General features: G+C 37.2%; 2 protein-coding genes, 1 long non-coding RNA gene and 1 pseudogene across 3 annotated transcripts; 2 read left to right on the top strand and 2 right to left on the bottom strand.

The window, feature by feature from the left end:
• The first annotated feature begins 41,223 nt into the window (after positions 1 to 41,223).
• Positions 41,224 to 41,832, top strand: LOC126733185 (uncharacterized). The gene has a single exon (XM_050436430.1). The coding sequence runs from the start codon at positions 41,224 to 41,226 to the stop codon at positions 41,830 to 41,832; it is 609 nt and encodes a 202-aa protein (XP_050292387.1).
• A 3,685-nt stretch (positions 41,833 to 45,517) lies between these two features.
• On the bottom strand, positions 45,518 to 46,216 carry LOC126733103 (uncharacterized). The gene has a single exon (XM_050436316.1). It carries the CDS (start codon positions 46,214 to 46,216, stop codon positions 45,518 to 45,520), a length of 699 nt encoding a protein of 232 aa, XP_050292273.1.
• Positions 46,217 to 54,938: 8,722 nt separating this feature from the next.
• Positions 54,939 to 55,807, top strand: LOC126725638 (uncharacterized). Its single transcript, XR_007655528.1, has 2 exons — positions 54,939 to 55,031; positions 55,223 to 55,807. It is a non-coding gene; the product is annotated as an uncharacterized LOC126725638 (long non-coding RNA).
• A 7,212-nt stretch (positions 55,808 to 63,019) lies between these two features.
• On the bottom strand, positions 63,020 to 65,818 carry LOC126732976 (BEL1-like homeodomain protein 8; annotated as a pseudogene).
• Between the last annotated feature and the right edge of the window lie 6,271 nt (positions 65,819 to 72,089).

The following is a 72,089-nucleotide window of genomic DNA, read 5'->3' as shown; positions in this document are numbered from 1 at the left end:
AATTTTCCTTTTGAAATTGTTGATGCTAATGAATTGCTTGATAAGGTGAAGACTAAGAACATGCTATTACTTGATAAAGTTAAGAATTTGGAACTTGAATTATTTGTTGCTAGAGAACAAACAAATAGGTCTGCTAGTTCTAAACTTGAACGCGTGTTGAGTATTCATAAATCTCCCTTAAACAAAACTAGTCTAGATTTTGAAGATAGCATCTCTGTGCCTAAGACTCATCCCACAAACTTTGTTTCTTCTTCTGAGCCTTCCGTGAGTGAGAATGTCAAACCAATAGAAGTTACACCTCCTAGGAAAACTAGGGTTGATCTTAAAGAGTCTACGCCTAAGAATCCTACCATTCCTAAGGATAAGGAGCATGATAGACCTTTGTGGGTTTGTCATTTTTTTGGAAATACTGGACACATTTATCCAAATTGTTTCAAGTTGCAAGCTGATAAGTGAGCAAATAAGCCAAAAGTACCTGTGCCTCAAGCACAAGATCCCACAGTACTTATTGGTGAGTTGGTAAAGGCTCTAAACCTTTATTCCAATCCTGAAGTTGCTCATCTTTCTAATATGAATAATAACTCCAATACAAGAGTTCCATCAAAAAGTTTTGGATGCAAAAGGCTCAATCTAATTGAATCTTTCTGACATGGTCTTTGTGCTTCATCTCTCTATTCTTTGTGACCATTCTTCTTTGTTGCTTTTGTTGTCTTTGTTTTTTATTAGGATTTGCATTGCATAACATTCATGCATTTCATGCTAGGTTGGTTTTGTTATTCTTTTCAAAAATAAATAAATAAGAGGAAAAGGAAGGAAAAATGTGTTTTGCATTAATTCTCTTGAATTTGAAATCAAGGTTGGTCATATTATCTTTACATAACCTTGTTTAGCTTGGATGAACTTATTCTACTGCACTTTACTAGTTTTAGCTTTGTAGTGCATGTTGTGTAGGAGTTGTTTATAGTTTTTGGTCACATAATCTTGATCTTGAAGTCACTTGCTTTTGATTGTAAGGAATAAAAAATCCTAAGAGAAAGGCATAAATAACCATCTCACCACTATTAACTAGCCAATCATGAACACCTTAGTGCATATCATATGATTTTGTGCTCAAGAAAATGTAGCACATGCACAAAAAGAACATAAGGTGTAGCCTCGGTTTAAATAATAAAATTGGTGTGTACATTATTAGGCTATAGTAAATTCAAATTGAAATAAAATTGGTGTGTACATTATGAGGCAAATCAAGAAATTTACATAATTGCAAGTTTGTTTTCTAGGAGATGTGAGAATTATATGATGTAACTCTTTAGGTGATAGTCACTTTTGTGATGAATTTTGTAGAAATTGTGATTGATTACTATCTACTTATCACTTCACATGTATCTCATGTTCTTACTAGTTGTATACACTACACAAGTTATTTTTTGCTAAACTTAGTACATGATATTGTGTGAGAACTTGTTGTGGCCATCCAAGAGTAAAAGTTCCTTGATTTTAATGCAAAATGTGTTTAATGTTTGAGCTTTGAGGACAAATTGATAGAAAATCTTGTTTTTGGAAGATCGGGGTTAAATTCAAGTGTTTTTGAAAAACTTTTTATCTCATACTCATGCATTCTATTCATAAAACATTGTGCTTTGAGGAGTTTCTGCATTAAAATATTCTATTTTTCAAAAAACTATTTCTTCCAAATTTACGATCGATCGAACCTGTTGCTCGACCGATCGAAAATGCGATAAAAAATTAGGTTTGAATCTGCCTAGCTCAATCGATGCTAGATTGGTGCTGGATTGATCCAATATGATTTTCAACCAATCGAATCTATTTTTCGACAGATCGAAAATCGTTCAAAGAGATTTTTTAAAAGGCTTTTCTCACATGTTCATCACACTGTTCATACTTTTTCAAAAAGTTTTCTCTCTCTCCTTCTTCAACCAATCCACTTCAAGTCAATTTTTGTCGTTTTCTTCCTAATTCTTCTCAAGGTTTTTGTCTTCAAGTGCCGGTAAGACCTTATTACCCCTTCTTTTTCATTTCATTTACATTTTTCATGCATTTTAGGTGAAATTTTCAGACCCATAGATTTTTGGGGTTTTTGATTTTTCAATTGGTTTCTTTCAAAATTGATCGCAAGGTTTTTGTTCTTAGATGTTGTAAACATGTTTCCCATGCATTAATTTGATCAATTTGGTGATTTAAGAACAATTTGAAATTCTAGGGCTTGAAACTACATGAAATTAGGGATATTGTTCAATTGGGCTATAATTGGTAAAATTGACTTGTATAATTGATTGATTAATTCATTATATGATGCTTCCTACCTCGTATGATGGTTAATTGCTCAATTTGGGATACTTTTTGAAATTGGGTTTTTCAAAATTTGGGGTTTTTGTACTAAAACTCTATGTTCAAGTCAATTGTTGGTTTCTAAAATATAATTGAATTGTTTCCATTGCATTAGAGCATGCATCATTTGTTCATTCAGTTCATGCATCATATAGAATGCTATTTTCTATTGTAGTTTTATCTCTAACCTTGTCTGATGCAGTCTACCCTTGGTTTTCTTTGTTTTCTTTCTTTGGTTTCTAGTTTGGTCTTTCCTTTCCTACCCTTAGCATCATGGTTAGTAAGTCTAGAGCCCATAAAAAAAACCTCCACCTCCTCTACCCCTGTTTTCCAGAGTGATAGGTTTCTTAGCCCAAAGAATCAGGAAACCTTTGAGAAACTGAATGTTTATAGAAAGGTGTGGGCCGAGCGAAAAGTGATTTTAGATAAGGTTGATCGTGAGATTCATAGGAGTTTTGATCGTAGGGGTTGGTTGCCTCTTTTAGATGTAGATCATCCTCCTCCGGATGTTTTGATTAGAGAGTTCTATTCGAACCTCTCTATTCACTCCACTTCATCTAACATTCAGTTTGTGAAGAGTTGGATAAGGGGAGAAGAGTATGTCATTACTCCTCAGGTAGTGGCCTCTGCTCTTGGTGTACCTTTGGTACAACAACCTGTTTATCCTTATGATAAGACCCCTCCTCTTGACGACATCATGTCACTCATCATTGGTACTACCACTCAGTGGGTTACTGATCCTCGTATCACCTCTCATGAGCTTATTGAGCTCAATTATCTGTTTTTCCGGATTTCATGTCATTCCATTTGACCTGTCTCTCATTTACAAACTATTCCCATTGAGAGATGTGCTTTTTTGTATGCTCTTGTCACCGATGCTTCTATTTGTTTTCCCTCTTTGTTTATTAGCAATTTAGTTGAGGTTTATAGGAGTAGCTCAAAAAGGCATGGTCTTTTCTTTTCGGTTTTCATTCATAGGATTTTGTTAGATTTGAGTTTAGAGGATTTTCCTGCATCCGGGCCTGTACATATCATCACCCCCCATAGATGCCACCTTTCTTCGACAAAGAGCAGCTCAAATGAATGCTAGCTCTAAATGCCCCCGTCTAGAGTCTTCACAAGTGTTGCATCTCATCCTCCTTCTTCAAGTGACCCCACAGCTGAGGAGTTTGTCGATCCCACCACCGCAGTTGATCCTCCACCTTTTGCTTCAGATAATTCCAACCTTCAAGATATGTTGGAGACTGTCATGACCGTTCAAGTGGCGCATGGATAGATTTTGGTGGATGGGGGGAGTATTTATACATGTTGATAGAGGGAGATTTTGTGTTTTTGTGTAGAGGGAGATTTAGATTGTATTTAGGAGATTCATGATGTATTCTTTTTATTGGCTCATGATGCATTTTGTTTTTATAGGATGTATATGTTAGGGGGAAACATTATGTTTTTATCTCTTTTATTGTTTCTTGTTTCACTTGTGCTATATTGATTATTGATTTATATTATGAGGTTATTCATGATATATGTTTTTTATTTTCTGTTTTGTGAAATCAAGAATTTATTTTGTTTTTACTTATATTTTTCACACATGCGTTCATGTGTTTGCTGAGTGTTACAAGAATATACAAGTTGATTCAGTTGTGCTGCTGTCTACACTGGCAACTAATAGATAATAGTTAGGTTGAATTGTTTTTGGACATTTTGTTGTAATGGGCTATTTTGTAACTTTAAGCATTTTTGTTTTGGTATGTGTTTTGTCACGGATTACCAAAGGGGGAGTTTGTTAGGTTCTAAGAAATTGGGAACTAATGTATTAGAACTTCAATATGTATATGTTGGCAAACCATGATCAAAACGTTTAGTCTAGATTTAGACTGCTCAAAGTGTGTGTATATATAAAGTTGGAATCGAGTAACTGCAGGAAATTACTATTCAATTTCTACAAGGCTCGATTGATCGAAGCTCGTGCAGATTGTTTTTCTACAGAATTTTCCAACTCAGCCCAAGCCCATATGATGTGTAGGGTTTTATGTTTTACTTCAAATATAAAAAGAAAAACCCTAGCCACGTTTTCAAGGTTGCTGATATGCTGTGTGTGTGAATCTCTTGTGAGATCTAGAGGTGTTTACCTTCATACATACTTAGGTTTATCAAGATCATGATTAATGTTGAGAGCTTGGTGATCGCTTCAGTTGCTGTTTAAAGAGCTTGAAGAAAAACACAAATAGGAGTACTTGTGGTTGCTGTGGATCAAGGAAAGAAGTAAGCCATGGACTCGGAGCTGTCACGTGGTCGTGGTAATAAGTTTTCTACTTGAGGTAGTAATAGGATGTTAGTGGTCTAAGTTGCTATTGTAAAAATTTCAATTCTTTCATAGTGGATCTGTTTTACCTTGAAGATAGCTAGGTTAAATCCTCCCCAAGTTTTTTACTGATTTGGTTTTCCTAGGTTATCATAACGTTGTGTTCTTTATTTTCCGCATTGTTTACATGATATGATTTACTTGTATTAACCTAGATTTGAATAATTTACCTAAGTAATCACTTGGCTAAATAACTAAGTTAAACAACTTGTGTTTTAAGGGGTCTAAAAACGTATAGATACACTTTAAGTTGCGTGCCCCTCATGGATAAATTGGAAAATTTTGACATTAGTACATTTGTACGCTTAGGCTTAATAGGTACTCATGTGGACAATCCACCATTATAAACCTAAAACTAGGATTTAATATAAGGATCTATTTGATAAGCCAAAAAAACGTATTAACCCATTGTGATAAATTAATCAATTAATTTAGCCAAGTAAAATTAATTAGATTCAATTATATGCAATGAGCATGGTAGCACAAACAAATCACCAAATAACTAAATGTAACGGAAATTAAATTTGACACGGGTGATTTGTTTACGAATGGGGAAAACCACCAAGGCAAAACCCCACCGGGTGATTTTAAAGTCACCACTCCTGAGAATCCACTATTATCAAAACAAGCGGTTACAAGTAAAGGAATCTCAATATCTTATACCAACCTACAATTGAACCCTTAACCTAATGTCCAATTGGACTTGTTCTGTAGTGACAATCTCTCCTTTTCAATGCACGGCTCCTAGTACGTGACTAACCAATCTGATGCGCGGATCCCCGTACGCGGCTTACTCCTTTGCACGAATCCAAGTACGTGACTAACTCCACAACAACCCTTTGATTGTTGTAGTTAATTTACAACAACTTCACATAGAAACACCAATAAAATCTTCAATGTTGGTGCAAGAGACTTTGCTTGGTTACAAAACCCAAAGGCGTACAAGAAACTCAGCAAGATCTCTTTCTTCTGCAGGAGGAGGTTAGGGTTTCAAAAAGAAAACCTTATGAAGCTTTCTAGGGTTAAGGTTTTTCTTTTACCACCTCCTTTAAATAGGAGCTTAATGGGCTCTCCTATTCCAAATAGGTTTACACAAACCTTGGGTTTTCCTAATCCTATAAAGATTATACAAAACCCATAAACAAATAGCCTTTTAGAATAAAAACGTTGCTGGCTATAATCTGAATCTCGTAAGCTCGATAGATCGAGACATCTGTCGAGCTTTAGTGAATCTCGACAGATCGAGCTTCTGTCAAGGAGGTATCAGGACCTACAGATTGCACTTTTCTTAAGCAGTTCTTAAGTAATCTTCAAGTCTTCAATTTAACCACTTGTAATGATCATCTTGAACCTACTTAGATTTACCCAAATACTAGTAAAGTGCGTTTTTTCAAAGGATATTCCAATTACATAAAAATATGTCCCTAACACTATTTAAGCACACCTATCTAAGCAAAAAAAGGGTTGTTAGAAGAGAGTTGGCCTTCCTCATGGCAACACAAAGGAGAAATCATAGGGGTTGTTTAGGTGAAAAAAAAATGCTCACTCATCACTCATCACTCAATAACTCTTCCCTTATCACTAAAAACACCCCAACATCCTAAGGTGGCATGTTTGGCACTTGTTTCCAACTTCTGATAACTCAAAAAATTTTACTTTTGTTGGGACCCACTACCTAAGCACCATGTCAGACTCATGATTAGCATACCCGCATAATACACTAGCACCAAAGTCATTTCATTTATTTTTCCCCTTTAGCCCTATTATTCTCCCAAAACCCTCGATGAACCTAGTGAAGGAAATCCAAGTTTGGACTTGCGGCACGGATCTCCACCGTCACCCAGCACTGCCTACCTCGTGCCCATCGTCACCCAACACGAAAAGATCTCTTCCGACATGCAGCAGCAGTGCCGATCTCATCCATCGTGACCTAGCGAAGCCAATCTCTTCCAACGTTTAGATTTCTAATGGGTATGACTTGATATGTTTAGATTTCTAAGTTTAATTTATTGGGTTTTGTTAGTTTTTGCTTGGTGCTCAATCTGGGTTTTTTGAGACCTGATGTTAGGATTAGTGCCCTTAAATTCTATTGTATGTTGTTATGTATGATATTATGTTGTGATTAATAAATTTGTTTTATTATTATCTAAAATAATGGTAACATGAATATTTGGACATTATCATTATGTTGTGCTCAATATGTGATTTAGTCACAGAAGATATAAATCACAAGTTCTTTGTAAACTCAGAATTTTAGTTCGTAGTCGGTGATGAAATTGGACATTTCATCCACGAAAACTATAACATATCAACTAAGATGATTTGTCTTGATCATGGAAGTGAAAACTTCTAGTTGATATGTTTCAAGAGTTAAGACATATTGAACTGGACCGCTGCAAGATTTATTATTCTCCTAACGACTATCAAATGAATAATAAATCTCACAACTTCTATTACATAAACTCTTAATCCTGAGAGAATAATGGACCTGATCACGAAGTGTAGGTTGCTTTGATATATTAGGAGTGAGATTTAGAGTAACGATCAAAACCTTAATATGTTGGGCAGCCATATTTAGTGTTAATGGAACATATATTCTCAAGATGGAATTCATAATCTCTTAACAGAGATATAAAATATTCCATTGAGATAAGTTTTGTAAAGTTGTAATTTACAACTATATTTTTGTTGGTTTTAATTGTGTGCCAAATTTGATTGTAATTATATTCAATCTTTTGTACCCTGTATTTCATGTGGATTTTATTTTTAAGGATTGTGTGTAAGAGAGAGAATGTATGAAGACTCAAGACAAATTGAAGACTGAAATGTTTTCATGGGTAGCTCGCGAGTAAGCATCCTATGAAGTGATGCATGTGCCCTACACATGACTAGAATGCGAAGAGTCAGGACAGGATGGAGACAGCTGGTTTTTGCAAGTGTTTCGCGAGTAAGGCCTTCCTGTGAGACACCCGCGAAACGTTCTATTTTGCTAAACTATCATTTTTGATACACACTATTTGTACTCACACTATATATACCCCCATTACCCACATATGTTAAGGAGTGCTTCTGAGAGAAAACCCTAGCCACAAAACCTTGAGAGTTAGAGATTGTTACACCCACAATTCTCTACACAATTGCTTGTGGATTTTCCTCAACTCCTACCTCTCAATTTCCATACCATTAAGAGGTTGATAGCCCAAACACTTACCATACCTTTTTAGAGTATTCAGTGAGGTTTTGGTGCTACTAGGAAGTATTGGAAGAAGCCAGCTTTGGCGAATGTAATTGGGCTTATTGCGGGATCTGGTGAGCTAGACAAGACACGATTTCTAGAAGTCTTGTTGGAGTAGGAGCTTGGAGGGCTTAGGTACATTAGGTAGATTAGGCTTGGAGGGTCTCTTGCTAACCCATGTATCCCAACTGGTTGTCTAGTGAATCGATTACCGCTTGGAGAACGACAGAGAGGTTTTACACCGAGTACTTCAGTTTCCTCTTCGATAGCACATTGGCATGTTATCTTTTGTTTGCATTCTTCTTCCCTACTCTTTTAGCTTTCATATTACTGCTGTGTTATATTGAATATGGCTTAGAGTAGTTTATTTTTTTATGCGCTCACATTTACTCTATTCTGCACTTAGTATAAGTTAGTGTAAAATCTATTGAGCCGTAATTTCTTAACTTGGGGGTCTAAACAGCTCTTGTGTTTTAACACATTTTCGAGTTTTCAATTGGTATCAGAGCGGGTACACTTGCTGTGGTTTTATTACTTGAGTGTGATCCTTGACCCTTTGTGATGGACCGATCACAATCACTCAATGCCCCACCATTCTTTGATGGGAGCAACTATGCGTTTTGGAAGGTTCGTATGAGGGCTTTCTTGTGTGCTATAGATGAGTCGGTATGGGACTCCATCGAGAATGGGTATGTTAAATCCATGACAGCCAAGTCCGAGTGGGACAAGGTAACTCCTACTTTGGCTAATGCAAATAGTAAAGCTATTAATGTTATATTCTGTGGTGTGTTTACTGATAGGAAGGAGTTTCAGTCCCCTCAAGGAATTGTATGTTACGAATGCAATGGCCATGGACATCTAAAGAAAAAGTGTACCAACTATTTGAGAGGGAAGGGTAAAGTGTTTGCCACTACCCTTAATGACTCTAACAGCTCAAATTCAGACACGGAAGGAGAATGTGATAGTGAAGAAAACTACGAAGCATTCATGACAATCGCCTCCGTTGATTCTAAGAATGATTTGAGCAATTTGGTTGATGAACCTGGCGATCTTTCCGAGGATGAGGAAATTGAAGAATCGGAAGATGAAGACATATGCCAAAATGAAGGGGAAATCAACCTACAAGCATATGATTCTCTGCTGGAAGATTGTGGCAAATATGCCAAAGTTGCAAATCTTGCTATGAAAAAGGATTAAAAAAAAAAAAAAAAAAAAAGGTTGAAGAAGAGTATAGGTGTATACTTGTGCAACACAAGGAAGCAAAATGTAAAGTGGAAAGACTCAAGGGAGAGTTGGTTGAAGCTTGCTCTAAGATCAAGTTTCTTAAACTTGAAATTATTCAAGCTAATGTTAAGGTTAAGCACATCTCCACCAAGAAACTTGACAATTTATTGTCCTCTCAAAAATCTTCACATAATAAGACCAGTTTGGGCTATACTGAAGAAGGAAGTTCAAGCAATGAACCCAAGAAGGAAGTGAAGTTCGTTTCAGCCAAGAATGTTGAGAAACTTAAAGAAGTAAAGCCTAAGATTGAGACCCCTGCTGTAGTAAAGAGAACCATTGGTGCACAGCCAAAGGAAAAAGGGAAGTCATTACTCAAAAATCAAAGGGGGCCTCAAGTAAAGCACTTGTGTCATCATTATGGCGCACAAGGACAAACCAGGCTGAATTGTTTCAAGCTTCATGCACTCAAGAAGGCTGATTCTATGCGTGGCCAAGAAATTTCAAAGAGAAGACCAAAGGGAGCACAAGCTAAGGGAGATAGTGAGGGACATCTCATTAGAGACGTTATGGAGATGTTAAAGAACATATCACTGTGTCTTGCTAGCTTCACTTCGAGGTTTGAAAGTTATGTTGGTCGTACCCCACCATCTAAGGTTCTCACCCCAAATACTCGTAAAGAGTGGGTGAAGAAGGGTACCTATGCATGATCACTCTCTATGCCCATGCATTAATACTTCTGGTGTTTAGGGTCATAGGTTCATGCATCATGACATATATAATTCTCTTGTGTCATTGCTTTCAGTTTATAGCATGTTTCTTTTTCAAGTTTTGTTTTGTACTTGATTTGTTGATCTTACTTTACTTATTCTGTTTTTGAGTGTGTTCAAAAATTCAAAAACCCATAAAAATTGAAAAATCTCCAAAAAGTTTGATCGCTTATGTTATGTATATCACATGTGAGTTTGGCCTAGTACCTTTGTCCTAATGGCGTAGTACATTTATGATCTTAGCTTGTTATGTATGCACATATATCTCTGTGGGAGAAATTTTGAAAACTATGTGTGATTGTTGTAAATAGATCTTCAAGCTTGTCATGAATAATTGGTCAAGAGTCTTGATGGTCTTGATACTTGCATAGAGTTGTGCCTATATCTCTTCCCACTTTATTTTTATGTTTTTGCATTAGAGCTCACCAAATGTAAATCTCAAAATGAAAAAGATATTATGAGCTGCAAAAGCCATTGCACACATATTAGTATTTGACTAGGAAAAAGGGAAAGCGACATTTTAAATTGAAATGTATGGTGCTCAAAAAGCCAAAGGCTAACTCTCAATATTGAAATATCAAAAATTTCAAGCACCGATCTCAAAATGAGATGTATTATTCAAAAAATGATCAAATGTTATGATTTGTGCAGAAGCCAAATGAAAAACATCTAAGATTCATAATCATTTTCTTGTGGGAGGTCATATATACTCATTTCTATTATTGAGATAGTCTACTTAACTTAGTACCAGTTGTGTATGACCTGATTGAATTGATCATTGAAGCTTCACTCTGGTCTAAGGACTATTCCACATTTGATACTCACCCACAACACACAAGTTTAGTTCAACTAATGCTTATCTCATTTGTGTGATTGTACATGTTCAAATGTGATGTATATGCTCAATTGCTTGCTGATCAAACCCAAAAAGATTTTTGAGTATTTTATATGTTTTTGAAAGTGATTTTATACTTTCGTGCTTTTAAGTTTTTGCTCAAAATGCATTTTTGTGTTGTTCTTCAAAAATTTGTTCAGAGGCATTTTCGCAAGAAGCTCGAGACTAAAAGCTTCCCGCAAAAAGAGTTTAAGGGAATTCTAAAAATCTCATTTTCATACAAAGAGTATTGCAACTATCTCGCGACTATTTCACGACCAAGCACTTCTCGCGAAATTATTTTTAGGCAAAAACTGGAAAACACAAGTTTCATACAGAGACTATCGCGACTGTTTCACGACTAAAAGCTTCTCGCGAAAGCTTCTGTGCTTCAATGGTGTTTTTCGCGACTAATTTCACGACTATTTAACCCGCGAAAAACGTGTGTTTTCAATTTTATAAGGCTGATGTGACAGTTTTTTTAAACACTCTCTATTTCCCTCGCACTGCCACTCTCGAACCTCTTTCAACCCAAATCTATTTTTCTCTCAAAACGCCATCATTTTCAAGCTTGATTTCCACAAAATCAACTTAAAGGTATGTTTTCTTAACATTCCTTTCATTTTTTTTCTAATATTATGTAGAAATTAACTTAGGGTTCTAAAATTGGGGATTTTTCAAAAAAGGGGTTGGGAACTTTGATTTTAAGCAAAAATAATTTCAAAGTTTTGATTGGACTATGTCCCATTTTGATCTGTGTGTATCTGTGTTGGCCCCTTGTGGCACTTTAAACCTGTATTGAGGCATATTTCTATGTGTTCATGCATTGCCCATTCACGTAGTGCAATGTTGCATGCCAAGTGTTTGTCAAAATGTTCAAGTGACATTTTTGTATTGTTTTGGACTCAAATGAGTTCCAATTTTTGGGAATACCCTTGATTGAACTTGGTTACTGTTAGGACATATGTGTTTCACATATTAAGAACATAAGTCTTCATTTTATGTAATTGGCTTATCCTTTGACAAAACGCACTTTACTTGTATTTGGGTAGATTTAGGATGTTTTAAATACTTCAAGAAACCTTGTTTCAAGATCACATATTGAAACTTTCAAGTCTGTTCAAGAAAACAAGTTTAGAGTGCAAAGTCATTAAATCTCGACAACTGGTCGACAATTGCATCTATCGAGCTTAAGGAAGCAGTTCTTCATTCGGTGTGCTCGACAGCTTCTCGACACCTGCTATCTGTCGAGATTTAAGATTTTAAGAATTTCAATTTGATTTTCTTGGGATCCGTGAATATGTATTTGGGCCTTCTTTTCTCCTAAACCTAGACATATAAAAGGATCAGTTTAAGGGCCGTCAAACTGTTCACAAGTTGCACAAGTTTTGAGCAAACTCTATTCAAGAAAATTGTGACCGGAGACGAAGTTCTTGCCCTAGTTCATCTCTTTCTCCTTGAAGAAGTTGTTGTGTATGTGCACCGTAGGTTTTGTGACCAAGCATCTTCTTGATCTTCATCGTTTGGATGAACTGAAGAACTTTGCAACCAACAACCTTCTTAGTTGGTGATTGAAGTCGCGTACTGGGATCTGTGCAATTAGTTAGTCACGTACTGGGAGTCGTGCATCTGAAAGGGAAACTATCACTACAGAACAAGTCCAATTGGATATTGGGGTAAGAGTTCAACTGTAGGTTGGTAAGGTACTTGGATTCCTTTACTTGTAACCGCTTGTTGTGATAATAGTGGAGTTTCGGGAGTGGTGACCTAAAAATCACCCGGTGGGGTTTTTGCCGTTAGGTTTTCCCCATTCGTAAACAAATCACCGTGTTATTTATTTTCCGCTACATAATTAGTTTACTAGTGATTTTTTTGTGCTACCACGCGTTTGCATGATAAATTGATTAATTAATAACTTGACTAATTAATTAATTAATTTCTATCACAAGGGGTCATTCAGTTTGTGGCCTATCAAGTGGTATCAGAGCGGGCGCACTCTGATTAGGATTTAATCTTTGCTGTGTTGATCCATTGACCCCTGTTTGTCATGGATAGAGGACAGTCATTAATCATACCTCCTTTATTTGATGGCACCAACTATGCATACTGGAAAATACACATGAGAGTTTTCTTGCAGTCTTTAGATAAGAAAGTGTGGCAAGCTATGGAGTTAGGCTGGACTAAGCCTACAGAAGTGCCAACCGACTGGGATGATGCCAAGATTAAGTCGGCAAACTTCAACAGTAGAGTTTAGAATGCATTGTTCAGTGCTGTCACCAATGAGGAGTTCAAGAAGATATCCTCCACTGAAACTGCCAAGGAGGCGTGGACCATTCTCCAGACAACCTATGAGGGTACTAAAGCTGTCAAGGACTCAAAACTTCAGAGGCTCACTACAAGCTTTGAAGAGATAAAGATGGAGGAGGATGAGTCTTTCGATAAGTTCTATGCCAAGCTAAAGGACATAGTGAACTCAGCCTTCAATCTTGGGGAAACCATTCCTAAACCCAAGATTTTGAGAAAAGTGCTCAAATCTCTACCCGAGAGATTTCATGCCAAGATTACGGCAATAGAGGAATCAAAGGATATTGACAAGATTCCTCTGACTGAGCTGGTTAGAAACTTGCAAACCTATGAGCTAGGGTTGACAAGGATAGGCAAGTCGAGTAAAAGCAAGATTATGGCACTAAAGGCCAAGAGCAATGAAACAGATGAATCTTCTGATGATGAAGATTCCAAGATGAAGTCCTACATCACTAGGCAGTTCAAGAAGTTCATGAAGAACGCCAATGGAAAGGGTTTCGACAAGAACCGCAAGCAATCCAGCTCTTCTCAGTTTAAAGGCCAAGACAAAGGGAAGAATGATGCTAAGGAAGGTGGTCAATACACTGTTCCCTCAGGACCTAAGTGCTTTGGGTGTCAAAACTTCGGTCACATGAAGCATGAGTGTCCTACATACCTCAAGAGCATTGGGAAGAGTAAGGCACTTGCTGTTACCTTGGGCAACACTGAGCCTGAGGATGATTCCGACAATGAGGATGACGGAATCTTAAATGCCTTCACGGCCACGGTCAATCCTACTGATGGGATTGTTGAAGATGTGGTTGAAGAAGAGGAACTGGTGAAATCTAAGTTTGAGAAGATGGATGACCAAGATGACATCCATACAGCCTATGAGAAGCTGTATAAGCTCTCTGAGAAGCATGAGAAATTATATAGGCTAACCACCAAGAAGCTCAGTGATTTGGAACTTGACCGTGAGGAGCTTTCCACAAAGTTTGATGAAGCCAATCAGACTATTGGAGCACTGAGATTCGAGAACAATTTCTTGGCTGAAAAGACCAAGAAGCTTGAAGCGGAGCTGTTTCAAGTCAGAACTCAATTGGGGAGGACTTCAAGCGCAAAGCTGGATGAGATGCTAAGCCTTCAGAAATCTGCTTCAGTTCGAACAGGCTTAGGGTATGGTCTTTCTTCCTCTAATACTGCTTCTTCTAGTACTACTGTTTTTGTTCCTCCTGCTAATAATGTTAAAATTGAGAACAATGAGATTAAAACTGAATTAGCTAGTGAGAACTTAGACAAGGGTAAATCTATCTTAGGAGCACCCCCTAAGCTTGAGAAGAAAAATATTAAAAACCCTAGGTCTAAAAAGGCTAACTCTCAAAAGTCTAAACAAAAGAAGCAGTATCTCTGTCATCATTGTGGAGCTGCCGGTCATACTCGACCAAATTGCTACAAGTGGCTTGCCATTCAACAGAGCAACAGCATGATAGCATCTGGGAACCAGAATCAGCTTCAATCCTCTCTTGCTCCCCTTGGAGATCTTCTCAAAGCCCTCATGTTCCTTTCAAACTTAAATGGTTTTAATTCTTCCCCTTCACCGTTGGTTCAAGGGTTTGCTAGACGGAAAGGTTCTTCCAAGGTGTGGAAGGAAAAGGGCTCCAAGTGATTCTATCACTTTTCTCTCTCTCTTCTTGTTTTGTGTATGCATTACTTATGTGTTTTGCTTTCATGTTTTGAGTCAATCTAGTTTTTATGCTTTGTTTGTTTAACATGTTTTTGTTTGGTTATATTTCAGTTTTTGCTTTATTTTTGTTTTTCTTTATAAAAAAAAAATTTTGAAAAATCAGAAAAATACAAAAACAGTGTGTGTTTTGTACATTGGTACTTGTGTACCTTGGATGGCCATTGAAACAAAGTCTTCTAAACTTTGTATCATTTGTAGCTTAGATGAGCATCTCTATGCACAACTAAGCAAGTGAGCTTTGTGGCTCGTGTTTGTGATGAGTACAATTAAGTTGTCTCTTAAACTTAACATTCATATCACTCTTTTTGACGGGAATGACTAAAAAATTCTGAGAGAAAGGCATAAATAACCATCTCACCACTGTTGCCCGCCAATCATAATTTGACACCTATATGCTTCGGCATAGTAAAAGTGCAGTGTCAATGACATTTGTGTGCTTAGGCATAGCAAAATTTGAATGTCAAATATCATTGGGTATTTCTTTTCTCTCTCTAATAAGCCCATGCATGATATGCTTAAAAGAAAAATATGCAAAGAAAATTAAAAGCAAAAAGATCAAAAATGCTTTAATATGATTGCAAGCGTGTATTCTAAGAGATGTGGGAGTTATAGGATGTACCTCAAAGGTGATAGTCCCCATCAAACAGTTATGATTGTGTGTGAGTTAAAGTGATTTTCTCATATCTCAAATCGTCATAACATGCATACACTTATGCAATCTTGCGATATTTTTCACACACAACACGCAATATTCTTTGCTACTCTTAATACATGTGCAGGTACAATGTGATTTGGCCATCACGAGGTTTTACATGTATTAATGTATGCTCACTAAACTGTCTAGACTTGTTTTTGAAATATAAAATTGGTTAGACTTGTTTAGTGTATGTGTGTGTGTGTGCTTGTGGAGATCCATGTGCTTAAATTTTCATTTGAGAGATGATTTTAAGAGCTTAATATGTTGATTGGATCGTTGGTTGAGTTGCATGTTGGATTGCATTCATGTTTGTGTTTTTCACATCTCAAAAAACTGTTTTTAAAAGCTGGCTCGACACCTCCTCGATACCTCCTCGATAGCTGGCTATCTATCGAGCTTCCTTAAGCTTTTTCTTATCGCAATCTCGCCTGCACCTCGATACCTAGTGGATTTATCGAGATTGGATCTGTATGCTCGATAGCTTCTCGATACCTGGTGGATCGATCAAGCTTCTGTTCTTAAAATTGATGTGTTGATCCTCGATACCTCAGTTGTCGACATGTATTTTCTCGACACCTCCCCGACAGATCTCTCAATACCTGTCGATACCTGCATCTGTCGAGAATTACTGGCTTTCCTATATAAAGCCCATACGCGATCCGGTCTTCATTTCCATCAATCTCTCTCTCGATACTTCTCTGTTTCTCTCCTAAAATCACTCCAATCTCACTCCTATCTTGGTTCTCAAGGTTTTTCCAAGGTTTTTCAAGTTTTTATTCACTTGGTAAGCTTCTAATCCTCTCTCATTCATGCATTTCATGTTTTGAAACCTAAGATTTGGGGTTTTTGGAAATTTTTGGGGTTTTTCAAAATTGATGAGATTTCATTGAAATTTTGGGTTGGGTTTTCACTTAAATGTGTTTAAAACCTCATACATTGCATCACATTAGCATTATAATGGTCTTTCCATGCATTTAGATGTGTGCTATATGATTGTGTGCTGGTAGGTTTGGATTGGGCTGAGCCCATGATGAAATTACTTTTGCATATCACATGTTCATGCATTTTCCATGCATACGTACTTCTTTTCAATATATTTGGGACTTTTCTGATTGTCTTTCTTTTTCTCCCTCTCTGTTGTTTACGTTAGTCATGTCTATGGCACATAGGCGTAAATCCACTTCAATCCAAAACCCTCTTCGTTCCGGTGCTTCTTCTTCGTCTGATCCTACCTTATCTCATATCTAGTTCCATGATGATGATGCCTTTAAGGCATTTGTGGAGAATTTTTCTAGACGAGGCATTCATTTGGAACGCCAAGTCATCTTGTCAGATTTTGCTGACACCAACCTTCCTTCTGTCATTCGCAGTAAGGGATGGGAGTCACTGTGTGACACCCCAGTCACTTGTCCTCTCATGCTGATCCAGGAGTTCTACTCCAACATGCACAGGATTGATCGGTCAGTACCTCTTTTCTTCACTCGCGTTCGGGGTAAGCGCATTCCTATCACACCGCAGCTAGTTGTGGATGTGCTGCGGGTTCCTAGGATAGAGTTTCCTGACTATCCTGGTTGTGAGCGTCTGAGGACTGTGTCCAGGGATGAGCTCATGTTCGCTTTCTGTAAGCGTCCTACTTCTTGGGGTGAGCGTCTTTTTACACCATGTCGACCTTTTGTTAAAGGTCCTAGATTCATGAACATGGTGATGACTTTTATTTTGCATCCCCTCTCTCACTATAACTCCATCACAGAGCCTCGTGCTCGGTTTTTGTTGTCTCTTCTTGAGCATCTCACCATAGACTTCCCTTCTCGTTTCATTCTGTCTATTATTGATGTTCATCTAGATTCGGCGACCCGTGATAAGCTCATCTTTCCTTCCGCTATCACGAGGATTCTACGCCATTTTTCTGTTCCTTTTCCCTCATCTGACCATTTCACCGTCATGTGTGCCATAGATTACGCTACCGTTAAACGTAGCGAGGCCCAGCTTCGGTCGCGGCAGTTGGATTCAGCGGCTCCTTCCTCTCGTTCCGCTCCATCCCGTTCGACTCCATCCATATTGGCTCCTCCTTCCTCTTCGAGCGATGCGTCTTTAGGAGATATTATGGCGCAGCTGCAGCGCATGGATGCTCGCCTCGATACACTCTCTACGGAGCTGTATCAGGTGAATGCTCGTGTCGGTCGTATTGCACGACGACAGGCGTCTATGGGTGGCTTTGCTCCTAAGGCTCCTCCTTCACCGCCTTCTCCTATGGCTTCTGCTTCTAAGGATGAGGATGATGATGATGGTGATAACGATGATGCTTCAGATGATGATGATGGAGATGCTAGCTCTGCCGATGAGATGTCTACTTGACACTCTTACCCTTTGTCATTCGTGACAAAAAGGGGAAGTAGTTTTGGTATGAGCGTAGTCTATCTTAGGGGGAGAGTTAGTATAGCATCATTTTGTTAGGGGGAGTGTTGATACATTTTTTGAGGGATGTAGTGAGGACAGTATGTATCTTTTCTTTTCCTTCTTTTTAGATACATTTCTCTTGTACATGAGGTCTTGTGACCATTTATAGACATACATTGTACTTATCTCTTTATTTATATTGATGTATGTTTTTCTTTCACCTACCCCTTCATGTGTTGTTTCTTTTCGCTCTTTATACACATGTTTCTTATACTTGTATGCAATCTATTATTTCTATTTCACACAAAGATGCCTTGATGAGTTTTGTTTAAAGTGTTTCAGAAATACAGGTTGTCAAAGTCTACTTGCCATAAACTCTCTTCTTGCAAAGTTTTTCAAGAGTTTGTGTTAGAAGAGATTTTATTGTATTCAAGAAGTGAATATGAGTTGAGTGATTTATGACTTCTCTCATATGTTCATTTGTTTATTGTGATTTTGTCACGGATTGCCAAAGGGGGAGATTGTTAGGACATATGTGTTTCACATGTTAAGAACATATGTCTTGATTTTATGTAATTGCCTTATCCTTTGACAAAACGCACTTTACTTGTATTTGGGTAGATTTAGGATGTTTTAAATACTTCAAGAAACCTTGTTTCAAGATCACATATTGAAACTTTCAAGTCTGTTCAAGAAAACAAGTTTAGAGTGCAAAATCATTAAATCTCGACAGCTGGTCGACAGCTGCATCTATCGAGCTTAAGGAAGTTGTTCTTCATTCGGTGTGCTCGACACCTGCTATCTATCGAGATTTAAGATTTTCAGAATTTCAATCTGATTTTCTTGGGATCCGTGAATATGTCTTTGGGCCTTCTTTTCTCCTAAACCTAGACATATAGAAGAATCAGTTTAAGGGCCATTAAACTGTTCACAAGTTGCACAAGCTTTAAGCAAACTTTGTTCAAGCAAATTATGACCAAAGACAAAGTTCTTGCCCTAGTTCATCTCTTTCTCTTTGAAGAAGTTGCTGTGTATATGCACCGTAGGGTTTTGTGACCAAGCATCTTCTTGATCTTCATCGTTTGGATGAACTGAAGAACTTTGCAACCAACAACCTTCTTAGTTGGTGATTGAAGTTGCGTACTAGGATCCGCGCAATTGGTTAGTCACGTATTGGGAGTCGTGCATCTGAAAGGGGAATTGTCACTACAGAACAAGTCTAATTGGGTATTGGGGTAAGGGTTCAACTGTAGGTTGGTAAGGTACTTGGATTCCTTCACTTGTAACCGCTTGTTGTGATAATAGTAGAGTTTCGGGAGTAGTGACCTGAAAATCACCCGGTGGGGTTTTTGCCGTTAGGTTTTCCTCATTCGTAAACAAATCACCGTGTTATTTATTTTCCGCTGCATAATTAGTTTACTGGTGATTTGTTTGTGCTACCACGCATTTGCATGATAAATTGATTAATTAATAACTTAACTAATTAATTAATTAATTTCTATCACAATGGGTCATTCAGTTTGTGGCCTATCAGTTACCACGATTTGATCATTAGGTATGTGTTTTACACACTTTGTCAAATGTGTGCCTCACAATGTCTTGCCATGCATCACCTAGGCACACACCATGCATCACCTCATGCACACACATGCACACTAGATGCACATACCTGCATAGTTTCTAATTTCTTGCATTTTGGTAATGTCTACATGTTTTAGCACTTAAAGCATGCTGTTTTAACTTTGTTATGTTCTGTTTTAAGTTTTTATACTTATGTTTTGGACTAACTTGAATCTAATCAAGTTTGTGCTCTATTTTTGTGTTTGTGCACCTGTTTCCTTTCTTTGTTCTCTATGTACATGTGCAGATGTCTCCCACCAAGCATTCAGCGTCCAAGAAATCGTCCAAGCGTGCTCAAACGGATTCTGACAACTTCAAGTTTGTTGAACCAGACAAGGCCTATAACAACTACTACAAGCGAGCCACGATAATTATGGAAAGGTTTGTTAAATTGGATACCCTTAAGGACACTTGCATACCTAAAGTGTTCAAGGAAAGGACGTGGATGAAGCTGCTGAATCCGAATGGAGTTGTGTACTTGGAAATCATTAAAGAATTCTTCTCGAATGCTAGTGTGGAAGGAGATCATATAAATTGCTAGGTGAGACACAAAGAGTTTGTTATCACAAGGGAAAGCATACAAGAGTTCTTGGAAGTTCGTCTTCCTTCAAAGCCAATCACAGTGCAATATGATGATCGCTTGGAATCTATAGAGGAGATGGTGACCATTCTTGGTGGTACACTTAAAAAGTCCTCCATGAACACAATTCCATTCAATCCGGATTTGAGGACTTTAGCTTATGTGATGATCCATAATTTGTATCCGGTCACCAATTTGACGACATTGTTTGCTCCAAGGACAATTTTCTTATACGATCTCTTCACACACAAAGAGATTGACATTTGTGGACACATCTTCCACCTCCTGACCAAGAGCATCACTAAAAGGAACTCAAGGACAATCATGCCATTCCCCACTCTCATCATGGGCCTCATTGCAAAGGCAAGGCTCAAACTTCCGAGTGGTCTCATCGTGGAACATAGAGATTACCTTGTTGGAGCACACACGGTGACTCGTAGCATAGCTCACATTAGAGGATCCAAAACCGGTGTGTCTCAAATACCAAGGGATCATGTTGAGGAAGAGAGTGGAGATACAGAGATTGAGAGATTCACCACTGCTCCAGAGAGTTCTGCTCAGCCATCATCTTCAACACCAGCGCGGGGACCCGATAGACTTGGTCACCTCTTTGCTAGAGTAGAGCAAATGTATACTATGCTAGACTCCTATGTGCAGCACACTGCAAACCAACTTGCATACATCCAGGGTCAGATCACTGCATTATCTTCACAAATCGAGGATTTGTCCATGGAGCAGGGATCAAATTCAAAGTCCGACCAGTTCTAGCCTCTTTGGCCATTCCAGTCAAAAAAAGGGAGAAAATTTTAAGGGGGAGCTTGCACAATTGAGAGGGAGCATAGCTTAGACCATAGATTTTGGTTCATTTCAAGCGGTTTAGCATTATTTTTTTTTTAGTTTAAACTGTTTTAGCTTTTATAACTCCTGGATAGTTGTTTTATTGCTTTATTTTAAAGCTTAAGATATTGCTAATATGTCTGAAGTACCTCACACTTGTACCTTTGTAGGATCTTGTATCCTAGATGCATATACTTCGTGTATTTTGCATTGGTTGTGTGTTGGACATGCAATTGATCATTATGATTGGTCTTCATTGCTTTGCATGTCCGGATGAGCATTTACTAGTTAAATGTTCATTGTAGTCATTCTTTGATGACTGACCTTGTTTTATCAAGATATGCTTACATGTTTTATAGTGTTTACAAACTTGATCGCACTTTACTTGCTCATGTACGTACCATGTATTCAACTTGTCATAAGCTTAATGAAAGTTTTTTTTTGTATGCGAGTGTTTCAGGTTACAGGTATATACGTGCAAGTGCTTCACAGCTTCTAGATTAGGTGTGAGTGAGTTTTACCACTATTCTCTAACTCACATTTAAGTCTAGAGTCTGCTTTAGGAGTTTTGTCATGGAATAGCCAAAGGGGGAGATTGTAAGTTGTAATTTACAACTATGTTTTTGTTGGCTTTAATTCCATGCCCAATTTGATTGTAATTATATTCAATCTTTTGTACCCTGTCTTTCATGTGGGTTTTATTTGTGAGGGTTGTGTGTGAGAGAGAGAGAGGGTGAAGACTCAAGCCAAATTGAAAACTAAAAGTGTTTTCGCGGGTAGCTCGCGAGTAAGCATCCCGCGAAGTGATGCATGTGCCCTTCACATGACTCGAATGTGAAGAGTCAGGACAAGACGGAGACAGCTGATTTTCGCGAGTGTTTCGCGAGTAAGGCCTTCCCGCGAGACACCCGCGAAATATTTTGTATTGCTAAACTATCATTTCTGATACACACTATGTAATACCCCGCATACTTTTATTTGAGGTTATTATAAAGTTTTCTTTTAAATATAATTGATGGGCCATAGGTATTCTTTTTATTAGTAACTGCAACCCGCTACCCCCACTAAGCCCACATCTTTAATACAAACTACAGGGTAGAAGAAGAGACAATCATGGTTTTCATAGAAAGGGTTTTATCAAAGAGGCTAAGAGGTTTTTCTTTGAAGTTTATAACACATACAAGTGAAAGGGCAATCAGATTGTTCAAGGTATGATTTCTTACCGTTAGAAACAAGGATTAAGAATTAAGGAGTTAGAATTTTATTATAAAAGAAACTTTAGTGATGTGTAGATTGTTGAATTGGTAATTTCTTAGATTATGGTTTTAAGCGGTTTCAATTATTCAGGAATCTTAGATTGCCACTGTTCGGACCCTTGAGCAAAAGCCAAAATTGTTAAATCCATGTATAAGGCTAGCGTCACTTTTGTAGGGCCATATGAATTTTTGGGCTGCCATAACTTTAATTCTAACTTGCTGGAAATTTGCACCCGACCCCACCCTTACGTCATAGTTATCTCTCATTTTTGTCAGGGTCCTATTCTTCTTATTGTAGCTTTACTGGTCTATTGCCTAGGTGTTGACTAATTCCAATTAGAATGATACCTTAAGGTCCAACACGTCTACTATTCTTTAAAAGGTTAATGACAAATTTGTTTCTTTTATCCGAATTGTAATTTCATCCCAAAATATTGTGGTATTAAATCCATTAGGGTCAATGAAATTAAGTCCTTGAGCAAAGTCATAATAGATTCGGCCCACAGTTTTCTTTGGGGTTATATATTTAAATCTTATAGTATTAGCTGCTGCCTATGGGTTTGATAAATTCAAGGAAACACATTTTTGGGTAGAGATGCTTGGCATTAGTGCTATCATTTAGTTCAGCAAAGTATTTTACTTGTGAGTCAAATTGTATAAGTTAGTAAGATTTATATTTTATGGAGGATATTAAGTAATTTTCATGATTGATTCTAGGTCCTATCTAAGAGTATTTTGAGACTATTTGGAGGGTGTTTCAGCTGGACTTTCAGAGTGATTCAAGTGCTGTAAGTAATTATGCATAATATGCACAAGTTTTGTCCATTAGGTTCTTAGAAGTTAAAAGTTTTCAAAAATCTTGTATTTCAAACTTGTATTTTCTAAAGTTGTCAAAAGTATTTTTGTATCATTGAAAGAGAAATTTTGACTATTAAATAAAGAGATACTTTGAATTCTAAATAAGTTTTGAATGTCCAAATCCCATTTAAAATATGATTTCTAAACTAAATTATTTTCCGAAAATAATTGAGTATCAATGTAAGTTTTCTAAAAAGGTTCTTGTTCTTTAAGTTTGTTTAAAACCATGTGATCTCAAGTCATATTCTTATTTTTCAAAGGGTATTTAAGACGTTTCTTTTAGCAAATTGGATTTTCAAACTTACTCAAGAATTGTAAAAATATTTATATAAACTCTTCAGTTCTTATTCATTCCCTAAGAGAGTCAAGCATCCTTGATTTATGTTCTATTCGATATTGTGATCTTTGATATGCCTCTGTATTTGAAAAGAAATTGTTAATATCAAGTGAATTATTATATTTTGTATAAATTTTGCTTTGTGATATGTGACTCAAAATAAGTGTTTTTAGAATTGATCAGATATATCAGATATATGTGTAAATCCGCTCACAGGATTGTATGTGAGAATATGTGTTGATCCCTCACCAGCAGGGGTTAGATGTTGGTATCCGCTCACAAGATTGTATGTGAGAATATGTGATGTGTATATGTGACACTGTACTCTGATCAATTATATGTATGTGGTTTCTAATGATTTTAAGATGTGATTACAATTGTATTAAATGATTCATTATATGTGTTGGAATAATTATTTTTGATATCATTGAATGAGTTTGTGAAAAATCAAAATACTCGTGCCTGGCTTGACTCTATTCCGTTGTGTATTCTGTATAATTACTTACTAGATGTGTGGCTCACCCCATCAATTACTATTTTTCAAATTAAAGTATAGTTGGAAACATAGAACCGTTGGGTCGCTTTGTAAGGTGCAAGGTAGAGCATGGAAGTTGTAGGCGACTTCAGTATGCATTGAAGACTTATAGAATTTTAGCTACCTTATTTTGTAATTCATGTTTTTATGGAGATTATTTCCCATTTGTGGAGTTTAGACTTTTTTTGTAAGAGGTTTTTAAGAGTATTATTTCTTTGGAGTATTGATTTATTTTGGATTAATTATGTTTATGGAATTATATAAGTTTAGCAGGTTAGTCATGCATCTAAATTCATGTTCCATGGATTTGGGTCGTGACATACTATCTGTACTCACACTATATATACCCCCATTACCCACATATGTTGAGGAGTGCTTCTAAGAGAAAACCCTAGCCACAAACCTTGAGAGTTAAAAATTGTTATACCCACAATTCTCTACACAATTGCTTGTGGATTTTTCTCAACTCCTACCTCTCCATTTTCATACCATTGAGAGGTTGATAGCCCAAACACTTGCCACACCCTTTCAGAATGTTCAGTGAGGTTTTGGTGCTGCTGAAAAGCATTGGAAGAAGCTAGGCTTTGGCGGATGCAATTGGACGTATTGCAGGATCCGGAGAGCTAGACAAGACACGGTTTCGAGAAGTCTTGTTGGAGTAGGAGCTTGGAGGGCTATTGGTTATCACTTGGAGGGCAGCGGAGAGGTTTTACACCTAGTACTTTGGTTTCCTCTTCGATAACACATTGGCATGTTATCTTGTGTTTGCATTCTTCTTCCCTACTCTTTTAGCTTTCATATTACTACTGTGTTATATTGAATATGGTTTAAAGTAGTTTATTTGTTTATGCGCTTGCATTTACTCTATTCCGCACTTAGTATAAGTTAGTGTAAAATCTATTGAGCTGTAATTTTTTAACTTAGGAGTCTAAAAAGCTCTTGTGTTTTAATACATTTTCGAGTTTTCAAGTTTAATGGGTTTGGTTATTTAGAATGTTAGTCCTAACCAATTTAGTAAGGAGTTACTAAAGTATATATTTATGAAATTAGATTCCATAAATATATGATGAATAACTTAAAGGATTAAATCGGGTACTTAAAAATTAAGATGTAGTAATCTTCAAAGTGACAATCTACATTCATGACTTTGTATTACTATGAATATTTTATGAAGGGGTTGCATGTACAATAAAGTCTTGGGATATAATTTATTAATAAGTCCTAGAGTGCAATTATATTTATATGGTGGTATTAAATATAATTAATGGTAACTTTGCACTTGTCAAGAGTTACCAGAAAAGCCCAAGGCCATTAGAGCTAGGGTCTTATTTGTTCTCTTTTGGTCCCACTCCAAGCCACATACTAAAGCCCAATTGGAATGACTCAAAAGACTAGTCCAATTAGATAATCAGTTACAAGGAGAGAAACTTACAGAATTTTGAAAAAGAATAAAATGGTGTGTATGTGAGTATTAGACACTCTATTATTCTCTCTTGAACACATACATATAAACTGATTAAGATACCACACTTCTTGGGCACAAATGAAATTAGATTAAAGATTAAAAGTTTTCCCAAGTACTTCTAATCTTTGGTTTTGAATTTCACCGCACCAAGATACACTCTCTTGTTTTTATGTTCTGAAATTTACATAGTATATGTTATCAATTGCAAATGAAGTAGATCCATTAATTTTCCGTTGTGCATGTTTTTTATGCAATACAAACATGTGTTTTATAACACCTAAAACATTAAAAAATGGCCTGAGCTCAGGGCGGTGTCGTGAAGAACGGTTTGAGCTCAGGGCAACGCGTGTTGGCTGAGGTGGGAGTGGCTGGGCTAAGGATGTGCATGTGGAGGTATAAGGTTGGATGTGTTTTGTGTTTGTGTGATTTGGAGTTACGGTGTGAACTGTGAAGGAGTTGTGGTGCTGAAGGAGCCGTTGGTGGAGTTGTGAAAAGTAGCGCCTGGAAGTGACAAGACTCTGACCGTAGGTCCCTCATATGTGTGTATTTACAAAAATGACATCATAACTCAGTTTCCATAACTCAAAAACACCCAAAAGTTTGTTTTCAATTTTGCTAACTCATTACTCAAAAATATGAGAATTGAGTGATGGAAACAAAACTTGAAAACAAATCCAAACAGGCTGCATCTTTGTGGGTCCCACTATTTTTGAGTGATGAATTATGGAAACAGGGTGATGAGACACCAAAATCCAAACAGCCCCATAGTGGGGTTCTTTCTTTTTGTTCTAGGGTTTGACTTAGTTCATTAAGTAACAAAGGGCCCTGGTTCTGGACATCAATAAGCTCTCAATCTTGGAGTTCTTTTATATATATATATATATATATATATATATCGACAAGCCTCCAAAGTCCATGAATGGTTGTGAAGTTTATGGAACATGTGAAACAAATAGTCATGATTGGATTGTTCTTGTTTGTGCTTGATAAATTCTTTTTTCTCAAAGAAACTTAAAGTTACAAGTTAAGATCTATTTCATTGTGATGTTTGCCATACAATCCATTGTTTTCCTTCACTCCCAATTTTAAAAACATAATAGTAATTTTTTTTTTCATTAAAAACAAATTTGAGTGATATGCCTCGATTATTTCAAATGACTGATACACTATAATTAAGGATGAAGAAAAAAAAAAAATCTAAGTTCCAAAATGGACAATGCCTAGCTTAATTTCCGAAATTTGTATGCTTTCCTTATGGATTGACTAAGTTCCTTCGAAATTTTCATAAAAGATATGAACAGCAAATAGGTATCCAATATCAGTTAAGAATCCTTTGCTGGAAAACAAATTAGAGCTGCAATGTGGTTATTAAAGTACCCAAAAAAAAAAACACGAATTTCCAAATGCCTCGACTCAAATTTTGGTGAAAACACTATTTTGGTCCCTACATTTTGAGGTCACAGTCAATTTGGTCCCTAAATTATTGGGGCAGTCAATTTAGTCAGTATTATTTTCAACTTGTAACCAATTTAATCCCTACCATTAACTACTAACGGAAAATGTTTAGGTGGCAAACAGTGTGCACGGTTGGCACACATGTGGCGGATAAAAAATAATAAAAATATTTAATTGCTATTAAAAATGCCATTTCATAAATTTTTTTAAAATAAAATCACATAAAAAAAAGGCTGAATTAAAATATAAAAAAAAAAAAAAAAATTCCCAGCTATTCTTGCACTTCCTTGGCAACCAAACACATAAATCAAACCTCAAAAAATAACCGGAGAAGAACAAGTCAATTTTGACCCACTACATTGTTCACCAAATCAATAACCCACAACACAATTCATACCAAACTCATAGGAGCCCATAGGAAGTCACACACTAGAAACCTTTTTCAACCATGGTGATAAATTTGATATCAAGCAAAAACTCAATCTATGACCTGGACAAGAGGAAGCCACATGCAAATGAAAATTGATGTGGTTGTGTTGTGGGACTGTGGAAGGTTTGAGTGCTTAGTATTTGATGACAGTTGTCCTGAGTGTGCAAGTTGCAACCTGTTTAATTACCATGGCCCTTCAGTCAAAACCTAGCCTACACCTGCACCATCACAAGTCCACCAGAAGATCTCCACCTCACACACCGCTAATCCAACTGTGATGCCAAGCTCACTAATCTAATCTAGTACGATCTTATTTGAGGTTGATTTTTTATGGTTGTATTACGGTGGTTGGGTTCATAGTAGTGCTAATTTTGATTTGGAGGTATTGTAGGATCTTTTAGTTTGTGATGGGTGATTGTTTAGTTTGCTTTTTGTGTTTTAAGTTGTGTTTGGTCACTAAGAAACTGCAAGCTGGAAATTTTTTTTAAATTTATCCTTTCAAATTTTTTATTTTATTTGTCTAATATGGATTTTTTTTATTTTTTTTATTTTAGCCACATGTGCACACTATTTGCCACATAAGTATTTTTCATTAGTAGTTAACGGTAGGGACTAAATTAGTTGCAAGTGAAAAATAATAGGGACCAAATTGATTGTTACCAAAATGTAGAGACCAAATTGAATGTGTCCCCAAAATGTAGGAATCAAAATAGTGTTTTGGTCTTTATTATTTCGAGAAATTGAAAGAGTCCACATCATATAGATCCACAGTTCTGGATAAGTCTTGGAAAGAACTGTAATTATGCTTTTACATCACAAGGCCACGCAACAAGCAACTTTTCTTTTCTTTATGGAAAGTTTTGCTTTTACCTAGCTAATTCCACCGCTAATTAAGGTGGAATCTTCCTATTTATAGTGCTAATGGGAACCAAAGAATTCTTTCAACTTCATCATTCTAATTCTTTTAAAAATAATTTGATTTCAATTATATGGGCATCCCACTTAATTTTGCGTCATTTGGTGGAGACTCCATATATCAATAAATTTATATTGACAACATGTCTATCATAAAAATCCTAGCACTCCTCTATAAATTGCTTAAACTTCTTCCTCCACCGCAACAAAGTCCCAAAGCTTTTTACCCTCTAGTTGGGTAAGTAAATACTCTGCACTGCTTCCATAAATTATATAGATATTTAAAAAAGATTGTTATCATTTTTTTTTTCCTTTTGCTAGTTGATTATATATTCTGGTTCCTTAATTACTTAAGAATAATAATAATGTTTCTTTTATATTTTATGTTTCAAAATTCTGGGTTTTGAATGGCAGTGACAGTAAAAGTTGAAGAATGAGGTTTCTAGCACTGGCTTTAGTCTTGATGATGGTGAGCTCCTGTTTGGCCACAAATAGGAAAACTTTGATGGTTGAAACGCATGAGCAAGAGCAGCGGCAGCTAATGGATCAGAAGGTGAATCCAAACGATGATGGTGGTGGTCACCACTACATTCCTAGAGGCAGTTTCCCTCCACATGACAATGGAAATGGCGGTGGGGCTTAAACCAAAGTCTACGGGCAATCAGCCAAGTGATGCTTGTGGTGTAGGGCTCAATAATATATAGACTTGACCAAGTGAAAAATAGTAGAATAAAGCCTCCGTCTAATGCTCTGAACACTGGACTGGCCAATATAAACACGTATCATGTCCGTGTCTCTTCCAATGCGGTGACCTATTAGACTGCCATGTGCGCATATACGTTGGGTTTGAGTAGTATAAATAATCATATAACTTTGTTTGGAGCATGTTTAGTTATTGCTAGGTTATACTCGTGTATAATTAATGGAACTACTGTTGTAACTCTTTTTTTTTCTTTTTTCTTTTTTCTTTTTTCTAATGTGAGTGAGATGCTTTGAATTTCTGCGTAATAAACTCTAATTCATGCATGCATGGCGGCATGAGCCGAATGCAATCTTAGTTTATATTTTATATATTTTTAACAACCATGCGCGGGAAGCATTCCGTAAGAAAAGTATATTTATTTAAGAGATCCTTGGAGTTCCTTTGGAGATAACTTTGAAAATTAGTCTCAATTCACGTGTTTATTAAATTTATAGTTCAATCGAGGAATTGTTTGTTACAAAGGTTTTCATATAATTAAGGTTTTTATATACTTCATGGCATATAGAATCTTTCATATATATATATATATATATATATATATATACGACCTATCACCTATCACCAACTAATTGAGCTGCAAAACATTTAGCTACAAATTATTTTCTTCTATGACTTGGATTGTGCATCGATTTGGAATCATATATGCACATGATTAGTTCATTTTATTGATTTATTATTATTTAGTATTAGCTTATGTAAACTATGAGAGACAACTCTTTTGATGTATTTAGAATCTAAATTTTGTGAAAGATTTGCATGACATTCATGTAATCTCCTTATTTTGCTAGTGACTTTCTCCTTGACAAAGCCAGTGAATGCAGGCCTAACATATTTTCTTGTTCCCAATGTGATAGTGTATTAAAGTATATACTAGAGAAGCTATTCAAAATGGTAATACTTATAAATGGATCATATTTCAATTTAAGATCACCCACATCAGTATTTGTGTAATAGAAAAAATGTGTAATATTTACATCAATATATAATTTTGTAAATTTAAATCAATGCATAATTTACATTTTTGATACAATAACAATGTAAATTTACACTAACACTATCCATTTTACATTTATTTTTTATTCATTTTTGTTGGGTTAAAATAGCTTGACCCTAGTTAATTAATTCAATTACCCAAGTTAATTAATTAGGTTCAATTGCATGCAAATCGTGAAGGCACCAACAAATCTCCAAATAAACTAAATGCAGCGGAAATTAAATTGACATGGTGATTTGTTGACAAATAGGGAAAACCTCTCGCAAGGCAAAAACATCACCGGATAATTTTAAAGTCACCACTCCCAAGAATCCACTAATCAACAATCAAGCAATTGCAAATATAAGGAATCTTACCACTACCCAAACCTATTCCAAAATACCAACCTACAGTTGAACCTTCGCTTCAATATCCAATTGAACTTGATTTTGTAGTAGCCTTCTTTCCCTTGATGCACAAATCTTCAATCTGTGACTAACCCTTTGCATAGATCACAGTATTTGACTAACTCTAGCAACTTGAATGATGTTGTTGGCTACAAAGTTCTTCACTTCATCAACAATGAAGATTGGGAAACACTTGATTACAAAACCCTGTGACGTACAAATGCAGTAACTTTTCACAGAGAAAATAAAGCTCTTGGTCTCTGTATCTTTATATGACGGCTCTTAAAATAAACCTTATATATGCCTAGGGTTGTGAAAAAAGAAACCCTAAACAAGTACATAAGCTTGGGCTGAATTTCAAACATGGAAATTCTAAATTCGTAATTCTCGATAGATTGAGAATGTGTCAAGCCATCTATAGAGCTTCGTATTAAATCTCGATAACAGTCATCTGTCGAGCTATCTATCAAGACTTAATAAACATTTTTGCTTCACTTGTTTCTTGGATTAATCTTCATGTCTTTTAATACGAACACTTAATAGGTTTGAACAACATATTTCTTGATGAATTAAACCCAACTTAAATCTACCCAAATACAAATAAAGTACATTTTGTCAAAAGATTAGCCAATTACATAAAATATGACCCTAACAATTCTTTATGTATTCCAATGATGAATGAAGAAAGTAGATGGTAGTTGTTGTGTTTGAAAAAAGAGAAACAATTACAAAAATCAAGAAAATTTGATATTCTAATGAAATGTAGTGTAAAATAAATAATCTGATGTGAAGTGTTTTAAAAGTAAGTATGTAAAATAGAAAAAGTAAATTCTTATACTAAAATAGACAAAGAAAAATTGCACGAGCTTATACGAATGCTCTAAATTGCTGTTAGGAACTCATGAGTAGAACTCACCCTTGAAAACTAACTTGCAAGGGAAGGGTGCACAAGAATTTATATTCATATGTTTAAACTTACACTTAAGCAATGCGAAACACTAGGATCATAACATACCACCACACTCAACAATCGATGTGCACGACGGCGCACTCTATCGACACTAACTCAAAAGTAGCCTCTAGGTCGCCTCCTCCTAGGTCCAACCACAAAGTCGCAACTCATTTGATCATACTCAATAAACTACACCGATTACTTGGGGCGGTGGTTGACTATAATACCAAATGACAAAAACCTAAAGGTTCTATCTAGAATTATGAGATTATGGTAGTTCTTCAAGGGAACAAGTCCTCCAAGGAATTAGGAATTCAAGGTAAGAAGAAGAAGAAGGTAAGGAAAGAGAGAACAAGAGAACAAGAATACAATTGTCTTATTACTTTTCTGGATGCTTATACAATCTCAATAGTCCCCTATATATCATTTACAATCTGATACAACATTAACTAACTAACTATCTAACTTCCTCACCATAGTGATATCTCATATAACTGCTTTTCCCTCCAACTTAGCAACTAACCCCTTATTCCTTCCAATTAGTAACTAACTCAGATTACCTCACTAACCAATACCAATCAATACCCCCCCCCCCTCCCCCCAATCAAAATACCTTGCCCACAAGGTGGGGGAACTGATGTTGCAATTGGAATAGAGACTCCCAAGTAGCATGATTTGGAGGTTGGCCTCACCATTGAACCAAAACTTCAGTAATTTGCTTGCTTCTGAGCTGTTTAGATCTGTGCAAGAGGATAGCAATAGGTTCAAACTTGAAAAGACCATCAAAATCCACTAGTGGAAGAGTGAGAATAGGAGTGACATGATTACCCAAATTGCTCTTAAGACAAGAGACATGAAAGACTAGGTGGAAAGGCATTTAGGAGGAAGAGCCAGCTTATATGCAACTAGTCCAAGCTTTTTTAAGATTTGGAAAGGGCCAAAGAAATAGGAGAAAGCTTGCTAAACCCTTTAGATCTCAATTAGTGCTGCCTATAGGGCTGGAATCTAAGATAAACCCAATCTCCAATTGCAAAATACTTCTTCGACCTATGCTGATCAGCTTAAAGCTTCATTCTAGACTAAGCTAAAAACAAATTTTGCTTAAGTGAAGACAAGATATCACTTCTGCTTTTGAGTAGCTAGTTTACTGCTTCTACCTTAGTGGTACCAAGAATGTAGTCCATCATCCTAGCTGGAGAACCATACAAAGCCTCATAAGGAGTCAACTTAGTAGAGGTGTGATAATTGGTATTAAACCAAAATTCAGCCAAATGTAACCAATCCACCCAAGTATAGGGTTTGTCACTGACAAAGGCTAAAAGATATTGCTTCAAACTCTTGTTTACTACTTCTATTTGGCAATCAGTTTGAGGGCGATATGTTGAAGACAAAGCTAGATCACTACCTTGAAGCCTGAATAACTCTACTCAAAATTTAGAAATAAAGATTGCATCTCTGTCACTGATAATTGACTGAGGCATCCCATGAAACTTGAAAATCTCTTTCATAAACACAGAAGCCACCTTATTAGTAGTATAAGGATGAGAAAGATGTATAAAATGCACATACTTAGTTAACTTGTCCACCACCACCAATATAACCTCATAACCATGAGACTTAGGAAGACTATCCACAAAATTTAAGCTTATATTAGTTCAAGGCTTAATGGGAATAAGCAATGGTTGTAGTAAACCCCTAGGTTTAGTAGTTTCCACCTTAATCCTCTGACAAACCTCACAATGTCTCACATGATCCTTGACATCATTTTTCATACCCCACCAAAAGAAGTCTTTTTGGACTCTATACAAGGTCTTCAAATAACTAGAATGCCCTCCTAGTGGATTGTTATGAACATGTTTTAGAACCAAGGACTTCAAGGGGGAAGAAGAGCTTAAAAACACCCTCTCCTTTTAAAGAATTATGCCATTCTTCAAGGAAAAACCAATGGAACTAGAAGAATGGTCTACAAGAGTGGATAAAAGCTGTTGATATTTATCATCCACCTTATAATAACTATCCTTCAAAATAGCAAGCCAAGTGGGATAAGGAATAGAAATAAGAAATAAGGAAGCTTGTTGAACAACATCCTCATCAAATGATTGACTCTTCACTGATGTGTCTAAAGCTTCCAATTTTTGGAGAGAGCGTCAGCTGCCTTATTCTCCTTGCCCTTCTTATATATATTCTACTAGGAAAGAGTAGCCAAGCAATTTAGAGAACCATTTCTGCTGTGCAGGAGTACCAATTCTCTATTCTAAAAGAAACTTATTAAGACTTAGTTGGTTAGTCTTAATCACAAAGGGCTTGCCCACTAAATAATGCCTAGTGTGTACAACTATTGAGTACCCAAAACTATATCACAGCCTCCTAAAGATAAAACATTCAAGTCCATCTGAAACTCTTGGCCTTGAATCTTGAGACTCAAATAATGGCAAGTGCCTTTGGTTCTTATTATAGCTCTAGTAGACACCGAATTTTGTACCCCTTACAACTTGGGCCCCCATTCCCCAATGATGCTAAATTCTTAGACCCAAGGTTGGTTTAGGGCCTAATCAGAAGTTAAATTGACTTGAGAAGTGTTAAAATGAAAAATATAATTTTTAATGAGCAAATAAATCAATTTTTGAAAAATAAGGCCAAAGGAAACCCTCACTATGCGCACACAAGAATCCGCCTACGCACGCAACTTTCTGCATGCATACATAGGCCCGATCTTGCGCACATATAGCGATTTCCAGAAACTATACATGGCAAGTTTTCTACATTTATGTTGAGGTTCGAAACGAATCCCACATCATCTGGGAGTCATTCCAAACCCCCTTTTTCACACTATAAGTAGCCTTATATGGTATATTTTCAAAACACACAGAAATCCCACGGGAAAACACTAAGATTCACTAGAAATAGTGAATCAAAAATAGAGTTTTTCATAAAACATCCTTAAGTCAATTTTCTTTCGAATAGGGCCTTTTCTAGCCTTCATCTTTGAGTTTAATATTACTAATCACTTTCTTATTAGTTTGTGAATAGATTTGACTGAGAGAAACAATCAAAAATCAAGTTTGAAGAGCTTTTGTTTGAGATATCTAGTCTAAAATTTTCTTTTCTTTTTCTTTTCCTTTTTGCTCTTTAATCTTGCTGTTTATCTTGTTTTCTTGTTATAAAATGCTTTAACATGTTTATCTAGATTGGGTTTGTATGTTTGTATGTTTTAAATGCATGTTAGGTTGTTTGATTTCTCATTTTGAAGTGTTATTGTATCTGTTGTGTTTTTAGAGTTTTCTGGACAAGAACTTGCATACGCATAGGCTTGATTATGCACACACAGGCTTATTTGTGAGTGCGCAAGCTGCTACCCAAAAACCCTAATTTAGTTTTCTACTTTGTTTTCTTTGCTTTTGTTCACATGTTATGCCTCTGACTGTCCCCTCCTTTCATGTTTTAGTCCTTGTTCTATGCTTGTTGTTTATTTGCCTCTCACATGTTAGAATTAGGGTTTATCTTTGGGTTTCTTTATTTCAATGCCATGAACATTCCTTCACATGCTCATACATGATTCCATAGATGCTGAGTTGTTGCAAGGTAAGTGAGGTAAGTCATGCATTGGTATGAACATGCATTGTAATGATGTAATATGCTTATTTGATGTGTGATTCCATGTCTAAGAGGTTGGAATATATGTTATGCCTATGTTGGATTACTATGCCTTTTTGCTGCCTTGTCTTTGTTGTTGCCTTGGATGAATAACATGGAGTTTATGACTGTTAGGACATATGTGATTCACTTGTTAGGAACATATGTCACTATTTTATGTAATTGGCTAATCCTTTGACAAAATGCACTTTACTTGTATTTGAGTAGATCTAGGATGTGTTTAATACTTCAAGAAATCTTATTTCAAGATCAAGTGTTAAAGCCATGCAAGTCTGTCCAAGATTCAAGCTGAAAAGTGCAAGTTTATTGAAGCTCGACAGCTAGCATCTATCGAGCTTGAAGAGCTATTCCACCCCCGTGGCTCGATAGCTGCTCGACAGATGGCTATTTGTCGAGGTTTAAGAGAAACAAAATTTTTTGTTCAGTTTTCTTCTAATCCGTGATTATGTGTTTGGGCTTTCTTTTCTCACAACCTTAGACATATAAAATGATTATTTTAAGGGCCGTCAAAGGTGACACAAGTTGCACAAGTGTTGAGCAAAGTTTGTTCAAGCGAATTGTGGCCAAAGACAAAATTTGCTCTAATTCATCGTTCTTGTGTAGAAGTTGTTGTGTTTGTGTATCGTAGGGTTTTGTGACCAAGCATCTTCTTGATCTTCATCATCTGGATGAACTGAAAATTTTTGCAGCTGTTGAGGGCCATTTGTGAGAATCCAGGTAGAAAGAAGGAAAGCCCAATAAAAGGGCAACAAAGAATTGGCAAGCAGACAGCAAAACCATTAGGCCCAAGCGGCAGAAATAATGGATCACAGGCCTAAGAAATAAACAAATGGGCCATAAAGAGGCAAGTGGGCTTAAAGAAGCCCAGAAAGAGAAAAATAGCATCTCATGGGCAGTGTATGATGTAAAAAAGTCAGAAAGAGCTGCCGCAGACCCAAAGTAATACAAACTAAGAAAGTAAGGGGTTTATGGCAGGCCTATGAACCCTAAGGATGAAAATAAGGTTATTAGGCCGAGAAAGCCCAACGAAGTTAGTAAAAGCCCATGGGAATGCAGAATTAGCAAAAGGGCCAAGGAAACCCAAAGAAAGCAAATGGGCCAAGGATGCCCAAGAGAAAGACAAAAGGGACACAGGAGCCCATAAGTAAGAAAAACCAGTGGTCATACCAAGCCACTGGGAGAAAGAGTAAACAGCTGGCCTAAAGAGGCCCAGCAGGATTAAATCATTACAGCATGAATAACAGAACAATATGGCAGGAAATGAGGGAAACCAAGAAGTGGGCCAAAGAAATATAAGGCCCATCATCAAACAAAGCCCAGCTCCCGAGAGGAGCGGGAAATCAAAAAGCAGCCCACATAAATGGTCAAAGAAAACGGACGGCAGGTCATGCAGGCAAGCCTCCAGACCACGGTAGACGAATGGGCGGCAGGCAAATTTTGGACACATGTGGAAGGAAGGCACGCGCAAAGCCCAGGCACCACCAGCTTGTACCCAGCCAATATAGAGCATGGTGAGGTCGGGGGTCAGAGATTCAGAGGGCATGGTTTGATGGTGGGGAAAGGGGAAAAATCTATTTTTGAGGTTCCGGCTCAAGCTCTTTCGGGGAGGTGTCCTACTGGGATGACTTACTACCCTAAAGAGGCAAGCTGAGTTGGAACCACTAGGTGCATGCCATAAGGGATAGGGAGAAAAAAAGAACCCAGACTGTAGCAAGAAAGGGTGCCACGGCAGACAAGCAAACAAAATACTCCTCTTTGTCTGGTGATGGGGGGTGGCACACAGATGGAACAGTGATGGTCGGCCAGTACACCTAAACCAGACAAAGGAGGTTAAGGGCTAAAACAGTAAAATCCGGTCACGGCAGGCACTATAAAAAGAAGGTCTTGCCGGGAACTGGGGAAGAGGAACGACAGGAACTTTGACTAAGAAATAGGAACTTGAAAAGAGAAACTGAGAAATTGAAAAGAAACAAGTGGGAAAGAAAGAAAGAAAGAAAATAACTAGAACGAGCCTCTATGCAAAAAACCACTCAGGTCCATTTCCCTCAGGGCAGTTAATCTCCACGGCAGGACTTTTTCCTGAGAAATTAATTGCGTTGAGAAGGAACGTTCTTTCCTCTCTGGCTTTGCTCCTGCGGACCGGACTTTAGTTGATTTTCCTAACATTTTGATTAACCCATACATATTAATACCTGTTAACTTCTATTATGTTCTTTCCCTTCCATAAAATGATTAATATTGCTGCTATATTTGTGTTCAAGGGCTGTTTCATCATTTCCCACTAAGTGGCCAGATATTTTGTTTATTTTATTATTATTATGTCTGTCTGCCACAACTTGCCTGAAACAATGCTGCCTGCCATAAGCACGTTCCTGGCAGACCTAGCCTAGTTTGCGCACAAGCCGGACCAACTTGAGTTGCAGCTGGACCGGTCTCAACTCCCTTATCCAGAAAACTTGGGCTTAGTGCCGCAGGAAGTAACCCAACACCACTAGCATAGCCTACCACCTTACAATTGGCGACTTCACTGGGGAGTTGGGAAACAAATAGGGGTGAAAAAAAAAAAAAACAGAACCCCTCGTAAACAATGCCACCAAAGTCCAGAACAACACGAAATATAAGTGTCGTGCCCTCGCAAGCAGAGTCCAGGCCAACGACGCCTCACCAACAGTAACTTAACCAAACGGAAGGTGCCAACAGAATAGGGGCTGATCCTCAACCGCAGCCAAGAATTCCCACAGACAACGTCAATACTTTTATTGAAATATTGCAATCATTACAGCACTTGCAGCAACAAATGATGGAAGAAATCTGTCAACTAAAAGCAGATAAGACGAAGGAGAAAGGAAGCCAGCATGACCCAGAACATGCAGCAGACAGGGAAGAAACGCTAGTAGGAGGTGTCCCACAGAATGCAGAACAGCGCTTCATCACTATGGCTGAAGTAGCGGCTCTCCTGGAACAAGAGAGAGTCAGAACACCCAAGAAGAGGTTTTACGCATGAAGGCCTCCTTACCCACTAAAAGTACTCAGCAAACCATACCCCGAGAGGTATGAGCCGAGGGCCTTTGCACAATACGATGGCAGGAAGGGAAGTACAGTTGAGCACGTGAGCAAGTTTATTGGTACCCTTGGCCTTTACGCCGCAGACGAAGACTTATGTCTGCGAGAATTTTCAAAGTCACTGCGTGACCGGGCATACACCTGGTACATCGGCTTAAAACCAGGATCGATCCCAACTTGGAATGACATGGTGGATGTATTTTGCACTAAGTACTTCCACGGAGAGGAAACAGTAACGCTCACAACCCTACAAACGACCAAGCAAAGGAATGGCGAAAATTTGATGGAATACATCAAAAGATTCAGGGACATAGCACTTGACTGCTATGACCATTGTGAAGAAAGGACCTTAATAGAAATGTGCGTGACTAAAATGATTCAGGAATTCAGAGCTGTCTTGGAAAATCTAGAAATTTCCCAGTTTGCACAGCTGTTGCAGAAAGCCAAGAAGACGGCCCAGTCCATAAAACCAAGTTCAGACAAAAGAAACACCCCACAGGCTATGGCAATGTCCACTGGAGAGCTGAGAAGGAAAACTGAAGGGATGGAATATGATACGCCCCCACCCATACCATGTACTCTTAAGAAGCTGGATGTGCTGCTAGACAAATAGATAGCGAACGGAATCTTTAAACCCAACCAGTTCCAGAGAACCCACGAAGGAAGAAAGAAGAGATCCTCGCTTCTGCTGCCTGCACAACTATGTACAACATCCCACCGCAGAATGCTGGGCGCTCCGCAGATTGGTGCACCGCAGGATTAAAGAAGGCACATTGGAGTTAACCCAGCAGGAAGTCCAAAGAAACCCACTCCCGAACCACAAGGGAAAGGGTATAGCAGCAGTGGTAATATGCGCAGACCCGGGGGAAGACGAGGAGGAGAACTTGGCCCTGCCTGCCGCAGCGATTACCACTCTATAGCAGAGTGCCAAATTCAAAAATTTGTTTGACCAGTTGGGACTCACAACAAAGGAAAGGAAGATAGCCACAAAGGCTTTGGTAAGTATCGCCTCCGGGGTAGGGGTAGAGTGCTTATCGGCAGAAATGCCAGAAGACAGAGCCCTCTTACAAGAATCAACCGAGATCACATTTAGCAATGAGGATCTGGAGGTGGGACATCCAGATCACAGGAGGCCTCTCTATTTGGCAGCATCCATAAACCAAATCCCCATCAAGAAGGCCTTGGTAGATACAGGTGCTTCCGTACACCTCATTCCGCTGAGCACCTTGCAAGCAGTAGGAATTTCAGAAAGAAAGATCCAAGGATGCCCGATGGAAGTAACAGGGTTCGACGGAAGAAGCGAGTACACCACAGGCCACATTCAATTGTGGTTGAAAGTAGATCCTATAGCTTCTTTAGCTCGTTTCCATGTGGTCTGAATGGAAGTATCCTATTATGTGCTTTTGGGAAGGCCCTGGCTGCACAAACACTAATTGGTCCCATCCACCTATCATCAGTGTGTGAAAGGAAGATTAAATGACAGGATGATACGTATAGCTGCAAACCCCTCGCCATTTGAGTAAGCAAAAGCTCACTTAGTTTAAACCATGTTTTATGAACAATGGGCTCTATCCGGGGAAGATGTCCAAGGTGACCCAAAACCCGATCTAAGGGAGCTACTGGCGCGAAAGAAGAAAAGAAAAGAAGCGCCTGCTGCAGAGTCAGATAACACACCCCAATGCATCAGGGTCCGAGGCCTTGATGGCAGGATTGTGTATAAGTTATGAAGGCGCGTGGGGCCCACGAGTGAGATGCAAGCGAGCCCCACCCAAGAATGGCAACACGAGAGTTTGGCGTGTTATGTCGCTCAAGAAAGTTTGGGAAAGGAAAAAGAAAAGGATGGGGAATTTATGGCAGAAAAAGACGCACAGGTTGTGGCAAAAGAAGAATTAGAAGAAGTTGACCTAGGGTCTGATTCACAAGAACCGAGGCCTACCTCAATTAGTGCAAGTCTGATAGAAAAAGAGAAGTCAGAACTGATACTGCTGTTGAAAGAGTTCAAAGACGTTTTCACTTGGGACTACAGTGAAATGCCAGGATTAGACCCTGGGCTAGTTGCGCATACGTTAAATGTAGACCCAGAGGCCAAGCCGGTGGTCCAGCCTGCCAAGATATTTCACACAGAAATAGAAGGGCAGATAGTCAAAGAAGTGCAGAAATTGCTAGCCGCAGGATTCATCAAGCCTATTCAACATCCTTGCTGGCTATCCAACATAGTACCAGTAAAGAAGAAGAACGGCCAGATAAGATGCTGTGTAGATTTCAGAAATCTCAACAAAGTCTGTCCAAAGGACGAGTTCCCATTGCCAAACATGGATTTACTAATAGATTCTATGGCAGGAAGCGCCATGTTTTCGTTCATGGATGGTTTCAGCGGATACAATCAGATCAAGATGGCACCAAAGGATGCAGAGAAAATTGCTTTCAGAACGCCTATGGGCAATTTCTACTACACTGTGATGCCCTTCGGGTTAAAAAATGCAGGTGCGACTTATCAACGAGTAATGACGGCCATATTTCACGATATGATGCATCAGGAACTGGAGGACTATATGGATGATATAGTGGTTAAATCAAATAGGAGAGAAGAAAACTTCTACGTGTTGAAAAAGGTATTCGAAAGATGCAGAGCTTTTAAGCTAAGAATGAACCCCCTCAAGTGTGCATTTGGGGTGTCCTCTGGGAAATTCTTGGGTTTCCTGGTTCACAGCAGAGGGATAGATGTGGACCCAACCAAAGCCACGGTCATAGCGACTATGAGACCTCCGATCACAGTAAAAGAGTTAAAAAATTTCTTAGGGAAAGTCTCATATATCCGGAGATTCATTCCTGGGTTGGCATCAATCACTTCTGCTTTCACCAAGTTGCTCAAGAAGGGGCAAAGTTTTGAATGGGGAGAAGCGTAGCAGACGGCCTTTAAGAGGCTACAACAGATAATGATGAACCTCCCCATAGTGCAGGCCCCTATCCACAAAAAACCACTGCTACTTTACTTGGCCACCAACTCGTATGCCATTGGTACACTAATCGTCTAGGAGGATGGAGGTGGCGTCGAGCAACCAGTGTACTACATCAACCGCGCCTTAAAAGATGCAGAAACTCGTTATCCAAGGGCGGAGAGAGCATGCCTAGCCATTGTATATGCTTCGTAGAGGTTGCGTCATTATTTCTTGGCCTACAAAGTATGGCTGATGACTAAGTCCCATGCCGTTAAAGCTTTGTTACAGCAACCGATCCTCTCTAGCAGAATATCTCAGTGGTTGTTACAATTGTCACAATACGACTTGAGAATGGGGACACCTAGGGTGGTGAAAAGTCAGGCTATAACGGATCTATTGGCACAGTTTCCGGGAGAGGAAGAATTCCCGCTGGATGATGAAGTTCCAGGGGAAGTAGTCGTGGCAGAAAAGGTCAGAGAACAATGGGTAATGAAGTTTGATGGGTCTTCTACTACCCAATCTGGAGGGGTGGGAGTAGTCTTGTATCAGGAAGAAGACAAGGCAGTGGCGCTATCGTTCAAGCTGGAATTCCCCTGTTCAAACAACATGGCGGAATACGAAGCCTACCTAACCGGGCTAGCCACGGCTCTCGAAATGGGAGTCAAACATTTAAGAGTATTGGGAGATTCGAATCTGGTCGTCTGCCAGGCCAAGGGAAGCTTTTCCTTAAAAGAGCCCAACCTAGCCCCATACAGAGCAATGGCCCAAAGGATGGAAGAAAAATTCTCAACCTTCGAAATAGAGCATGCTCCAAGAAACGAAAACCGGTTTGCAGACGCATTAGCCGCACTGGGGTTGTAAATAATTTTCAAAGGGGATAGCACCAGGATAGAAGTCAGTAAAAGGGAAGAACCCATCATTGAGGTGTTGAAGGAAAAGTTCTAGGAGGAACAGGGCGAAGGGGATTGGCGAATCCCCATAAAGGAAGTCTTGATAAAGGGAGAAGATGCCGCAGAATTAAAGATACTAAAAGACTACGCCTTGGTAAGAGAGTTGTACCATAGGATGCCAGGTGGGATCTTGTCCAAATGCGTGGGGCAAGAGGAAGCCGAGAAAAAATTGAAAGAAGTACACGACAAGACTTGCGGGTCTTGCGAGGAAGTCAGCCTTTACCGCAGACTTCAAAGGGCAAGCTTCTATTGGCCAAGTATGGGTAAAAATGCAGATCAAGTCCAAACCCAGTGTGGGACTTGCCAGCTTGCGGCAAACAAGGAGGAAAGTTACGAGGTTGGCAACACGTCACTTCTTGCATAACATAGTCCTTTTCAAAAAAGGATATGATGGGGACCCTTTGAGGTGCTTAAGCCCTGAAGAAGCAAAAGAAATGATAAAAGAAGTACATTCAGGGGAATGTGGTGAACACCAGGGGAAAAAAAAAAGCTTTACAGATGCCTACTGCAGATGGACTACTACTGGCCTACCATGAAAAGAGATGCGGCAAAATTTGTAAAAAAGTGCCACAGCTGTCGAGTACAAGCCAACTTGATTCATACCCATCCGTAGAATTTACATAGCATGGTCACCCCATGGCCCTTCCACACTTGGGGGCTAGATTTAGTAGGACCAGTTAACCCACCATCACATGGATACATATGGATATTATGTGGCTACAGAATATTTTACTAAGTGGGTAGAGGCAGTACCACTCCGTAAGGCCACAGGAGGAGCAGTGGCAAATTTCATCAAAGAAGATATAATTGTAAGGTTTGGGGTGCCCCACAGGATCATCAGTGACAATGGCACACCATTTGTCAACAGTGATATAAGGAAGATGCTAGAGTTCTACCAAGTCAATCACCACCAGTCAAGCACCACCAGTCATCGCCTTATTACCCTCAAGGGAATGGACAAGCAAAGGCAACAAACAAAACTCTCATAAAGATTATCAGTAAAATGAGCCAAGAGTATACGGGAGAATGGGCGACGCACCTGCCAGACGCTCTTTGGGCTTATAGAAAATCACCAAAGTCAGCCACAGGCTTTTCACCTTTTTCCTTAGTCTACGGAACTGAGGTAGTAAGCCCGGCAGAAATAATGACACCGTCCCTGAGAGTCATGCAGATGCGAGAAAAAGAAAATGAGGGAGAAGTCTTTGCGGCAGAAAGGTACGAAGATCTAGAAGGACTTGATGAAAAAAGAGAAAAGGCCCAAGAATGCAGTCGCAGATACAGACAAAAGATGACTGAAGCCTATGGCAGGATGACCAAGGAAAGAATGTTTGCAGAAGGACAACTTGTGCTAATGGTGGCAGACTATGTCAGGCGAGGCCTGGCAGGACCATCTAAGTTTGTACCAAAGTGGGAAGGACCCCTTGTGATAAGGGAAGCACATTAAAGTGGATATTACCGTCTAACTCAAATGGATGGCAGAGACTTAATGGATTCCATCAATGGGAAGTGGTTGAAACGTTATTACGCCTAGGGAAAAGAGTTATGTGGTTGCCCCTTTTCTTTTGTCTTGCTAAAAGCTTTTATGTTTCCTTTACTTTTTTCTTTCCTTCAAGTGATTATGTCACAGGGAAAAAAAAATTTGTAACATGCTTTCATGAATATGTAATGAAAAAGTACGAAGTATTAGCACCATGTCATAATGATAGTAAAAGTAGTAGCAAAGTGTAACATCATGATTACAAACCCAAACTGTGGCAAACACACGCCAAATAAATGCTATAGGAAACATATAAGTGTTCTGGACGACATAATAAAAGAAGGAAAGCAAAAAAGGGGAAAGGAACTGCATCATCATCAATGGAGTCCGAAAATGAGAGTCTGGTCTCCAAAATGACTGGGCCCACCAATGCCAGAAAGAAGGCGCTCGCGATGACCCTCCAAGTCTGCCACCTCCTTCTTCAGAATCTCGATCCGGGCATCTATAGCATCAACAGCTGGCTGAACTCTCCTCATAAAAAGGGCTCGAGCAACCTCACAGAGGTGATCTAGAATAAACCCCACAACAAAGCCCACGCTGATAAGCTCCTGAATCACGGCTGGCCTAAAAAGGCCTAGCAGGATTAAATCATTACAACAAGAATAACAGAACAATATGGCAGGAAATGAGGGAAACCAAGAAGTGGGCCAAAGAAATATAAGGCCCATCATCAAACAAAGCCCAGCTCCTGAAAGGAGCGGGAAATCAAAAAGCAGCCCACATAAAAGGTCAAAGAAAACGGATAGTAGGTCATGTAGGCAAGCCTCCAGACCACGGCAGACGAATGGGCAGCAGGCAGATTTTGGACACATGTGGAAGGAAGGCACGCGCAAGGCTCAGACACTACCAACCTGTACCCAGCCAATACAGAGCATGGTGAGGTCGGGGGTCAGAGATTCAAAGGGCATGGTTTGGTGGTGGGGAGAGGAGAAAAATCTATTTTTGAGGTTCCGACTCAAGCTCTTTCGGGGAGGTGTCCTGTTGGGATGACTTACTACCCTAAAGAGACAAGCTGAGTTGGAACCACTAGGTGCATGCCGTGAGGGATAGGGAGCGAGAAAGAACCCAGACCGTAGCAGGAAAGGGTGTCACGACAGACAAGCAAACAAAATACTCCTCTTTGTCTGGTGATGGGGGGTGGCACACAGACGGAACAATGATGGTCGGCCAATACACCCAGACCAGACAAAGGAGGTTAAGGGCTAAAACAGTAAAATCCGATCACGGCATGCAATATAAAAAGAGGGTCTTGCCGTGAACAGGGGAAGAGGAACAACGGGAACTTTGACTAAGAAATAGGAACTTGAAAAGAGAAACTGAGAAATAGAGAAAGAAACGAGTGGGAAAGAAAGAAAGAAAACAACCAAAAAGAAAGACAAAGTGAGAATTAGAACGGCAAGCATGCATCGGTAGATTGATTCCCTCTCTCCCTCATGAAATCCTACTCTCTGTGAAAACCTCAAGGAGCCTCTGTGCAAAAAACCACTCAGGTCCATTTCCCTCAGGGCAGTAAATCTCCACGGCAAAACTTTTTCCTAAGAGATTAATTGCGTTGAGAAGGAACGTTCTTTCCTCTCTGGCTTTGCTCCTGCGAACTGGACTTTAGTTGATTTTCCTAACATTCTGATTAACCCATACATATTAATACCTGTTAACTTCTATTTTGTTCTTTCCCTTCCGTAAAATGAGTAATATTGCTGCTATAATTGTGTACAAGGGCTGTTTGGTCATTTCCCACTGAGTGGCTATATATTTTGTTTATTTTATTATTATTATTTCTGTCTGTCACTACTTGCCTGAAACAGTTCTGCCTGCCGTAAGCACGTTCCTGGCAGACCTGGCCTAGTTTGCGCACAAGTCGGACCAACTTGAGTTGCAACTGGACCGACCCCAACTCCCTTATCCAGAAAACTTGTGCTTAGTGCCATAGGAAGTAGCCCAACACCACTAGCACAGCCCACCACCTTACAGCAACCAACAACCTTCTCTAGTTTTTTTTTTTTTTTTTTTTTTTTTTTTTTGAGGAACCCCCCAACTCGGGGAGAGAAAAATTAATAAACTAAGGCAAATCTCTTACAACAAAATAGGAAATATTTGGAGGAACTTCCTCCATCAAAACCCTTAAAGGAAAAGAAAATTTTGCATCCCTAGCTAAAGCATGGGCAACATTGTTGCCTTGCCGCCTGACATGGATGACATTAGAGGACTGAAAGTGCCTCCTTATAGACATGAAGTCTTTTACCAAATGGCCAACCAGTGCATTTGAAACCATACCCGACTGTAAGCACTTTACCACTAGTTCAGCGTCGCCTTCAAAACACACCTGGCTGAAACCGAGGTCCCTGGCAAACATGGCAGCTTTCCTAGCCGCCAACATCTCAAGAACTTCCACTGTAACTGGCATCCGCACCTTCTTCGATAGCGCCGCCAGCACCTGCCCTTCATTGTTGCGAATGACCACTCCAATACCAGCTTCCTGATCCTCATTAAACACCGCCCCGTCGAAGTTAACTTTGACTGAACATCCCGACGGAGGCTGCCACACCACCGGGCTGGTTCTGTTTCCTCTCGCCATGCTCTGTTTTCCTTGCTGAAATTCATCCAACAGAGCTGAAGCAGAGTAGGCGACTCTAGAGCATGGCTGAGGATTATCGTTCGCTCTCAACTTGTTTCTCCGCATCCAAATCAGCCACGCCGTCATCGCAAACAACTCCAGACTTAAACCTTCTGCCTTGGTAACACTCACAAGGTCGCTCATGACTTTAAGACTCTGGCCCTTTCTCCTCACCTCCCCAAAAGCTAGCGCCCACACCTCACGATCTCACAGTCCCATAGAGCGTGAAACTCATCTTCAGTCATGCATCCACATTGGTCACACGTCGAGTTATCCACCACCCTTCTTTTTTGGAGATTAACCTTCGTTGGGAGAGCTCTTGAGCAAGCTCGCCATAGAAATACCTTCACCTTATTTGGCACTTTCAACCGCCAAATATCCCTCCAGAAACGTTTAAACATCTCTGAATCTGAGTTGGAAGGCAGGGAGTTCATCTCAGTCTCGCACAACAACTGATAGCCGGATTTTACGAAGTAGGATCCTGACCGGCACCTCGGCCAAGAGAGGCAGTCCTCTTGATCCGTGACACACAAGGGAATACTCTTGATTCTTTGGGCTTCAAAAGGCAGGAAGATGTCATCTACTAGTTGCTCATTCCAGCCCCCTCCACCCGGCTCCAACAGATTTGCAACTGTCCAATTTGAAACCCCTTCAATTCTTGGAGAAACTACACAAGCCGAGGCCCCCCCTGGCAGCCACCTGTCATTGTATATATTTATCTTAGAGCCATTCCCTACTCTCCAAAGTAAACCCGACTGAACCAACTTTAAGGCCTTTACTATGCTCTTCCATGCAAACGATCCCGATGCTACCTTAGCATCAAAGACTGACCCACTGTAACTACCCGGTAAAAGAGAGATGATTTGTCCACTAGTAGTCTCCACACTTGCTTAGCAAGCATAGCCCCATTAAATTTCTCCAAGTCTTTAAAACCCATACCCCCCAACGCCTTAGGCTTACACATAGTTTCCCAATTCTTCCAATGAATCTTACGTTGATCACCCCGTTGGCCCCACCAAAATTTCCTTATCATCATTTCTATGTCATGTAGTAGTCCAGATGGGAGCTTGAAGCAACCCATCGCAAAGGTAGGTATAGCTTGGACTACTGCCTTTAGGAGCACCTCCCTTCTCGCTTGTGAGAGAAGCTTTTCCTTCCAACCTTGAAGCTTATTCCAAACTCTCTCCTTAATGAAATTTAGGCTCGCCTTTTTATTCCTTCCCACCACCGCCAGAAGACCAATGTACTTCTCATACTCCCGCACTTCACTTACCCCCAACTCATTAATTATCTCAATCTTCCTCTCAGCCGGAGTAGCCTTGCTAAAGAACACAGAAGTTTTTTCTCTGTTTAGCTTTTGGCCAGAAGCTTTCTCATACAACACCAAAATACTTTGGATAACATCCAAATCCCTCTTAGTAACTCGACAAAAGAGGAGGGTGTCATCCGCAAAGAACAAATGGGAAATTTTTGGGCCATTTTTGCAAAGAGAGAAACCCCTAATAGCTTCAGACCTGGCTGCCTGTTGCAGTTGACAATTTAGGGCTTCAGAACAAATTAAGAATAGATATGGAGAGAGGGGATCCCCTTGCCTAATACCCCTCGATGGCCAGATGTCACCCTTAGAAACTCCATTCACAAGGATTGAATAAGAAGCTGAATTTATACAACTCAATATCAAGGCCACCCATCGCGCATCAAAACCCATCTTCAACATAGTGACCTCCAAGAAACTCCACTCCACCCTATCATAAGCCTTACTCATATCAAGCTTCAATGCCATAAAACCCCCTTTTTTTGATTTTTGGTTCTTCATATGGTGCAAAGTCTCGAAAGCTACAAGGATGTTATCGGAAATTGCTTTGCCCGATTGGAAAGCACTTTGAGATTCTGAAATAATCAAGGGTAGTACCCCTTTAAGCCTGTTTGCGATCACCTTTAATACAAGCTTATAAATTATATTACATAAAGAAATAGGGCGATATTCAGAGACTTTTGTGGGACTTTTTACCTTAGGAATGAGAGTGATGAATGTCTGGTTTATGGATGGAGGGATGACACCTGAAGCAAGACAACTCAACACCGCTTCAGTCACATCTGCGCCCACTGACGGCCAATAGTGTTGGAAGAAAGGAAGACCATCCGGACCCGGGGCCTTCAAAGGTTCCATTTGATTCAAAGACATGACCACCTCTTCCTTAGTATACTCCCCATTTAGCACTTCATTCATCTCCTCCGTTACAGAGCAAAGCACACCCGCCACAACTTCCTCCATCCTAGACGAATTTGAAGAGTTAAAAAGGAGTTGGTAGTAATTGACCAGAATCTGAGAAATCCCATCCTCATCCGTGCACACCTCCCCACTCGGATCTTCAAGAGTGTCAATACAATTCCTTCTAAACCGATGAGACGCTCTACTATGGAAAAACTTTGTATTGTTATCACCCTCTTGCAACCATAGAGCTCGAGATCGTTGTTTCCACATCTGCTCTTCCTTACCCAAAAGCTTTGAAATCTCTAACTTCAACCTTTGAACCTGAGAGAAACTTCCACCCCTAATAGCCTCTTCCTCGGCCACTCTCAAGAGCTCTTTTTTCTCCCTAAGGCTTCGGGTCACATTACCAAAAGCTACTTTGCTCCACCATTTCAAACTTTTTCGACACCTCTCCACTTTTCCTTCCACTCTACTCATCGGATTGCCATGATAATCATGGGACCATGCATCCTCAATGACTTCTCTACACCCCTCATACCTCATCCACATTTGCTCAAACCGCCAAGGTTTGTTAACTTTCTTAGGTATACCTAGTAAGTGAATCATTATTGGCTTGTGATCCGATGTACCACACTCCAAATGAACCACTTTCGTAGCCGAAAACATAGAGAGCCAATCCGCCGTTCCAACCACTCTATCAAGTCTCTCCCACACTGTATGTCCCTCCCCATGCCCATTGCACCAAGTGAATTTGTTCCCACTGTATACCAAATCTTGAAAACCACATTCATCCAACACGTCCCTAAACTCCTCCATTTGCCTACACGGTCTATGTCTCCCCCCCAATTTTTCATGGGCTCGGATAATTTCATTGAAGTCCCCCGCACATATCCAAGGTAATGTAAATTTTGCTTTTGGCCTTCTCAAAGTGGCCCATGAAATATAATGATTACTTGTTTCGGATTCCCCATAGAAACCGTTGAATCTCCACTCCCCCTCCTTTCCTTTATTAATGATCGCATCAATATGATTTGGCGAGTAAGTATCAACCGAGAAATCCACTTCTTTCTTCCAAAAATCACCACCCCTCCCCCTCTCCCTTCCCTTGAAAACTCAATCATACCATCGAATTTCAACTTGTCACGTAAATAAATTAGCCTAGCTTTTTTCAACCATGTTTCGGCTACAAACACGATTGAGGGAGAATGAACCCGAATTAAATCACCAAGCTCCTGCTCTGTCTGAGGGCTCCCAAGTCCTCGACAGTTCCAGCATAAAATATTCATTGCTGTTGGCGGGGCTGCTCCGCAGCCTCCACCATTAAAATATTTTGATCCTGACCAAAGCAAGAAACCAATCTCTTCTTGTTAGGTAACTCACTGTAGTCTCCCTCAGATGCTAACCTTTTAGTGTTTTTTTTTACTACCCTAGGAGTAGCATTCTCTACTTGCCGTGCATGGGCTTTTTTCCTCACCCTTTTAACTTTTTCCACCCCAACACTACTTTTCCTAGGGCTCATAATATTAGAAATATCACATAAAACAGATTGGGTAATAGGAACACTTACCAAGACCCCCTCCTTCTCACGTGTTTGAGTAGTCACCATCTCAACCCCTAGTTTTGCTTTTGCTTTTGTGCTTTCCCCTGCCGTATATAAAACTTCAGCCCCCCCTAGTTGTACTTTCAACCTTATTCCCATCATGATTTCCTCCATTGGAAGCCCCTAAAACCACACCACCCCCCCTGTCAAACCGTGTCAGGTCCTTATCAATCTCAGCTAGTCTTTCCTCAAAACTTTCCCTTGAATCATGGCTTTCCAATACCGTCCCATCATGGATCATAGCTTCCCCTTCTGACACTACTGAAACCTCGTTAGAAGCATACTGAAAATGTGCTGCAACCTCAGTTTGTTCCTGCACCACCGTGGGAAGATAGTCATCCACCAGAAGCACCGACGGTACCGCCACGTTCTCTACCTCAGCCACCTTTTTCTTCTGAGCTTTTTTTGCAGCGTAGAAACCCGGAACTTTGAGGACTGAGCTTCTGCCCTTCACATACGGTGTAGCCCGAATCCATGCACCATAAGCTTGGTTCTCCTTAGTAAGCTTACCTTCACTCTCAATCCACAAATCACAGTCACTGTCTACGTGATTCAAACAACCACACCAGTAGCAGATGTTGGGAAGTCTTTCATACTTGAAAGACACCCAACTTTGTTCACCTTTGGACAGAGATATTAGTCGTCCCCTGCACAGAGGCTTGCTAATGTCAATAACTACCTTCATGCGTAGAAAACTCCCCCCATCCGTCTCACCCTCATCACTACTTTGACAAACAGCCCCTACCACTTCACAGAGTTTCACCGCCACAGTTTTATTCATAAACTTAAACGGAACATCATGTATTTGGACCCAAATCAGAATCCTCTTAAATTCTAGGTCCCGGAGTGAAACTCCCCTTTCATACCACTGCAGCCCCACCAGATGCTTATCAAAACTCCAAGGGGCATTGCTCATTATCCTCTCCACCTCCTCCTTTTTTTCAAAAGTAAATAGTAAGACATGGTCACTGATCTTCCTAACCTCAAAACCCTTAACCGATCTCCACAGAGGGCTGAAGGTTTTTGTCACAGGCTCCACATTGAGTGCCCGTTTTGTTAAAAATTTTGCCGCCATAGTAAAGCTCTTGGTTAAGAGCTCATCATCCAACCCCAGCTCGTCACCTTCCCTAGCATTCAAAGACAAGCTTTGCCAATGTTTTGTAAGGTTCTCCATATTTAAACACCCCCCCCCCCCCCCACAACTCTCGTGTCTCCAAAGCCCCAGAAAAAAAAAGGAAAAAGGAAAGAGAAAAAAAAAAAAACTAGAAGAATAGAGGAAGAAAAGCTAGCATTTGAACCACCTCCAAGCAAAAAAATGCTTGAGATACAAAGAATCCTACCACAGGAACGTCAGGTTCTACAGCCCAAAAGAAAGCTTTCCTGGTGCCCCAGAGAAACTTCTTTTAGAAAACAGAGAAACTTTTTGCACCACTAGGTTAGCGGTTATAGCAGTGGAGCTTGTAGTGCACAATGTGTGTGCAATAAACCCAACAACCTTCTCTATTTGGTGATTGAAATCGCGTACTAAGATCCTCGCAATTAGTTAGTCACGTACTGGGAGTTGTGCATCAAAAGGAGATATTGTCACTACAGAACAAGTCCAATTGGATATTGGAGTAAGAGTTCAACTGTAGGTTGATATAAGATACTAAGATTCCTTTACTTGCAACCGCTTGTTTTGATAATAGTGGATTCTCGGAAATGGTGACCTTAAAATTACCTAGTGGGGTTTTTGCCGTGTAGATTTTCCCTATTCGTAAACAAATCACTGTATTAATTTAATTTCTGCTACACTTAGTTTCATTGGTGATTTGTTTGTGCTACCACACGATTTGCATGTTAATTTAATTAATTAATAAACTTGACTAATTAATCAATTAATTAATCACAAGGGGTCAATACGTTTTTTGGCCTATCAATGACAAAGCATGCTTAGATGTATGATTAGGGTTGGTGATGCGATGAATGCTTTGATACCATGCTAGATGAATGTTAGGACCTTTGATATGTGATGCTATGATTAGATGAATGGTAGGTCTTTGTTTGTAAGCATGATAGATGTGTGGTTAGGGATGTTTGATTTCATGTTGAATGTTAGGCAAGTGCTAGTGTGTGTGTGTGAGTTAGAATAACGATATTAATTATGCCTTTAATAGGGTTAAGACATAAAACACAATGATGGGAAGCCAACCTTAGGGTTGGGCGGTTTTGGGTACCTAACTCCTTCCCAAAACCGTACCTTAACTCCAAACCCATATATCTGGTAATAAGATCAGAAAGTCCTTCCTCAAAAGGACGCTATATATTCCTAGGCCATTGCAAAAACTAGGTGGCGACTCCCCCCTTGCATCCATAGCTCCCTTGGCAATTTTCACCTCAAAGCTATCTTCAGTAAACAATGATAGTTTTAACAACATCCAAATAGAAATATCCAAAAAAATTGTGAGTGTTACCAGTGTCTATCAAAATAACCATTTCTTGATGATTAATCTTTCCTAGGACTCTCATTGTACTTGGAAATGGACTGCCCAACAAAACATAAAGGGTTATAGTAGCAGTTTGGTCAAGCAATTCTAGTTGTAACTCTAACTAAGCAATGTTTTCAACTGACATCTCTTCAAGATTTGCATCTATCTCAGTCTCTAGCACTTGCAATTGCAACCCTTCCATGAAAACGACTTTTGGTAACTTAGGGTATGTTTGGTAACTATTTTTTTTTCCCTTATTTTCTGTTTTCAAAAACAATTTTCTATTTTTAAGACTAGAAAACTTTTTTGGCAACCCAAAATGGACAAAAAACAAAAATTGTTTTCAAAACTCAATTTGTGAAAGAAACTGGAAACATGCAAAAGACTATTTTCAGTTTCTAATTTTCAAAAGTCAATGAAACATGCATTTAATTTAATGAATCTGTCTCATTTAATAGGTTAGCATTAGAGTTCAAATCCTAGTAACAAAATATTTTAGTATTTTTTATTTTTTTCTTCAAAAAACTATTTTTTTAATTTCAACTAACCAAACATGTTTTTTATTTCAAAAATACAAGAAAATTGGTTTTTCTTTATATTCTCAAAAACAAGTTTTTGAAAACAAAAAATAAAAATGGTTACCAAATATTACCTTACATTTGTGCCCAATGTGCCATTTTTCTTCATAGTAGAAACTCAAGCCTTTCTATCTTCTGTCTTCAATCTGTTCAGTAGGAATCATCTGAAATCAACAGTCCAGCAACAGTAAAACATTTGGCCCAATGTCCGTCCATCAAAGTAGTATGAATTGAAGAAGAATTTGCAAACAATTTCATATTGGGAGTTGAGCAATCTAAATGAAATTTTTACTTTGATGGAGCAATAAACAGAAGAGGAAGTCAAGTAGGAATCTTGTTGGTATCCTCTAAGGAAGTACACATAACTATTGCAATCAAACTCAACTTTCTTGCCTCTTATAATGTAACTGAGTACGAGGCTTGTATCTCTGGCCTAAAAGCTGCAATAAATCGCATAGTAAATGACATAGAAGTTGATGAATGAAGACTCTGCTTTGATAATTAAAATAGTCCAAGGGAAATGGAAATCGAAGATGAAAGGCTACAACCTTACCACGAGTACCTTGGAGAATTTTCCATAAAGTTCAAAGAGGTTGATTTTCATTACTTCCTCGAACATTGATTTTTCTTTGATCATACTATTAAGTGGTTCGTAATAAAACATAACATTTTCCAATCCATGGCATTTAGAATGGGTTAAATTAGCCTCCATTGGTGAGAAAGGATTTGAAACATAAATGTTTTTTTTTCTACTTTCTTTTTTAGGAGGGAAGGAGGGTGTAGCATACTATTCAATTAAATTAAATACCGCAAAAACTTTGTCAAAAAGACTCGTAGCATAGTTAGACATCAGGGGTCTTTCAAAGATTTTCATGAAACAAATTAAGCCTTACACTTTCAAATTGTAACAAATTAAACTCTAAAGTCAAATTATTGTAGTGTTGTTCAAACAAATTAAACCTTGCACTTTCAAAGATTTTTGCACCCTAACTTTTTATTCCGCGCCTTACTTTTTTTGGGACGAAATTGTATTTTCGTCACTAAAAGTTATTTATTTTTTATAATTGGCAATGCAATATATGTTATCTTTTGGTTTCCTCACTAAATTTCGTCATCAAAAATACATTTTGTTGTAGTGAATTACCGTTAACTATCCAAAAGAAAAAAGCATATAAGAAAGAAAGTGAATACTGGAATTGATCGATCAAGAGAGAGGGAGAGAGAATAGCAATTGACATTCTTGTTTAAACAGAATATCTAATATTGCCCTATGAATAAATATAGAACAAGTGGACTCATATATTATAATTAGGATTTTGATTTGCAAGAGCTAGTGCACTCACACATCTCTTAATGGCATGGATAGTGTTCATTTATAAGAGCTGCTAATGAGAGTCGAAGTCAAAATTGGAATAGAAAAATAGGTTTACGTGAAACCTAAAGAATGGAAACTAATTGGCAAACCCAAGGTCAGTTAGATGCTGCTGAATTTGCTAAATCGCCAACTATTTTGTATGATTTTGGATTTGGTAAACAAGGGGGAAAAAAAGATTCTTAAAATGTCCTCGAGTTGCAACAGGTTGATAAACCTAGAATTCATAAGGTTAGGAATTTGTCCATCTGCTTTAGTATATGATGAGAATCTGGGTAATGAAGAGAAATCACAAATCTTTTAGTGAGAAACTACATCTAAGTTGATTGTGCAAATACAGTTCCGGATAAGTTTTGGAAAGAACTGTAATTATCCTTATGCTTTCACATCACGAAGGCAATACAACAGGTAACTCTCCGTGTGCTTGATGGACAGTTTTGTTTTTACCTAGAGCTAATTCCACCGCTAAGGTGGAATCTTCCTATTTTTAGTGCCAATGGGAACCAAAGAATTCTTTCAACTTCATCATTCTAATTCTTTTAAAAACAATTTTAATTCAATTATATGGTCATCCCACTTAATTTTGCCTCTTTTGGTGGAGACTCCATCAATAAATTTATATTCATGACAACATGTCTATACAAAAACCCTAGCACTCCTCTATAAATTGCTTAAACTTCTTCCTCCACCGTAATAAGGTCCCAAAGCATATAACCCCCTAGTTGGGTAAGTAAATATTTTGCACTGCTTCCAAAAAAATATAGATATTTAAAATATTAAAACAATGTTTTTTCCTTTTTCTTTCTCTGGTTGATTATTCTAGTTCCCTTACTTAAGAAGAATAATAATGTTTCTTCCTTTTTCTTTTCTTTTTTTTTTAATCTTTTTAATTAAATGATTTGGGTTTTGAATGGCAGTGACAGTAAAAGTTGAAGAATGAGGTTTCTAGCACTTGCTTTAGTCTTGATGATGATGGTGAGCTCTTGTTTGGCCACAAATCGGAAAACTTTGATGGTTGAAATGCATGAGCAAGAGCAGCAGCAGCTAATCGATCAGGATATGAGCAATCCAGACGATACAAATGATCACCACTCCATTCCTAGAGAAAAGTTCGCTCCTTATGACAATGGGGATGGGGCTAAACCAAAGTCTACGGGTAATTAGCCAAGTGATGCCTGTTATGTAAGGCTTAATAATTTATAGACTAGTCCAAGCAAAAAATAAAAGAGTAAAGCTTCCGTCTAATACTCTTTGAGTATTTGGACTAGCCATCAAAGACATGCGCCCGTGTCTAAGCACTAAAGGTAAGCCAAATCTATAATGGTATAGATGGCATAAGTTTGAATTATCTATACATATTGTATTTTGTGACCTATTGCCATGTACAGCACGTACGTACGTCCTGTGGTATAAATAATCATAAACTATGTTTGGACTATTTTTAATTAGTTATTGCTTGGTTGTACTCTTGTATAATTAATGGAAAGTACTCAGTTTTGTAACTTCTTTTATTTTTTTTTACGTATATAAGCGGGATGCTTCGAATTTCTCCATAATAAACTATAATATATGCTTGCATGGCTGCATGAGCCGAATGCAATCTAAGCTTTTATTTTATATAATTTTAACAATCAAGTACGGGAATCATACCGCAAGAAAAGCATAGTTAAAGATCCTTGAAAACAACTTTGACAATTATTCTCAATTCACGTGTTTATTAATTTCAGTTCCAATAGGGAATTTTTTGTTACAAATGTAAGTTTTTATGTACTTCATGGCGCAAAAGCTTTAATATATATAATACACATGCAAGTATGCAACACATGAACTATCACCTGTCTCTCATCACTTGGAGATTCGATTGTCATTTATCAATTATATGTAGCACACAATCCTACCTTGCACTTGGTGTGAGCATAAAAAAAAAACGTCGTTGCATCATTCTATATGTTTTTTTAATATTAGCAGGGCAACTTGATGCATTAGAGAGCCTTAGGTGAAAACTGAATTGAGGTCTTTTATATATTTAAATGACTTTAAAAAAAATTAAATATTACTTAACCACATAGATGAAAAATTACTAATTAACCACATAGAATTTGTTTTTTAAAAAGCTTATATACACAAAATTTGACAAAACTTTTCATACATGTTGATGTGATAGATTGATAATAGTAAGTAAAAAAATGATGTTAATGGTGGACCTAAATGAGAACTAGTAAAATTTTGCCAACTCAACTATTGTGAAATTTTGTGTATTTTGTGCCTTTTTTTTTTTTTTTTGAGAAGTGTTACATTTGCAATCTTTTCACAACAAATTCTAGGTGTTAAGTTATTACCAGTTCTAATTTGAGTCCTCTACTGAAATTACTTTTTTTCCCCGCTAATAACAAGTAATAACATGATACTTAGGATTTGTAAAAATGTTGCGAATGTAACATTTCTCTCTCTTTTTCTTGTTTTTCATTTGATAAAAAAATACTTTTTATTTATTGGCTAATATTTGGATTTAATTAATACTATTACAATGAAATAAATAACTCTATTGATTAAAAACTGGAGGCATTTTTCTACTTGGGTGCGTTAGGCGAAACTATCTCATTCACCTATAACATAGAGCCGGTCCAGGATCCTGCCGATACGACCATTTGATATGTATAACACAGATCATGGTGAAATACCTACCATGTGTAATTGCTCTCAATGCCTGAGATTGAGAATTAAGAAAAGCAATCTTCTATCTCAACTATTCAATAAAAAAATTAAAAAAAAAAGTTTTTTTTTTAAATGTGAAAGTTAAAAGGTGAAAGAAGAAGAAAAAAAAAAGTGAGAATAATAAGAGTAAATGCACATGGTGCAATACCGGTATTGCACTGAATCTTGACAAGTACAGCACTGTTTTTGTGCCTGATGTTCAAATTTGAATTATATTTGGAGTCTCTTTATGTTGACCTTGGCTTGGACTCCTTACCGTGTGGGACAACAATACATAACAAGGAATTAGTGCCTAATTAAATCATTTAGTTGTCTCGAATTGGAATTTTATTCCTCTATAAGCAACTAATTCTTTTTTCTTTTTTTTTATACAGTGATAGTTAGGGTTGAGGGAGATTTAAACATGAATGTCTCAGTTATAAATATTAAAAGATACCAACCACACATTTCCAGGGTTTGGAGTTATATATGCACATGATTAGTTCATTATATATTATTATTTAGTCTTAGCTTTTGTAAACTGGGAGAGACAACTCTTTCGATGTATTTGGAATCTATATTTTGTGAAAGATATGTGTCACTCATGTAATTTCTTTATTTTGCAAAAGTAACTTTCTTCTTGACATTGCCAATGAATGGAGGCCTGACATAAATTTTTTTATATTGTGTATTATATTTTTCTATTTTTATTTCGCATAAATCCAATATAATTAACTGTAATCACTATAAACTGGTTTCAAAGATTCTGTTATCTCAACAAAGTGGTATTAGATTTGTGGGTTCTTTATTTGAATTTTGGGAATTTTATTTAATCTTTTCGGCTCTTTTTGGACAGAAACTAATTGTTCCAATAGCCACCAATTCTATTTGATTATATAGTTATTTGTTCAATTGGGATTTTCAGGATGCAGGCAACAGTTTCATCGACAACAAAATTTGAGATAGAAAACTTAAAGAGAGAAGTTTAGTGAAGACTTTGTTTTTGATAATCCAAAATTCCAAGGGAAATAGAAATCTAAGATAAAAAGCTACAACCTCACCATGAGTACCTTGAAGAATTGTCAATACAGTTCAAAGAAGTTGATTTTCATTACTTGTCTCGAACATGGATTTTTCTTTGGTTGCTAAATCAGCATCCTTTCTAAACATTGGTGAACGCTCAATTATGTAAGTTCCGCATTTAGGGCTATATGTAAACACCCTATTTTGTAACTAGAGAAAAATCAAAATTTCCAAGGAAACCTATGTCTAGGGGTTAAAATGTTATTTCATAAGTTCAAGGATAAAAGGTTCATTTCATGAAGTTAAAATTCCTAGGGGTAAAATGGTCATTTCCCACACAAAAGTAGAGCTATGTTTATGTTAGGTTCTAAGTTTTTAGGAACTAATGTATTAGAACTTCAATTTGTATATGTTGGCAAACCATGATCAAAACATTTAGTCTAGGTTTAGATGTGCTCAAAGTTTGGTTTGATGTAAGTTTTGTATCAAGTAATTGCAGGAAATTACTATTTAATTTTTGCAAGGTTCGATCAATCAAGAATCGTGGATCAGCAATTTTCTGCAGAATTCTCAAACTAGCCCAAGCCCATATGACGTGCAAGATTAAGTGTTCCACTCCAAGTATAAAAGGAAAAACTCTAACTACATTTTACAGGTCTTTGTTGAGTTGTGTGTTGAATTTTTTGTGAGATCTGAGAGGTGTTTGCCTTCAAACGCACACATAGAGCTATTAAGATCAAGATTCACATCAAGAACTTAATGATTGCTTTAGTTGCTACATAAAAAACTTTCAAGAAGATCTTAAACCTTTGAGAGGTATCTCAAAGTCACAACTTGTGACTGCTGTAGATCAAGGAAAGAAGTAGTCTGTAAACTCAGAGTTGTCACGTGGTCGTGGTAGTAAGTTTTCTACACGAGGTAATAATAGGATGTTAGTGGTCTAAGTCTTATTGTACAAACTTCAATTCTTTCATAGTGGATCTATTTTTACCTTGAAGATAGCTAGGTTAAATCTTCCCCATATTTTTTACAAGTTTGGTTTTCCTAGGTCATCAAATCTGTGTGTTATTTACTTTCCGCATTATATTTGTTTTACACATATTTGTTTAACCTAGTTTTAATTAACAAACTTGTTAATCAACTTGGCTTAATATTATGTTAAACATATTGTGTTAAGGGGTTTAAAACTAATAGTTTAATCTATATCTATATATAATAATAATAGATGAAACCGAGAGAAATTCAAATTAGAATTCCAAATTAGAATTTCAATTTTATTCCATGTGTCCTAAATTATTTATTTTTAAAGAATTTTATTTCTTAATTTTAGAATCAAATGTGGGACCACATCATAAATATCCATCCAAGTTATTAAGTACAAAAACTAAAGAATCTAAAATAAATGAATCCTAAAAAGAAAAAAAAATTTTAAAAAAAAAAAGTGCTTCACAATTTTTTTTTTTTTTTAAATGGACAATTTACATTTTATACCTAATAATATCCTTACAAAAATTTTTAAAGAGTTAACAAAATATAAAAATGACTATCAATAGTATTTAAATTATTTATATATATATATATATATGTATAAAAATTATATTATGCATCTTATTGTATATCTTTAGGTGTATCCATGCATATGAATGGGGTTACAAGCTAGTATATGATAATAAGTGAAGCTAAGAGAAACTCAAATTAGAATTCCAAATTAGAGTTCCAATTTTGCGTCATGTGTTTTAAATTATTTATTCTTAAAGAGTTTTATTTCTTAATTTTAGAATCAAATGTGAGACCACATCATAAATATCCATCCAAGTTATTAAGTACAAAAACTAAAGAATCTAAAATAAATGAATCCTAAAAAGAAAAAAATTTAAAAAAAAAAAGTGCTTCACAATAATTTTTTTTTTTTTTAAATGGACAATTTACATTTTATACTTAATAATATCCTTACAAAATTTTTTAAAGAGTTAACAAAATATAAAAATGACTATCAATAATATTTAAATTATATATATAGGAATTATATTATGTATCTTAATGTATATCTTTAAGTGTATTCATGTATATACATGGGATTACAAGCTAGTTGGAAACTAATGACTGATCAAGATTCATTAGTGGAATGACAATCTTTAAAATGGAATCGAATTCATATTTTAAAGGATCATTGGTTTTAATTGGTCCTTATATAGGCACGATTAGAATTAATTAGACATAAAATTCTCATTGGCCTAACTCAAAACAAAAGATGAACACACATGCATGGAATGAAACCTATAGAATAACTGGACATTTTAAATTGTTACATGAATTGTCTATTTTCATAAGTGAATAATTAATTCATAACTAAAAACCCTAGTCTCTTTTAGGGTCAACCTAATCAGAAGAGGGGTTAGTCATGATAAAATTTATTTATACATTCCTTGAAATGCCAAAAAATCAAAGCAAAAATGGATAATGATGAAATTGGGCATCAAAAGTGATGATCAACACTTTGACCCTAGCTTAAAGTGCCAATCGCATACAAAGAGCCTACTTTCAGCACTTTGATGCTGAGGCAGAGCAATTTGATATTTTGTTTTTATTGTCTGATAGTCTTCCTTTTTTCAACATTTTTTGTATAAATACATCTCATTTATCAGAAAATTTTAAATAAATAAAATAAAAAAATAAATCCCACGGGCCACAAGAATCAAACCACCAAAAAAAACCCTCTTTTATAAAAAGGAAAAGAATCAACATCAATGAGGACTCAAGCTCGGCCAGTTTTGGAATTTCTTGTGTAAAGGTTTGGAAAGTGGCAAAAATACCTTCACCTTTGGAAAACCTCCTCCAAAAACCACTAAATTGAAGGCTTATCCTCACCATTTTTACAAGCACAAAAATACTTCAACTACTTGACTTTTCCCATTCAAGTATGAATTAGTCCTCAAGTCCCAGCCAAAGCCATAAAATTGATTCCCCTCAATCACTATTTTTATCATCCAAATCCATCCATATGAAAGCCTTTCAACCCCCATCAATTTTGAACAAGATGGCCCTAGTTTTCTAGGTGTTTCCCGGCAAACGATCGTCTCATTAAATCTAAAAAATGTTAGCAGCCCCAATGGCATCACTAGCACTATTCCTCTACTTTAAAATGGAGAGAAGGCCCGTGGATCCTTGAGAAAAGATGGAGACTTGATCATCAACAGAGTTCGTGTTCGAAGATAGGAGCCTACAAAGGAAGGCCATCATCAAGCTCTTTATTTGGAGGGGTGCGTGCAACTAAATTTCAAAAGTAATTTTCTTGATTTATTGCTTTAGAATGTTAGCTACACTTTTGTGTTATAAATAGGATATCATGGATTGATTAATGATATGTGGGGTTGATATGTCACGTATGATAATGAGAATCATGAAATGAATGATCATATGAGCTAGAATTTATTCATATTCACATTCATGATATCATGCATGATCATTCTAATTGTGTGATACCCCTACAGATTTCACTTGATGATTTAATTTAAGGAAATTCTAGGGAATGTTACGAATGTATGATTCAAACCCAACCAAATGTTGGATTGATGAATTGCGTTAACCTCTCAATCATGATCATCAGGCTTTATGGTTAAAGGTTGCATTTCTTCTTCTTCTTTTTCCATGTACACTAACTTCTTAATTTTTATGGATTTCAAGTTTTTTAGCTTAATTATCCCCATGTGTTGTTTTCTTATTATCATTTATTTTTATGTATGATATGATCTTTCTAAATATGTCTGTTTGATTGCTAATAATGACAAGATTATAATTGACCATTAATTCCTAATAAACTGAACTTTAAATTGGGTCAGGATGGGCACTTACATCTCCTCATTTCATCACCTAGCCTCTAAACTTAGATTTTAAAATCTATATTAGACTTTCAGCAAAAAAAGAAAAATCTATATTAGACTTGTTCCATTGTAATTTTTGTTATTTACATTATAACTAGGAGATTAAACCCAAGTAATTTGATTTGAATCTTTTATTTTTCATTGTTCAATAGAATGAAGGAAATAAATTTTATTCTTCAAGAAAATGTATATTTATTGTTTTCCTGATCTTTTCCCTTAAATAAATAAATTGTTGTCTTCATTTGTAAATCTAGTAATCTAGAAGCGTGGGCATTGTTAGTTAAGTCTCTATTACAAGACTTGCTATCTAGGCCCTAAGGTGATTCCCGAAAAATATTGGTCCTCACAATGGTTAGCAGGTTGATAATTATTTTGGGGCTATTTTTGTTGGACCAAAATAAGAATCTAAATGCAATCTTTAAATCTTTTGAACTTGTTTTACTTGTTGGAATTTTGGGAGTCTAGGTAAGGCGCAAATCAAACATTTAGGACTCATTAAGGATCTGGCCATATATGTTAGTGAGTTCGTTCCATATTCACGATTTTTTGTTTGATTCGTGTAAATGAGGATTGTAGGAAAGATTTCATGTGTGCGGGTGCCCATGTTCAAGGACTTTGTCAAAGAGACCATTAATTTGTCAGTGGTCTGGAAGTAACCATTTTGTATAAATGAGTCATCAAAATAATTTTGTAAAAAATATTTCACAGTGAATTTATAATATACATGTGCATTGTACAGATATTGAGAAGTTTTAATTTAATTTCATCAACTTCCTAAATATCTCACAGACAACACAAGCATGACCTCCTTATAGCTCAACCACATCCTCGTATTTCCAATGAAAATTCAAAATTCAAACCTTCCTTCCCCATTATAACTATCCCATTATCAAAAATGAAAAATGTATATGGTTCTGACTTAAGAGACATATGTTAGTGTTTTTTTTTTTTTTTTTCTGGGGGGGGGGGGGGGGGGGGGGGGGTTGGTTTGCATGGGGGAGGGTGTCGTAGCGCACGCACTAGAGACTTTCCAGGAGGCCCTCTATCTCTCTCATTTAGGTTTTTCTTTTTTTTTCATACAAGGATATTTCATAATTGCCTCACCTAAGAAATTAGTAGTGGACGGTGGAAAATATATAGCATATCATCTTAAAAGATTACAAATATGATATCAGGCGATTCAAGCCACATTACAAGGATGAATGGTCTCTCACCATCACGCATCCCCTACGCAGGATCTACTAATAATGGATGACTCCTTTAAGAAATCATCTATTTGTCAATATACACAACTTCAGAGAGGCCAATGCATAATGAAACATGGTGGCAGTAAGGAGCCGTGTCTTCTCCCTTTATTCACTTCCAATGCTGCTGGCAACAAGCATTATATAAATCAGCCCACAAAATCATGAATCATCTGCCCTCCAAATTGCTGCCTAAGCTGATCCTCCTGTTGCTGCAACTGGTGCTGGTGCTGGTGCTGGTGCTGATGCTGATGCTGATGCTGTGCATTTTCTGCACCATGCCTGAGACCCAATGTAAGGGAAACAGCTCCAACTCCAAGTCCCCCAATCTCGAGGCCACCTCGCTGGTATGGGACAAAACCCATCAATGATGACCCATCCATGTTTGTTGGAATCTGACAATCTATTCTGCTTCTCTTGATTCCACTGCTCTGCATCAAGTCCATGTCCAGTGCTCAGTGAGGACTCCATACCTAAGCATTCCATCTGCTTATTGTGCATTGCATTAATGCTTAGATTGTTAGGGAGTTGGTCACGGCTACCTTCAGCAGCTGAGTTTCCACCATTCTTGTTGGAATTTTGATTGGCTTCTGCCACACCTTTAGTTTCGAGCATGTGTATTTCTTCAACCATTGGTTTCCAAACACGCACGCGGGCATTTATGAACCAGTTCGACACCTGCATTTATCAGTCAAAATATCACCACGGCTAAAACTCATGTTTTTTCATACAAAGGTCAGTATGGTTATGAGTTATGACCAATATTCTTAATCCAAGCAGCAAACTCGGGAGAAAGAAAAGAAAGTATAACAATACATTTCTAGATACTACTATTTGTAGGCACAAGCCAAACTCCACATAGCCCAACAGGAACTTCTAGCTAGACCATAATTAAATCAACAATGCTACAACATCACTTTCATTGGGACCACTACTGACATCATTTTTATTATACACCAATCACAATCTATCATATCAGTAGTTGTCTAATAATTATTGACATTATTAGACTTACTGTAATTAAATGGGATCAAAACACTAAGGTTTGGGAGTGGTGATTTTTATTGTATAATTTGATAGTTAAGGAAGGGAAAACTTGAATCATGGACTTCTTTGTTGAATACCAAGCAATACCAATTGAGCTACGAGTAGAGGGAGGGGGGTGTTGATTTCTTTAATTGAGAATGTTCTGTCATGCTACTATACTAGATTGGCTTTAATACCACCACACACCAATTTAGACAACCAAACAAATTGATTTAAGATGCTGAATTATGTAATAAAAATTAATTAACCTTACCTGGTTTCGAGAAAGACCTGTTTGAGTGGCTAACATGTGCTTGTCTGTGTCCGTGGGGTACCTAAAACAGCATCATCCATAAACACAACAAATTCACATGATATTAAAATTGTAAAACAAACAAATCATGCAGAGTGGCTTACGGGTGAAGAAAATGTTCAAATAGCCAGGCTCTAAGAATAGCGACCGAACGTTTTGGTAGGCCTCTCTGGGGCCTCCAGACATGTTGGGTTTCAAGGAACCCCACATTGCCCCCACCATATTTGTGCCTTTGCAAGCTCTGGTCACTACAGAACAAGTCCAATTGGGTATTGGGGTAAGAGTTCAACAATAGGTTGGTATAAGATACTAGGATTCCTTTACTTGTAACCGCTTGTTTTGATAATAGTGGATTCTCGGGAGTGATGACCTTAAAATCACTTGGTGGGGTTTTTGCCATGTAGGTTTTCCCAATTCGTAAACAAATCACCATGTCAATTTAATTTCCGCTGCACTTAGTTTCATTAGTGATTTGTTTGTGCTACCACACGATTTGCATGTTAATTTAATTAATTAATAAACTTGGCTAATTAATCAATTAATTAATCACAAGGGGTCAATACGTTTTTTGGCCTATCAATGACAAAGCATGCTTAGATGTATGATTAGGGTTGGTGATGCGATGAATACTTTGATGCCATGCTAGATGAATGTTAGGACCTTTGATATGTGATGCTATGATTAGATGAATGGTAGGTCTTTGTTTGTAAGCATGATAGATGTGTGGTTAGAGATATTTGATTTCATGTTGAATGTTAGACAAGTGCTAGTGTGTGTGTGAGTGAGAATAACGATATTAATTATGCCTTTAATAGGGTTAAGACATAAAATACAATGATGGGAAGTCAACCTTAGGGTTAGGCGGTTTTGGGTGCCTAACACCTTCCCAAAACCGTACCTTAACTCCAAACTCATATATCTGGTAATAAGATCAAAAAGTCCTTCCCAAAAGGACGCTATATATATGGTTCTTAGACCATTGCGAAAACTAGGTGGCGACTCCCCCCTTGCGTCCATAGTTCCCTTGGCAATTTTCACTTCAAAGCTATCTTCAGTAGACAATGACAGTTTTAACAACATCCAAATAGAAATATCCAAAAAATTGTGAGTGTTACCAGTGTCTATCAAAATAACCATTTCTTGATGATTAATCTTTCCTTGGACTCTCATTGTACTTGGAAATGGACTGCCTAACAAAACATAAAGGGTTATAGTAGCAGTTTGGTCAAGCAATTCTAGTTGTAACTCTAACTAAGCAATGTTTTCAACTGATATCTCTTCAAGATTTGCATCTATCTCAGTCTCTAGCACTTGCGATTGCAACCCTTCCATGAAAACGACTTTTAGTGACTTAGGATATGTTTGGTAACTTTTTTTTTTTCCATTATTTTCTGTTTTCAAAAACAATTTTCTATTTTTAAGACTAAAAAACTTGTTTGGCAACCCAAAATGGACAGAAAACAAAAACTGTTTTTGATAGTTTTTAGACCCCTTAAAAACACAATTAGATTAACCTAGGTAATTAGCCAAGTGATTACTTAGTCCAAATTACAAGTCTAGGTTATCACAATTAAACAATCATATCATGCATAGCAGCTAAAAGATAAATAACACAATGATATGATAACCCAGGAAAACCAAACTGGTAAAAAAACTTGGGGAGGATTTAATCTAACTATCCTCAAGGTAAAAAGCAAATCCACTAGAAAGAATCAAAGTTCATACAATAAAACTTACAAGCCCCCACGCTCGACTTCTTATTGCTACCCACCAGTAGAACTTACTGACACGACCACGTGCAAGCTCCGAATCCACGGATTCCTTCTTTCTTTGACCTTTGCAAAACACGAACACCCCCGTTTGTGACTTTGAGATTCCACTCAAAGGTTTAGCAACACAAACTCTCATGTTTGTGACTCCAAGACCACCCTTGAAGGTTTAGATCATCAACACCTTTGATGACAAGAGAAGGCAGCAACTTCTACAACACCGGATCTTGAGATTCTTCAAAGAATAGCACCGGTAGAATACCTAAGAGAGATTTTTAGGAACAAAACCCTAAATACAAAAGAGGCACACTCTTTTCTCTCTGAAAAGCCACATAAAAACGTGTTTAGGGTTTCCTTTATATACTAGGAGAAGTAGATTAGAAAGCCTAATCCTAAATGGGCTTGAACTGCTGTTTGGGCTTAATTAAAATTCTGCAGATACGACTTTCGATCGATCGAGCCTGTCTTTCAATCGATCGAACCAGACAGATTATGAAATCTTCTTCCTGCAACTTGTATGTTCTTGAATCACATTGAGCATTGTCTAATAAAACCTATAGACTCTAAGATTGATATCTAGACAAGTTTGTGCTCACGATTTGCCAATTATTCTAAACATTTAGAACCTAACAGTTTTCAAAACTTAATTTGTGAAGAAACTGAAAACATGCAAAAGACTATTTTCAGTTTCTAATTTTCAAAAGTCAATGAAACATGCATTTAATTTAATGAATCTGTCTCATTTAATAGGTTAGCATTAGAGTTCAAATCCTAATAACAAAATATTTTAGTATTTTCTCTTTTTTTTTCAAAAAACTATTTTTTTTAATTTCAACTAACCAAACATGTTTTTTATTTCAAAAATACAAGAAAATTGTTTTTTCTTTATATTCTGAAAAACAAGTTTTTGAAAACAAAAAATAAAAGCTGTTACCAAACATAACCTTACATTTGTGCCCAATTTGCCATTTTTCTTCATAGTAGAAACACAAGCCTTTCTTTCTTCTGTCTTCAATCTGTTTAGTAGGAATCATCTGAAATCAACAGTCCAGCAACAGTAAAACATTTGGCCCAATGTTCGTCCATCAAAGTAGTATGAATTGAAGAAGAATTTGCAAACAATTTCATATTGAGAGTTGAGCAATCTAAATGAAATTTTTACTTTGATGGAGCAGTAAACAGAAGAGGAAGTCAAGTAGGAGTCGTGTTGGTATCCTCTAAGGAAGTACACATAACTATTGCAATCAAACTCAACTTTCTTGCCTCTTATAATGTAACTGAGTACGAGGCTTGTATCTCGGGCCTAAAAGCTGCAATAAATCGCATAGTAAATGACATAGAAGTTGATGAAGACTCTGCTTTGATAATTAAAATAGTCCAAGGGAAATGGAAATCGAAGATGAAAAGCTAGAACCTTACCATGAGTACCTTGGAGAATTTTCAATAAAGTTCAAAGAGGTTGATTTTCATTACTTCCTCGAACATTGATTTTTCTTTGATCATACTATTAAGTGGTTCGTACTAAAACATAACATTTTCCAATCCATGGCATTTAGAATGGGTTAAATTAGCCTCCATTGGTGGGAAAGGATTTGAAACATAAATGTTTTTTTTTTTCTACTTTCTTTTTTTGGGGGAACGAGGGTGTAGCATACTATTCAATTAAATTAAATACCGCAAAAACTTTGTCAAAAAGACTCATAGCATAGTTAGACATCAGGGATCTATCAAAGATTTTCATGAAACAAATTAAACCTTACACTTTTAAATTGTAACAAATTAAACTCTTAAGTCAAATTATTGTAATGTTGTTCAAACAAATTAAACCTTGCACTTTCAAAGATTTTTGCACCCTAACTTTTTATTCCGCGCCTTACTTTTTTGTAACAAAATTGTATTTTCATCACTAAAAGTTATTTATTTTTTATAATTGGGGATGCAATATATGTTATCTTTTGGTTTCCTCACTAAATTTCGTCACCAAAAATACATTTTGTTGTAGTAAATTACCGTTAACTATCCCAAAGAAAAAAAAAACATATAAGAAAGAAAGTGAATGCTGGAATTGATCGATCAAGAGAGAGGGAGAGAGAATAGCAATTGACATTCTTGTTTAAACAGAATATCTAATATTGCCCTATGAATAAATATAGAACAAGTAGACTCATGTATTATAATTAGGATTTTGATGTGCAAGAGCTAGTGCACTCACACATCTCTTAATGGCATGGATAGTGTTCATTTATAAGAGCTGCTAATGAGAGTCGAAGTCAAAATTGGAATAGAAAAATAGGTTTACGTGAAACCTAAAGAATGGAAACTAATTGGCAAACCCAAGGTCAGTTAGATGCTGCTGAATTTGCTAAATCGTCAACTATTTTGTATGATTTTGGCTTTGGTAAACAAGGGGGAAAAAAAAAGGATTCTTAAAATGTCCTCGAGTTGCAACAGGTTGATAAACCTAGAATTTATAAGGTTAGGAATTTGTCCATCTGCTTTAGTATATGATGAGAATCTGGGTAATGAAGAGAAATCACAAATCTTTTAGTGAGAAACTACATCTAAGTTGATAGTGCAAATACAGTTCCGGATAAGTCTTGGAAAGAACTGTAATTATCCTTATGCTTTTACATCACGAAGGCAATACAACAGGTAACTCTCCGTGTGCTTGATGGACAGTTTTGTTTTTACCTAGCTAATTCCACCGCTAAGGTGGAATCTTCATATTTTTAGTGCCAATGGGAACCAAAGAATTCTTTCAACTTCATCATTCTAATTCTTTTAAAAACAATTTTAATTCAATTATATGGTCATCCCACTTAATTTTGCCTCTTTTGGTGGAGACTCCATCAATAAATTTATATTCATGACAACATGTCTATACAAAAACCCTAGCACTCCTCTATAAATTGCTTAAACTTCTTCCTCCACCGTAATAAGGTCCCAAAGCATATAACCCCCTAGTTGGGTAAGTAAATATTTTGCACTGCTTCCAAAAAAATATAGATATTTAAAATATCAAAACAATGTTTTTTCCTTTTTCTTTCTCTGGTTGATTATTCTAGTTCCCTTACTTAAGAAGACTAATAATGTTTCTTCCTTTTTCTTTTCTTTTTTTTTTAATCCTTTTAATTAAATGATTTGGGTTTTGAATGGCAGTGACAGTAAAAGTTGAAGAATGAGGTTTCTAGCACTTGCTTTAGTCTTGATGATGATGGTGAGCTCTTGTTTGGCCACAAATCGGAAAACTTTGATGGTTGAAATGCATGAGCAAGAGCAGCAGCAGCTAATCGATCAGGATATGAGCAATCCAGACGATACAAATGATCACCACTACATTCCTAGAGAAAAGTTCGCTCCTTATGACCCTCCCTGTCGGCATAAGCCTACGGTTAATTAGCCTAGTGACGCCTGTTATGTAAGGCTTAATAATATATAGACTAGACCAAGCAAAAAATAAAAGAGTGAACCTTACTGGTGGTAAGCCAAATCTGTAATAGTATAGATGGCATAAGTTTGAATTATCTATACTTATTGTATTTTGTGACCTATTGTCATGTACAGCACGTACGTACTATGTTCTGTGGTATAAATAATCATAAACTATGTTTGGACTATTTTTAATTAGTTATTGCTTGGTTGTACTCTTGTATAATTAATGGAAAGTACTCAGTTTCTGTAACATTTTTTTTTTTTTTTTAAACGTAAGCGAGATGCTTCGAATTTCTCCATAATAAACTATAATTCATGCATGCATGGCTGCATGAGCCGAATGCAATCTAAGCTTTTATTTGATATAATTTTAACAATCAAGTACGGGAATCATACCGCAAGAAAAGCATAGTTATTTAAAAGATCCTCGAAAAAATTCACGTGTTTATTAATTTCAGTTCAAATAGGGAATTTTTTGTTACAAATGTAAGTTTTTATGTACTTCATGGCGTAGAAGCTTTAATATATGTAATACACATGCAAGTATGCAACACATGAACTATCACCTGTCTCTCATCACTTGGAGATTCGATTGTCATTTATCAATTATATGTAGCACACGATCCTACCTTGCACTTGGTGTGAGCATAAAAAAACGTTGTTCCATCATTCTATATGTATTTTTAATATACGCAAGGGCAACTTGATGCATTTGAGAGACTTAGGTGAAAACTAAATTAAGTTTTTTTATATATTTAAATGACTTTAAAAAAATTAAATATTGCTTAAACTCTACTATCTTATTTTAGATGAAAAATTACTAATTAGTCACGTAGAATTTGTTTTTTAGAAAGCTTATAGATACAAAAATCTGGCAAAACTTTTCATACATGTTGATGTGATAGATTGATAATGGTAAATAAAAAATTGATGTTAGTGGTGGATCTAAATGAGAACTAGTAAAATTGTGTGTGTTTTAGGCCTTTTTTTTTTTTTTTTTGGGAGAAATGTTACATTTGCAACATTTTCACAACAAATTTTAGGTGTTAAGTTGTTACTAGTTCTAATTTGAGCCCTCTACTAAAATTACTTTTTTTTCCCCACTAATAACAACCAGTAACAACAGATTTATTGTGAAAAATGTTGTGAATGTAACATTTCTCTCTCTCTCATTCTTGTTTTTCATTTGATAAAAAAATATTTTTTATTTATTGACTAATATTTGGATTTAATTAATACTATTACAATGAAATAAATAACTTTATTGATTAAAAATTGGATGCATTTTTCTTTTTGGGTACATTAGGCGAAATTATCTCATTCGCCTATAATATAGAGCCAATCTTGCCAATACGGCCATTTGATATGTATAACACAGATCATGGTGAAATACCTACCATGTGTAATTACTTCCAATGCCTGAGATTGAGAATTAAGAAAAACAATCTTCTATCTCAACCATTCAATAAAAAAAAGTTTTTTTTTTTAATGTGAAAGTTAAAAAGTGAAAGAAGAAGAAAAAAAAAAGTGAGAATAATATGAGTAAATGCACATGGTGCAATACCGGTATTGCACTGAATCTTGACGAGTACAACTCTGTTTTTGTGCCTGATGTTCAAATTTGAATTATATTTGGAGTCTCTATATGTTGACCTTAGCTTGGACTCCTTACCGTGTGGGACAACAATACATAACAAGGAATTAGGGCCTAATTAAATCATTTAGTTGTCTCTAATTGGAATTTTATTCCTCTATAAGCAACTAATTCTTTTTCTCTTTTTTCTTTTTTCTTTTTATACAGTGATATTTAGGGTTGAAAGAGGTTTGAACCTGAATGTCTCAATTAGAAATATAAAAAAGTGCCAACCACACATTTCCAAGGTTTGGAGTTATATATGCACATGACTAGTTCATTATTTATTATTATTTAGTCTTAGCTTTTCTTTTTTTTTGGTTTCTCACAGTATTTCCTCAAAACTTTTAAATCACTAATCCAGAGAGTTTTCTCAAAATGTTGATGCCCAGACTTGAACTAAGGAGCTCCTAGTCAAATTCAAAACAGGCACTTTAAGACCGAGTGCCCAACCACTCGACCAACCCTACTAGGTTATTTAGTCTTAGCTTTTGTAAACTGAGAAAGACAACTCTTTCGATATATTTGGAATCTATATTTTGTAAAAGATATGTGTCACTCATGTAATCTCTATATTTTGCAAAAGTAACTTTCTTCTTGATATTGCCAATGAGCGGAGGCCTGACATAAATTTTTTTGTATAGTGTATTATATTTTTCTATTTTTATTTCACATAAATCCAATATAATTAACTGTAATCACTATAAACGGGTTTCAAAGATTCTGTTATCTCAACAAAGATGTATTAGATTTGTGGGTTCTTTATTTG

Source organism: Quercus robur, chromosome 1 (genome assembly GCF_932294415.1).
Source record: "Quercus robur chromosome 1, dhQueRobu3.1, whole genome shotgun sequence".
Lineage (NCBI taxonomy): Eukaryota > Viridiplantae > Streptophyta > Magnoliopsida > Fagales > Fagaceae > Quercus > Quercus robur.
The sequence above is the reverse complement of the archived record's forward strand: the minus strand, read 5'-3'. Positions and strand labels throughout refer to the sequence as shown.

What these genes read in the sequence shown, in the direction of transcription:
- LOC126733185 (XM_050436430.1), top strand. Translation starts at nt 41,224, where the DNA reads ATGACTAAGTCCCATGCCGTTAAAGCTTTGTTACAGCAACCGATCCTC.
- LOC126733103 (XM_050436316.1), bottom strand. Translation starts at nt 46,216, where the DNA reads ATGAGCGACCTTGTGAGTGTTACCAAGGCAGAAGGTTTAAGTCTGGAG.